This window comes from Nanorana parkeri, unplaced genomic scaffold (assembly GCF_000935625.1).
Source record: "Nanorana parkeri isolate BGI_ZX_2015 unplaced genomic scaffold, ASM93562v1 scaffold282, whole genome shotgun sequence".
Taxonomy (NCBI): Eukaryota; Metazoa; Chordata; class Amphibia; order Anura; family Dicroglossidae; genus Nanorana; species Nanorana parkeri.
This window is the reverse complement of record NW_017306550.1, coordinates 1,310,058-1,380,604: the sequence shown is the minus strand read 5'-3', so window position 1 is coordinate 1,380,604 and position 70,547 is coordinate 1,310,058. Positions and strand designations below refer to the sequence as shown.

At 44.7% G+C, this 70,547-nt stretch overlaps 5 protein-coding genes across 6 annotated transcripts; 2 read left to right on the top strand and 3 right to left on the bottom strand.

Moving 5' to 3' along the window:
* Positions 1-988: 988 nt before the first annotated feature.
* Positions 989-3,515, bottom strand: DYNLL1 (dynein light chain LC8-type 1). Its single transcript, XM_018557387.1, has 3 exons — positions 3,475-3,515; positions 3,068-3,205; positions 989-1,329 (listed from the first exon to the last, which is right to left on the bottom strand). Exons 2-3 carry the CDS (start codon positions 3,197-3,199, stop codon positions 1,192-1,194), a joined length of 270 nt encoding a protein of 89 aa, XP_018412889.1. The 5' UTR covers positions 3,200-3,205; positions 3,475-3,515; the 3' UTR covers positions 989-1,191.
* A 16,512-nt stretch (positions 3,516-20,027) lies between these two features.
* Positions 20,028-33,611, top strand: SRSF9 (serine and arginine rich splicing factor 9). Of its 2 annotated transcripts, XM_018557416.1 has the most exons (5): positions 20,028-20,053; positions 27,918-28,079; positions 28,297-28,463; positions 33,032-33,204; positions 33,287-33,611. In XM_018557416.1, the coding sequence occupies exons 1-5, from the start codon at positions 20,028-20,030 to the stop codon at positions 33,422-33,424; spliced, it is 666 nt and encodes a 221-aa protein (XP_018412918.1). In that variant the 3' UTR covers positions 33,425-33,611. The 2 variants fall into 2 exon arrangements, with proteins under 2 accessions (XP_018412918.1, XP_018412917.1); XM_018557415.1 differs by lacking the exon at positions 20,028-20,053 and having other exon boundaries at positions 27,787-28,079.
* GATC (glutamyl-tRNA amidotransferase subunit C) lies at positions 33,518-39,588 on the bottom strand. The gene is made up of 5 exons (XM_018557417.1): positions 39,494-39,588; positions 39,290-39,337; positions 34,299-34,468; positions 34,124-34,227; positions 33,518-34,037 (listed from the first exon to the last, which is right to left on the bottom strand). The coding sequence occupies exons 1-5, from the start codon at positions 39,566-39,568 to the stop codon at positions 33,976-33,978; spliced, it is 459 nt and encodes a 152-aa protein (XP_018412919.1). The 5' UTR covers positions 39,569-39,588; the 3' UTR covers positions 33,518-33,975.
* Positions 39,589-39,650: 62 nt separating this feature from the next.
* On the top strand, positions 39,651-44,325 carry TRIAP1 (TP53 regulated inhibitor of apoptosis 1). The gene is made up of 2 exons (XM_018557418.1): positions 39,651-39,888; positions 44,088-44,325. Exons 1-2 carry the CDS (start codon positions 39,742-39,744, stop codon positions 44,175-44,177), a joined length of 237 nt encoding a protein of 78 aa, XP_018412920.1. The 5' UTR covers positions 39,651-39,741; the 3' UTR covers positions 44,178-44,325.
* A 12,255-nt stretch (positions 44,326-56,580) lies between these two features.
* LOC108787766 (cytochrome c oxidase subunit 6A, mitochondrial) lies at positions 56,581-60,531 on the bottom strand. Its single transcript, XM_018557396.1, has 3 exons — positions 60,341-60,531; positions 60,061-60,203; positions 56,581-56,814 (listed from the first exon to the last, which is right to left on the bottom strand). The coding sequence occupies exons 1-3, from the start codon at positions 60,528-60,530 to the stop codon at positions 56,719-56,721; spliced, it is 429 nt and encodes a 142-aa protein (XP_018412898.1). The 5' UTR covers position 60,531; the 3' UTR covers positions 56,581-56,718.
* Between the last annotated feature and the right edge of the window lie 10,016 nt (positions 60,532-70,547).

Below are 70,547 nucleotides of genomic sequence, written 5' to 3'. Positions count from 1 at the left end.
GACATCACTTTTCCCATAGATATGGTACAGTTAGTGTCTCTTATCCTAGAGTGATTGTAGGATAAGCAGTGTGCAATTAGCAGAAATACAAAAACCCCCGCCCCCCCAAAAAAAAACTGATTTGGGTACCTGGTAACTCGGTTTCCAGGAAAGCATCTGAGAGATAGTCTCCTCCACCTGAAACACATCACATACACCAAATAAAAGGGCGCTTACCCCCAGCATGCCAGTTTGTTTCCTCGACCTAAACAGGAGTATGGGGAACATTTTTGTTGTTTTCTGTATAGGTCTGCGTGCATACTGCTCGGGCATCTCCTTAACAGGGCCAGCGGCTTGGGAAATGCCTGAGCAAGAGCCCTGGGGCAGTCCCCATCCTGTCCTACCCTTGCAGGTGAAGGCCCTGAGGTTCCCCTCTTTTAAGAGGATAACCATCCTCAGCTTGTGATGGCTCCAGCGGAGCTTTTCCCTCAACCAACAGGCGATAGCAGCCCTCGATGGCTCATGTGGACATCAGATGAGTGGCGCGACCCCCTTTCCTCCCTACCAGTCAAGGTAGCCTCGGTGGCCCGGCACCCTGCCCGGGACACATGTGGGACCTACTCACAGCAGCAGACGTCGATGCAATGGGACCGGGTAGGGGTAGAACCCGCTGCGGCTGGGTTCTTCTGGCGAGTCCTCATGCGTTCCCAGTGTGAAGAGAGCGAGGCGCCACCAAAATGTTTTAATTAGTGGTAGATAATTTAGTGGTAGATAACCTACTGACCCAACTCAGAAATCTTTTCATTCTTTATACACCAGGACGCATCACTTGTTCCCAATAACTGCAGCAATTTACCAGATGAGCTCACCATTAATGCCCACTTGCTCTCAAACCTGCAATATTAAGCATGGCTTCTTAGTGAAGACAGCCCTCCATTGTTTTTAATCCGCACCACTACAAGCACTTTGATGTTAGCTGAGAGCTGTAGCACAAGTAGCAGAACACTCGTTTGTAAAAAGAAACATTTAATGTTAGAAATCCATAGAAAATAAATAGTTTCTTTTTCCCTCACAAATTTTATAACCAACAAGGAGTGAGAACATACATAAGGTTTAAATCTCAGTAACAAACGATACAGAGGGGTAGTCTGCAAAGGAGGTGTTCCCTTCAATCATACATTTTCAAACATTTGCATAGTCCATTTCAGTGCTTTAACCCGATTTGAACAACAGAATTGCAACTTGGCCCAGGTAGAAATAAATGAAATGCTTGGTCTCGTGTGTGACGTAGCTGCCGAAGTTTCTGCCCACGATGCAGTGCCATGTAGGGTTGTATTTCTTGTCAAATTCCTAGAAGAAAACATCTCGGGTCAATACATGCTACCGATATTGTAAAATCTATAATAACAGTGCCAGGAGCAGCATCTTTCTTGTCTCACCAAATGTAAGTGAAAACCAATTTAGTCTTATAGATTAATGCAGTACATGTGCTGCCTCCAGCCACTTTCAGCACATTAATGCAGAGAATGATTTTGTGCAGTGCAGCAGCCAATTCTCCATTAAAAACTGGGTGACGCTAAAAGGCTGCCATGTCACACTGCACCTCAGGACTGCCTTCAGGATCAGACACAAGCAATGAAAGTAAATTTCTGGCAAAAACTGAGCACATTTAAAACCTTCATAAGCAGTTTGAATGGTTTGTGAAGAGATTACCCCATTAATGATCTGGCCTTACACAACTGCAGAAGACTTAAAAGCACCAACCTAGACCATTAAAGACAACCCTAGAATTTGTTTTAGTAAACACAAGTTAAACATGCTTCCTCTAATAAAAGACAATCCTAGATCCAGATAGCTTCTCGTTACTGTAAAAATGATAGGCGATTGTCCAGCATGGTCACAGAGCTCCAGCTTATACAGTAGAGAGTCACTGACCTCTCCCCTTGTCCAATTCCTTTACAGAACGCAAGGAGTTGTCAGTAGACAACAGCCATGACATGATCCCCCCCTCTTTACAGAATGCCCTGTATTCGGTGTAAAGCATTCTAGGCTTCTTGCGAATAGACAAGGGTAGAGGAAGGCAAACAGGAGGTGTTCATGGTACTAGACCAAAAAGGCTCAGCTCCAGAAGACGAATCAATCACTCTGTAGTTTCTGGCAGCAGAGCAGCTACGATTTTAACGCAACTAGCAGCCATCTGGACCTAGGATCAGCTTCATCAGAACTTGTTTACCTCTAATGGAATACCAGGGTGCTGTATTAAGCAGTGACCATGTCTCTCAGATGCCCACCCCAGATCCCTCATAGTCCCTATGAAGTCCACCCCTCCTTGCCTCCCTACAGGCTACAAAGTGTGATTAGAGTCCTTATGGTCAATAGAAAGAAAAGGCAGATTATGCATAGTCCAGATTTCCGGTTGAGCCCCCCAACTCCTTACAAACACCTACACTTTTACCATTAGCAGGAAAGCCAAGACTGCATGTAGACACATGACAACCCCCACACTAACTTGCCACCAGAGCCTGGTTGTGGCTGACCAGGATGGATTACATGCAAGCATCTCCCTGTGATCCAGCATGCGGTTGCTCAGCATTTTATACGCAGGGGTACACACAAGGTTTTTTAACCTCCTCAAGCATACATTAGTGCGTGGTGCATATATAATGTGTTCCACAGGGATCACTATGGGACCAATTCCTAGCAACAGCAGCCACACAACTCAGGTGCATGCTAAACTACTGTGCGCCATCAGTAAATGTAGGTTTGTCCACATACAGAAAAAAAGATAGCATAGAGAACACTGAAAATATGAGTATAAAATGAGAGAAAGGCAACAAACAGCCATCTATGCACAGCTACATATTCATTCATCAGCCCCTATGTGCCCAAGCCTTCCTAAACCCCACATGTCAGGGTCTGAATCAGTTCTGACTGCTGCAGCACTTGCTACAAGTCACACTGCCGGGTGGATTCAGTTACATTGTCTGAATAAACACATAGGAAATTAGATCTGGTGATATAGAAAGGGACGCTGGCAGGATTAGGTTTTCACCTCCACTTGTTTATAGGAGCGATAAGGAGGACTCACCTTCTTGATATGAGCAGCTATATCCTTCTCAATGTTGTATTTCTCCAGGGCTTGGGTGGCACACTCCACAGAGTCCTGCTGCATCTCCTCAGACATGTCCGCATTTTTAATGACTGCTTTCCTCTCACTCATGATGGCCTGTGAATAGAGATCTGGATGTGAGATGCCATAAAACTCACTTATTAATGCCACCCCACCAATAAAATAAAAATCAGCTACTCCCTCACTACCCCCAAAGCTTTCTTGACTATGAAGAGCAATAGACGTGATGGGCTTTCTAGCCATTAGCAGAGTCCACCACAAATCACACCTGGAAAAGGCATGGGTTAGAGCTCTCAGCTTTCCAAAGCAAATCGCATGCAATACCCCCCAAAGCATCAACTTGGCCACCGTCTCTCTATACTCACAGCGATACCGGTTAAATCTCTACAGTCACCGCGTTGTCTCGACACCGACTGTTTCTTGGCGCCTTGGGGCGGCTCTATTACTTACTTCCACGCTTTCCCAGGCTGTGCCTAATTGGCCAGAAGCTCACCCACACGTTCTGCCGTTGGCCAGCCTATACGACCTCTCCTGGCTCTTTCTTCAGCATTTTGTTTCATCCCACAGTGCATCGCGGTCTGGGCGTCTGTTTCTATAGAAACAAGTTCTGCGACGGGCTGTATCATGCCCCAGGTGGCGTCTCCTTGGGAACGGGGCATCTTCTAAGGAGGGGTGTTGCTGGGATGCTCAGGTAAACGCTAACAATGGTGACTGATGATACATGTTGATTGATCTCATAGTTCACTTACTACATTGGCTCATGTATGTCATGTACTAACCTTAGTCATGTTTGTTTGCAATTCAGGGGCCAAATACTGAGCTGTTTACTTTTTTTCAGAAAGTACATGTGATCCTTGATGCTGATGCTGTCCTAGCCTGGCCAGTTTAGGGCCCATTCACACCAACTGTGATGCTTCCAGAGCGGTAGCCGCTGGAACGCACAGCAATCGCTCACTAATCTTCCCCCTTGATTCTAGGGTGGGAGGGGGCGTGGCGGTGCATTGAAGTCAATGGCACCACAGCCATGCCCCCCGCCCGCAGTGCGATCGGACGCGTGGCAAAACATCGCCTGCGTTCTGTTATACTGCAAATACAAAAAAAAGCTGCATGCTCTATTTTTTGCCTTCGTAGTGGAGCGGAATGCAGGCAATGTTTTGCCACGCGTCTGATCGTACTGCAGGTGGGGGGCCGTGCTATTGACTTCAATGCACCATCACACCCCCTCCTGCCCCAGAAAGAAGGGGTAAGTTTAGTGATCGATTGCTGTGCGTTCCAGCAGCTACAGCTCTGGAATGCACCACAATTGGTGTGAACAAGTCCTCGAAAAGACACTAAACTCAGGAGTCAAACCTGAGTACTTTAACTATTAACAAAAATGTATCTCATTTGTGTATCACTCAGCTGTAGATCCTCAAATCATCTCTGAATTGGTGCCGGCACTGTCCTTGTTGTAAAGTAGCCACCACTCCAAGCTCGCTTGCGTGATGGACTACAAGTGCCTCGCGGCAGATACGCCCCTGCACCCTCCAGAAGGAAGGACAGTGTCAGTATGAATTCAGAGATGATTTGAGGATCTACAGCTGAGTGATACACAAATAAGATACATTTTTGATAATAATTGGGGTACTAAAATGTATATTTAAGATTTAATTCTTGAGTTTAGTGTCACTTTAATTTTTGTCTGGAGTAGATTTGTTATGGATGTCACTGGTGCCCCATAGACTGTCCATCTTGTCCAATCCTGTTGAAATGGCAGATGCAGGATGACAGGCGTTTCATGGTGAGTGGGAAACATTCAGTAATGCACGTTGATGCATGTTTTAATGCATCAACGTGCATTGATTCAAGTGGAAAACACATGTGGCAAAATGGGAGTGTATGAATGGGCACTAAAAAAAGGCCTAGGCTTGACGTGGTACAGAGAAGTCAGTGGCGCAATTAATCAATTCCCTTATGCTCTTCTGGCATTCCGATAATCAGATCTTCTAGACCAAGATTGTTTGTGCCAGTCTAATTGTTTTGGGGCAGATGAAATTTTCCCTTGTCGCACTCCTTACTGAAAAGTCCCTTGTAGTGGGGGCGTGCTCGCGGTGACTGTGGATGGCGCCGCAAATATCAGCAATTGCGTAGAGATGTCACTAGCACACCAAAATTCTTCTTAGGATAACAAAATGTTCATTTATTGAAGTTCCTTGTCATATAAACAAGCGCTTTCGGGGCCACACAGGGTCCCTTCATCAGGCTTAGCATTGACGACATGAAGGTCACCTTGGAGGGCAGCTGACAAGGAAACTGGTGCACACAGCAGGCTGGAAGCATGGTCTGGACAGACGGTGGTTGGTAGCAGGCGGAGCAGGCTGGGAAGAAGCCAGAGTCATGGGCAGGAGGAAAGCCGAGGTCACACAAGGAGTCAGCAGAGACAAGCTATGATCGGGAACTACGCAAAGTAACACCAGGAGTCAGCAGAGACAAGCTATGATCGGGAACTGCGCAAAGTAACACCAGGAGTCAGCAGAGACAAGCTATGATCGGGAACTACGCAAAGTAACACCAGGAGTCAGCAGAGACAAGCTACGATCGGGAACTGCGCAAAGTAACACCAGGAGTCAGCAGAGACAAGCCATGATCGTGAACTGCGCAAAGTAACACCAGGAGTCAACGGAGACAATCTATGGTCAGGAACAGGGCCAGATTTTCCACAATGCCACCGAGGCCCGATTTTGGGTCGACACTACAGGGAGTAGAGGAGTGGTAGGGGTGTGGAATTCCTAGTGCCCGACACCCGGGACATGCAGTCTACATGAGTACGGGTAGTTTTTTCTACACCTAGCCCTGCTTCGGCAAGGGGCAAGTACAGCGAGCAAGTGATCCAGCTGATGCCGCCTAGATAACTTGTATGCAGCCTGCAGGTCTGTACCCCCGCCGCCCCCCAGTCAGCTACGTCTCTCCTCGCCTCTCCCCTCCCCGCCATGGTTTTTAGGGTCCTCCGCTCTTCTGGGGGACCCGGGACAACAGCGAGGTAGTTTAGGATGGAAAGCGGGGAGAAGAGCGGAAGATGCCTGTTCTCTGCTCTGCAACATTGTGAACACTAAGGCCCCATTCACACTGAGCGATTTATGGCGCGGTAATTCCCGCGATATCGCGGCTATTTACAATGCATGGCAATGGGGCTCTGCCCGTCGCTGTCGCGGGTCGTGCGTCGCTACAGCAGGACCCTTTTTGGAGCAGACTTTGCCGCGATTCTAGCTTGCTCAATGCAAGCATTTCTGCGATATCGCGCAACAAACGCGCGACAAACGCGCGATTTGCGAATCGCTCAGTGTGAATGGGGCCTGAGACGGGAGAGCTGCACTCACAGCCTTCCCATCTCAGCTGTCACATGAGAGCCAGCACAGTGTCACGCTTATGGTGAATGTCTAAATGGTGGATCTCAACTGCGGAGGGGTTTTCTCTAAGGAGCCAATCAGATACGAATCTCAGGCGTCACTCGCAATCTTAACGGCGAGTTTGAGATTCTACCATCATAGTAAGGCAAATAATATTAGTAGTGACAGCACTATTACTTCATAGGCTGTAAGCAATCAGTGGTCTAAGATGAAGGTAATTAGCTTACTGCAGATGACACTGGTGTATTAGACTCTGGCATCTATCAAGGTACACAGTCTATGTAAGAAGCAGACACAGTCTTAATGAGGCTATACTCCAAAGGGAGTAGTACTTGCAGTTCTGTATACAGAGAGTGGTATTGATGTCCAGCAGAGAGGTCCCAGTCTCGGTTGTCAGCAGTGTGGTATCCAGGTTCAGGAGGCAGCAGGCGTTCTGACCTCAATAACGGAACGCCATGCTGCCTCGCTCGTCTCCTTAAATAGTGTCAGGAATTAAGGGAGGGACCGCTGATCGGGCCGAACGACTTCCGCGTTCCACAGTGGAACGCAGCCGCCCATTCACAAGCCGGAACTCGTGCCGCTTCCGCGTTCCACGGTGGAACACAGAGGCACCGCGACGGAGACTGAAGCAAGCGGGCTAACGGCGTTACACACAGTGATGTGCCCAAACTCCTGTATTGAAGCTGACAGGTTCAATAAAGAGAATAAATAAAAAAGTAAAACATAATAAGATTTTAAAAAATGTATCCAAATCGCCGGTGTGGGCGGGGACAGCCATTGCTGTCAAAGGAGGCTGAGCTCTGCTCCCGCCCCGCCTCCTGTGATAGCATCAGGATGGAGAGTGACCACTGAGTGTTTGTAGACAGAGTATGTTTACTGTGTCCCCAATTATGAATGAATGGGAGTGATCTACATCAGTGCTTCTTAAAGTGTGGGTCACGACCCCCATATGGGGTCACGCAAATGAACAGGAGGGGTCACAATCTGAATCCCCGGCCAGGACCGCCATCAAGGGTGTACGGCCGGGGAGGCCTGGGCTCGAAACAAGATTTTTTTGTTTTCGTTTAATGTGCAGTGTAGTGTAGTTTTTAAGGTCGCGCCCCCCCTCCCACCCGTGCACTTCGTACCTTCCTGAGCATGTGCACACAGGAAGGTTGGTGTTTTTTTTACATTGACGGAGCTTTTTTTTAACACAGCAGCAGTGGAGCACAGCTGCTGGAGGTAAAGGTAAGGAGAAAGAGGGAGAGGGGGCTTAGTAGTAGTAGTTGGTAATGATAGACACTGACCGTCCGTGGGGAAGAGGAGAGAGACACCAACTGACGCTAGAGGAGGGGGTAGACACTGACCGACGCTGGGGGAAAAAGGGGAGAGACACCGTTCGACGCTGGGGTCCCTTTAAATTTCCCTGCCCAAAAAGGGGTCACGAGTGGAAAAAGTTTAAGAAGGCCTGATCTACATCACCTCTTGTTTATTCATGATTGTGGACATGGTAAACATTCGATCCCCACAAGTTCTAAATGAACAGGAACACTCAGTATAGAGGATTCCTGTTAATTTATAACAAGGCCTGCAGAAAAAGAGATCGAGGACTCTGTATTCTCAATCCGTTCTTCTATTTTAAAAGGGAAATATCAGTGATCTGTTTAGACCCCCAATATTTCCCGAAATCCCCCAACAATAAATTAAAATATTTAATAAAAAATGAATAAATAAAAAGAAAATATAAAAAAATTAAGTTTATAAAAAATAAAGAAAAATAAAGTATTAATTTTTTTTTGAAAAAGTTAGAAAAAAAAAACATTTTCGGTTTAATTTCTGGCCTGAAATGGTTTTTCATTTGGGTTTTGAAATTTTCATTTCGGTGCACCTCTAACAATTTACTAATTAAACAATGAAAATAGAAGCAGCATCAGCAATGAAAATAATGCGAATGAAAACAGTTATGAACCTTACTTCTCTGTTTTACAAAAGATAATACACATTCACATCCTTGCATCTATTTGTATACCTAAAGTAAGCAGGATACCGGATCATGGGAATTGTATATCGTAATGAAGATGATGATGACATATATAGATGTTTGAACATGCACAAACACCCCAAACATTTAAAGCACACCTACCACACCTAAAACACTAAGTAACATATATATCTCACGCCCGGATATTGTTATGCCCTGCCCTATGGTGACAGGTAGACGTTCACGTTGACTCAGTAAGACCCTTCCACTGCAAAACCACATAAATTGGAAGTCCACAGCACATGCACAGTATACATCTCTCCAATATAAGTGCTTATGCATTTCAGTCTTTGTTTTTTTTCTTAACTTGAATTTATCTGCATGAAATGCAATGACCGCTGTAGCTAGGTCTCTGCTTGTTTTTAATGAACTGCATACAGATTTTCCCTAACAATAATCTCTGTACACAGAGGCCACAATTTATGTAGTCCATTGCTCTTCATTGGGAGGTCTGTGCTTGTTGTAGGTTCTACTATACGCTGACTCTCTCAAGTTGTGCAGCTAACATTAGTATCACTAATGAGTGACAACGAAGAAGTAACAATTACTCCAGAGCTTCCTAAGTGTGCCTGGACATGGCTGGAATTTTTTAATATGTTGCCTTGAAATTAATAACAAAGATCATTTTGCCCTAAAGCAAACCTGCTGTGGAAAATGACACATAGGGGTGTAGATATATCTGATTTCAGGCCCAGGGCTACATCTCAAAGTAACATTACCAAATCTGGTCACTTATGTTTTACCAGGTACAAATTGAAATTTTACTGAAATCTACATGTATGTGGGTTCACATAAGATCGAGTTTACTGATAAAATGTGGATGTGGACCTAGGCAGTTGGTAAAGCCAACCACGGACCTTGCATTTTCTTCCTATACTCAAATGTTCTTACTTTGCACCAGACCGCAGGCATAATGTGCCTTGCGATCCCGTGCGGCTAATCGCATTGGGGCCGGAGGGCGTGGCTACGGTGCCATTTCAATTCAATGGCCCACCACGCCCCCCTCCTGCCCCACAAAAAAAGTGAGCCGGCCGCAATGTGATGCAGTGCGTTCTGGCTAGAATCGGGCCGGAATGCACTGCATCTGTTGTGAACGGGCCCTCAGGCTCCATTTACACCTAGCGTTTTGAATTCAGCACAGTTTTTCGCATTTACAAAAACGCGGAACGCGGCAAAAGGTACAAGCGCGACTTTCTCTGTGATTTACGCATATTCTGACTGGTTGTAGCTGCAAACCCACACCCGTTTTTGTGCATGCGTACATCCACGCAGGTGCGAACGAGCCCCATAAGAATGCATTGCTTTTTGTGTTTTGCGCGCATATAGAGATTATTTGCTCCCTTTTGGTCTGTTGACCACTTGAGTCCCAGGTGTTACTTTTCTTAGCACCATTTAAAACAATGGTTGTGTGCGTGTGCAAAGAAAATGAAGTGAGGCTAGGTGTGACTTCACAGCACTTACCTGCCAGTACAGAGGCTGGGGTAGAGCTGCTGCAGCTTTGTGCTACTGTGCTCTGAAATAGTAGATGTCATATAGTGATCTATTGGCTGGGTGCCATAGGTAGATCCCTTTAAGAATTGATCTGTTGCTATAGAGCTGCATGGAGGAGCTAGATCTGTTCTCCACTGTGCACATCAGAAAAACAAAGTGTAAACAGTGGGATAGATAGATAGATAGATAGATAGATAGATAGATAGATAGATAGATAGATAGATAGATAGATAGATAGATATGCAATTTATTTGCACATTGTATATAAAATAAATGTAAAAGACACTGTGAAGCACAGTGATGATGTCACTGCCACTTTCACAAGGTAAAGTTTTGGGCCCGCAGTTCAATTTTAAAACCTGCCTCCTACTTATTGTCGAAAAGCCAAATGCAGTGATTTTTTTTACAAGTACAAAAATGAGGAAAGGACCATCTGGTAGCAATTTGTCAGCTGTCTCAGGAGGCTGTGTCACTTGAAGCCCACACACACTCTGTCCCCTCACCAACATCATAGCCAGGGGTTTTGTGTAGCAGTTGTAGGTATTGCAGATAACCAAGGGGTGGGCATGACAGGCACTGCCACCACTGCTGAAGTTAAACAGGGTGGCGGTTTGCAGGTCATTAGGCTTAGAAGTATGCAGCTTGTATATTTACATGTTGGTTTTCCTAGGTGCCACCTATAACATTCATGGCATGCCCCCTAGGCCACTGCCTATGTGACCTGGGTACAAATCCGGTCCTCTACTCATTGATACGTGAATTCTCCTCAGATGCAGTGGGCATGCTGATCTATCTATCTATCTATCTATCTATCTATCTATCTATCTATCTATCTATCTATCTATCTATCTATCTATGTTTTAGAGTTGCCCTAAGGGCCTAATCACATCTGTGCATTGCAGTAATGTGTTTTTTTATGTGCGTTGCATTAGGAAGCAAATTCATTGTGAATGAGCCACAACGGGCCAAAGATGCTGCATGCCACAATTTTCTTAAAGCACAGATCATTTACATCTGTGTGCTATGGTGTGTTACAACACACTTGTGCTGCAGTGCGTTGTGTTAGTGGGTTGGGTTGCCAAAATGAGTAGCAAAGCACTGCACTGTGTGAACAGAACCTTACCCTTCTGTCCTAGCATCTGAACATCAGTACTTTTTTCAAAAAAGAGAGTAGTATTTATTAAAATATAACTTAATTTGCATGTACATATAAGTCAAGTGTTTAGTTACACTTAGTGAACATGCTTTCACACAAATCAGCATAAAATAATAAATACAGCTCTATTCACCAAGGATAAGGATCTTTATATTAGCAATGTGATTGTATGGCACTGTCATTTTCAGACCTCATTGGGCTACTCTAATAATAAATGTCAGGGATCCTTATCCTGGTGTGTAAGCTTTTTGAATTGAGCCTATAGTATAAATAAGTTATAAAATGTATGGGCAAATAAAAGTACAAAGTACATTTTAGAACACTTATAAAATATCTGTGGTATACCAATTTTACTATACAGTATACTTCCAGAATTGTACCATAGTAAAACCAACTTAACATAAAAACTCAAACTCTATATGGTGTCTGCTTTGTTTTATTTCCAGCATTGATGCAGCATTGTTACAGAAAATGAGAACATCAGCAATGTAACAGTGAGATGTAGAGAAGTGGGAAGGTGCATTAAGCAACCTAACTCATTGTGGATGCACCAAAAAAAAAAACTTCACCACCATAACAAAAGGTGGGATAATTACATTATGTGAGCAGGAAAAAACAAATGGGTCCCATATTTACTTTTATCTGGCAGTACATGGGATAAAATGTCAACTATTATTATCATACAGGATTTATATAGCGCTTGTTAACTTGTTGCAAAGCGCTTTACAATATAAGGAAGACATTATAATTACAATACAAATCAAGACAAGATGGCAAGGAGGGCCCTGCCCGTGAGAGCTTCTAAATCTAAGTGTAAAGGATATAGTCACCCATTCAAATAATAGAGCAAACCAAAATTATTATTATTACTACATAGTATTTATATAGCGCCAACAGTTTGCGCAGCGCTTTACAATACAAGGAAGACATTACAATCACAATACAATTCAAGACAAGATGGTAAGGAGGGCCCTGTCACTGGGGGCTTACAATCTAAAAGGGGAGGGGAAAGTGATACATGAGGAGGGAGCTGTGTGCGGATGAATTGTTTGAGAATGTGATGGTTCACTGGTTAGGTTGAGGTGGGATAGGCTTCCCTGAAGAGATGAGTCTTTAGGGAACGCCTAAAGGCAGTCAAGGTGGGAGATAGACAGACAGGCTGGGGTAAAGAGTTCCAGAGGATGGGAGAGACTCTAGAGAAGTCCTGGAGGCGAGCATGGGAGGAGTTGAAGAGGGAGCTGGAAAGCAGGAGGTCTTGGGAGGAGTGGAGGGGACGGATATGGTGATACTTTGAGACAAGGTTTGAGATATATCCGGGGGCGGAGTTGTGGGTGGCTTTGTAAGTGGTTGCTAATATTTTGAATTTTATCCTTTGGGTGAGTGGAAGCCAATGGAGGGATTGACAGAGGGGGGTTGCAGACACTGAGCGGTTGGTTAGGTGAATTAGTCTGGCAGCTGCATTCATGATAGACTGAAGGGGGGATAGCCTGTGTAGTGTAAGGCCAATGAGGAGGGAGTTGCAATAGTCAACATACTACTTTAAAAAATACTACAGTCAAAATACTGTATATCATTTCTTTACATTGTAAGCAATAAGATATGTAAATACAAAACTTAATAGGACACAATAAGCATTACATATTTATTAAACATGTATTATATGATACAACGTTCATATTGGATATATCACCCATGAGTACTTTCTACTCAGTGATAGAGAATCAATTATTTTGTTCTTGTGGATATTTATCTGGTTGTACACCCATACTTAAAGCTGGTCATATACACTGGCTCCCCCATTTACGCAGCTACTGAATACCTGAACAGCACGTGCATTTAAGTCACCGCATGTAATCATATGTGAAAGGATTAGATGCAGTTAGAAATCAATCACTCTCCCTGGATACAGAATTGTTTATCCAGGGAGAGTGATTGTTTTTGTAACTGCATGTAATCATATCACATACGATTACATGCGGTGTGCAGGCGTTTACATGCAGCAGCTGTCACCTGATCATTAATTTTAATGGGTGACAGTTGCTGCACCAGATTAGGGATTCCTGCTGCAGTAAAACACAAGTTTGTGGCACAGAAATCCCTAATCGTACCTGAAATACAGGGGACTTGCCACATAGTACCGACTCGCGGGCCGCAGTTGGCCCGCGGGCCGGTACTTTGAGACCCCTGATCTAAGTGGATGCTGTTAGGTTGAGAATTTTAGGGCAGGCCCCTTTGACAAGTCAGTTGAGAAATTGACTTTTGTCGAACAGGAGCAGAGGATGCCAACAAGGTCACTCACGGCTTGAAATTCAAGAAGTGTATGGCCAGCGTAAGACTTCCAAACTTTAGCACCACATTTCAATTATGTATTTAGCTCTCTGCCTGTTCTCTATAACCATGCTGAACAACAGGATTGCTGTTGGCAAGAGTAGCGGTCAGGGGGAGAGTAAGCAGACAGGTTCAGTGAGTGCAGTAGAGGAAAGGTGGATGGAATAACTTGCATTTTGTGGAAAGTGAATGGGAGGGTTGGTGACAACATATATTAATGGATGGGTGGATGGCCAGCTGAACCATGAAAAAGGGCATATTGTAGTGTATGTTGGGTGTTTAGCCCTATGCCCACTTCACTTGCAATGTCCTGTATTTTGTGCTGCCACTGCCTCTAATACCCAGTTCACTTCCTGAATATGAGCTACTTTGGGGATAGTGGACTCTAATCTTACATAGACCACTAATTACAAACGGAGGCTATTACTGTACAGCAGGGGGTCCCAGGCTGCAGCCAAAGTGTACCGCGCAGCATTTCAGTAGTTGTAATGCTACCGTGCTCGTGCTGACGAGGAGTGCCCGCCTTTTTGGGTCTGGTTCGTCATACTGCACATATATTACAGAAGGTTGGCTCTTGTTAGACACGTAGACGAGGGGTGTCCTCCTCTTCTTTCAGGTCACTGTGAGGTTTATACTGCTGTCTGTATCCTCATTAGAAAGATTTAATCTCACTTCCTGTCCATGAGACAACAGGAAGTGAGAGGAAATCTACCATTAGGAAGGGAAATTCACTCCTGTAAGAGTGATCATGGGAAAAAGGTTTCTCCACTGAAGCTTTATCACCAAACCTTGTTTCCACGACAACCCAAAATTTAAAAAAATCCAATTGTCACAGTGACAGAAAGTGATGTGAAATCTTCTGAACATGGGCACACACAGCAAAACAAACGTTACAGGGGGTTAACCCTTCCCTATGCTATCCAAAACAAACAAAAAAAATTTGGCCTGGCGTTACACTTAAAAAATGTACCTGTTCCAACTTACATACAAATTCAACTTAAGAACAAAGCTACAGTCCCTATCTTGTTTGTAACCCGGGGACTGCCTGTACTTATCTCACCTTTTTCCGCATCACTTCTTGACCCAGCAGTCTCTCCAGAGTAAATGGACTCTTCTAAGGGCTTAGAAAGTGACATCATGTGATCCTTAAAGGGTAGTTGGAGGTTTGTTAAAAACTGTTGTTGGCACATCAGAGAGATCTAGGCTCTTTTTATAGAATGAAATAGGTGATTGCTGCTCTCAGACACACTCTGCAGTAAAGAACTGAGAGATGTTCTAACCCTTCTCCTGTGTCCAAAACAGAAAAAAGGAGTTGGTTTCTCTCTATTGTTTTATTCTGTACCAGCCTTAACACTGTAGATCAGCCATTCTCAACCTTTTTACTATGGATCAACCCAGGGGTGTCCCTAGACTTATGCCGCCTGAGGCAGGGGGGCGGAGATGGTAGAGCGCAGTCCTAAATAGGATCACTGGTGCTGCATGTTAGGGGGCGTTACTGATGGTGCATGCCACTGGGGGGGGGGACCTCGTTGATGTATGGTACCTCTGGCTTTGGCTCTTTCTGGCATCTTGTCCAGCTCACTGTCACTGGTTGCCAGGAGCTGGGTGGGATGCCAGAAAGAGCATCACAGTTTTTTAAGAGCTCTTAGCAATCTGGGACACTCTGGCCGGACAGGAGGCAGCAGGCCATCTATGCCCCGCACGTGACCCAATGAGAAATGCCGCCTGAGGCAACCACTTCAGGCTGCCTCATTATACGGATGGCCCTGGAGCAACCCTTAAAATAATTTTGAGGTTTCAGGGATCCACTGCTAAATATTATTATATCTACAGCTTAGTAAGTTATAACATCTTTAGAGATGAATGAAGAATGTGCAGTACCTAGACTATTTTACGACTCACCACTGCTGTATAAGACAATAATGATCTTAATATTAAATAATTATTTATAATGGCCTTAAAAGAAACACAGACAGTGGGAATTGTGATGCCCCTTCACACTGGTGGTCAGTGGAGCAATGTCCCCTTATACTGGAGTCAGTGAACATTGTACGTCCCCTTATAAAAACTGTCCCCTTATATCGGTGGTCATTGTAAGCAAGAGATGAATCTGCCACTGCTAAAGGGACCCCGAGCAACCTCTGGAGGAACCCTGCTGAGAAAACCTGCTTTAGAGAAAGCAGCCTTTCATATAGACATTTGTAAAAGCCAGGCTGTGGGCAGCAGCGGCTCCCCCGCTTTTTGAGAGAATGATATTGGGGGCGGCAGAAACATGCACAGCCTTTAATGAGTCACAGCACAATCTCCTCACAAAAAGGGCGATGTTAAAATGGGCTACTAAGGGAGAAAAGGCTTTAACAAACCGTCGTACTAGCTCATTTATGAGGGGGTATTATAAGGAAGCAAAACACAGGAGATGCTTTTTAATACACAGTGTTTGCAGAACATGAAAGAGTGCATTGTCATTTATAAATAGAAACACAAAATCAAATACAACATTAGGAGCTTTTTCGTGGCTTAGCTCTAGAAATGCTTGCTTTTGAATGAATAAAGCTTTTGTATTTCCATTCAGTTTACATTTCTGTATAGGTATATCTAGAAGTGGTATCTTTCTGGAGGTAAGTAAAGGTAGTAGCTTTAATTGCTGAATGTACTGAAAATGCTATCAAATTGATACCAAAGCCCTTTTATCTTCTTGCAGTGCTCTTGATAGAGGTCTAAAATGTGTCGTACTTTGGCAAGTTTTGACAGCCAGATCATCGAAATGTTATGCACACTTACAACCCCAGCGAATCTTCTGGACTGCAGGGGAAATGCAGTCATATATGCAAGCACTGATAAACTTACTCTTAAAGCTGAACTTCAGGCACAAAAGTTTCAATTAAATATATTCCTCAGTAGCCACAAATTACATAAATACACCAAATGTGTCTGGAAATAAAGTAATCAGATTGTATTAGTAGTGGTGACAACATCACTGTACTACACATAGCCTGTGCAGAGAGCAGAGCTGTGGGAGGGACTCAACGGCCGCCCCCCTAATACAGGCTGCCTGCAGAATACTATAGGAGGGGCAGATACAAGACCAGTCACCCTGTACAAGAGGAGAGAGCAGCAGGGACTGGCCTTTATTACAGGGAGCTCCTGCACAGAAGTAACATTTTGCACTGGATTACTGCCAGGGGTGTCCCTATATTATTTCGGAAGGGGACCTGGGTCGCTACCAGTGGGTCCGGTGTCCAGTTCACTGATGTCACTGAATGGCCCACACCTGCACATTAGCTACAGCTCTGCTTACATACCTGTGGTCTCTTCGTCTGCAGCAGTTGTACCCATAGCTATGAAGTAGGAGTAGAGTGGGATGCATTTCCTAATATACCAGTCTGTTAACCCTTTGCCAAGGCCATGTACCTAGTCTAGGTGGCCAATATTGTATGGTAAATATGGTAATGAAAGAGTTGAAACAATCATGACTGTAATTGTGGCTTTGTTTTACAACATTTTTTTTGACTTTAATGTCACTTTAAGAAAACTGTTCCAGTTAGCCAAGCAGCGCAGATTTCAAATTCATTAACAGTGCTGGTGTTCTCTCTGCGACAGTACTGGAGCTCCACAAATCTTTTTTTCATTATTATTAACCCTTGCAGTGGGGCTACTCCCGCACTGCAAGGGTTAAGTGCTCATTTGTATCTGGGTGCTAAAATAACAGAAATCCCGAAGTTCCCAGCCTCTCCCCTCCTCCTCCGCAGATTAGAATGTTCCTCAGCATCCTCACGTCTATGCACAGTGTATAGACGTGATGATTTACTGGACCTTAGACCGCTGCAGAGGAGAGGGAAGAGACATTTCGGGGACCGGCCTAAGAAGAAGCCAACTCCAGGCTTTGGGTGAGTAATTCTTTATTTTTTAACCTATATACAAACAAGCAGTTAACCCTTGCAGTGCGTGAGTAGCACCCTGCAAGGGTTAATAAAAAATTCCTGGAGTTTTGCTTTAAGGTCAGGCCAGTAGGGGATTCCCTATGGAGTTATAAGTCCAGAGCTAAGGCAGTTTTTGTTCCCGTTGTGGACTCTGCAACTCGCTGTTGTGAATTTCTAGAAGGCTTATGGTAGTTCAAGGTTCCTTTGTTTTTAAATACTGAGCAATAAATACCAATATAGTATTTTGTTAACATCTAGTTTATTGGCCATTCTGTGTTAGAATTCATTTTTCCCTTATTCTAGCTTGCTAATGTACTTTGCAAGCTGGTCACATGGGGGAGCCCACTTATTTTTCTACTATAGGTCACTCTAGGGAAATGCTGTTCACTTTTCCTGCCCCCTCATTCTCCTTGTCTGTTAATGAAGTAGCTGAAAATCAGGAGTGGGCGTGCACTTGAATGCGCTGAGGCACACACATTGTATGTGGTGCTGCATTTAAAAGGAGTATCCTGTGACACAGGCAGTGCTTTTATGAGAAAGCTTTGTGCTGTCCAGCCACCATATGTTCATCACAACTTCTCTGGGCTTTAGAGAGCAGAGACCCCATGTTAATGCAGATGACACAGTTATCTGTTATAAATGCTGTGCCGTTTATCAACATCTCCATGTAGTGGAAGAAAATACGAGTAAATGTTCCTTTGTATATGTGAGAACACACTGTGAGAAACAACAAAGAAAACTTTGATGCATACTAAATCCTCCCTACTTCTCAAAATAACATATCTATACTATAAATAAAAATATATGTGAACGTAAACGCTGTGAGCAGAACAAAATACAGTCACTTCAAAGAAATCAATAAAAGGAATCTTATTGGTGTCTATTGATTCAAACACAGCTCCATGTGAAAAGACTCCAGAAAGCAGTGTTCGGCGCTCACAGATACACTCATCAGTTATAAATGACCCTACTATGTTTTAAGGTCAAAAACGCTTGGTTTGATAAATTCTCCAATGGCTTAAAATTTCCTCCAATCTTCTCCTCTACTCAGGCAATATAAAAACTAGGGATGCACCTGTGACGGACCCCAGTACTCAGGATGAGTATGTCCGCCGCTGTATTCTTCCTTGCTCAGGAGATATTGTAAACCGCTGACCTTCAGCTCCCAGTTTCCCGTCACTAGTCGAGACTCAAGTGTAGGGTGAAACAAACTCTGATTTATTGAGCAACTGTGCAACCTTTTATACAGAAAGTGATCAGATAAAACTAGAATCCCATCACATCCACCTTGCCCTCCCAGACATCCTGTCTTCACACCACAGGGTTCCACCTGCTAAAGTGCTCCAGACAGCCATAGCAGGAGCATGGCCAGAATGTCATTGTCCTGATCTCCTTCAGAGTACAAAGGGAGATAACGAGGGCTGGTGCCGACAGTCTTTTCATAACGAGGTCACACAGCATAACACACTAAGGCCTGGTTCCCACCTGGGCGTATTTCAGCGCGTAGGAACGCGCTGAAAAACGCCCTACGCCCAAAGAAGTACAGGAGCTTCTTTGGGGCGTTTTCCCGCGCATTTCCATTGGTATTCCCGAGTGTGGTCCCAGCCAATCCGCATTGAGCCGGCTTCCTGGTCAATCAGGGAGGCGGGTCGTTACCTGCCTCCCAGCTTCCTGATTGGCCGTGAAGCCGGCTCTATGTTCCCTCGCAGCACTGCCAGTCAGAGGAAATTTCCAGTATCAGGAAAAGTACCGGGGCATTTGGGTGCGTACTGGCTAGTATCGGTATCAATGCATCCCTAATAAAAAAACAATTAAAAACTCCACAACATTTGACACCATTAAAATGAATTATTAAAAAAAAGCAAATTGCACTCACATTTGGTGGTGCTCAATACCGCCAAATGTGTACCTTGTTGAACCATGGAGTATGCATGGACAAATAAGCTGCAGTTTTTCATTTTCACTGTGGCGGTCTGTTAAAAGTTTGCAGTTTTTGCTATCACATGGTTCTCCTGTGATTACTCATGTGTGGGTAACCTTGGTTATGGTGCTGGACTGTGGAATTCTTGTGTAAGAAGTGTTGGTTCTGCATGGTCTTCAAGTGGCAACGTCTCTGGGTCGATTCTAGATACCATTTGTCTAGGATTCTACCAACGACAAGAGCATCTTCCTCATTGGAAAAAGCCTAAGGAATAAACTGCAGTCTTACACTTTAAGGTTACCTGTTCATTTTACACTGTTGCAGGATCTTTAGTGAGACCTTTTTTAGACTCCACCCTAGCATCTCAGACCATTAATAAGTACCTCCTGCTCCAAGTTATCAGCCAGATGGCTTAGGAACTTGAAGTGTTCCATTTTTTAAACTTTATTTTATTGTTTATCCGATTAACCGAATGTAATAACCGGCTAACTAATCGATTTTTGAAAATAATCGTTTACTGCAGCTCTAATTTCCACTTTTGTAGCCAAATTAACATCCATTTTATATTTGTTACATGTTCCCGTTCACATAGCAAAAGCTAAAACAAATATTTACAATGCTTCTTGCAGTTAAAATTGATTTTACTTGGGTTAGGGTTTCTTAGGGGTTACAATTTCTACTTGCTTCTCCTCTGTAATGTTAGGAGGCATTGTGAGGGGTTTGTTCATTATAATTTGTAGAGTAGATTCGAACACTGCCTGTCCTAACAAAGGGTTAAAGGATTGTGCATTTATGCACAATGCTCAAATGTTAGGTCTTAGTCTTTCTATATGGACAGATCACTGTGAGGGTGCTCCGTAAAAAAAAAAAATAACTTGAATTCAGCCATGTTGCCTGCTGTAACAAAACATATAAAAAAAGTAAGAAATATCTTTTTTTAATTATTTTGCATTATGCTGTGTGAATGGGAACACATAGAAAAAGGTTTTTTGACTACAAAAGTGGAAATATACTTTTAATACTTGTGTGATGTAACGCTGGATTCTAGTGTACTGGTGTCTTGCATGACAGCTTCTGTGCTTGTACCGCATAAGAACCTATGGCTGAAATGCTGGTTAGTAGCCTCTAGACCAGGAGTGCCCACAGTTTTTTGTGTTGAAATCTACTTTTCAAATGACGAGCTCAAGTAGATCTACCAACGGGAAAAAAAACCTCCCCCGCTCCTAGCTGTCTCTCCTTGCTGTCTCTCCTCGCTCTCTCTCCCCTGGCTGTCTCTCCTCGCGCTCTCTCCCCTGGCTGTCTCTCCTCGCTCTCTCTCCCCTGGCTGTCTCTCCTCGCGCTCTCTCTCTCCTGGCTGTCTCTCCTCACTCTCTCTCCTCTGACTGTCTCTCCTCACTCTCTCTCCCCTGGCTGTTTCTCCTCTGGCTGTCTCTCCTCGGTCTCTCTCCCCTGGCTGTTTCTCCTCGCTCTCCTCTGGCTGCCTCTCCTCGCTCTCTCTCCCCTGGCTATCTATCCTCGCTCTCTCCTGGCTGTCTCTCCTCGCTCTCTCTCCCCTGGCTGTCTCTCCTCGCTCTCTCTCTCCTCGCTCGCCTTGCTGTATTTTGCAAACAGCGCAGTGCAACAGGCTGTGTAAACTAATTTTCTTTGACTTAATACATAGCACTTTAACTACCAGAAAGATGTCAGGGAGCTGGGCTCAGCAGACTCAGGCTAATAGGTAATCATGTGTGCACAGCTAAATAAATATACTAAAACGGAATAAAGGGGCTGCCCTTTATTCCAAGATCCGCCACTTCTGACATGTTTCACCCAATCCTGCGCTTAGTCACAGAGCTATCCGCAGGTCATTGCAGCACCCACTGAAGTACTGCAATTTGGATTCCATTCTAGGGTGCAATGGGATTTCCCCTCCTTTTCTGAAGCATGGAGAAATATCCCAAGCAGGCACACAAGAAAGAATAAGATGTCAAAAGTTCCAAGGGTCCTGCCCCTGGTGTGCTGGTGATGTGCCCCTTTCATTGTTGGGGCATGACACAACTGCAATGCTGTCACTGACTACAATTTGCCAGTGATCGATTGCTTAAACTGGCATAAAGTATCAGGTTGCACGGTGTTGCTCCCTTACTTGCCAGATGACCAAGGCATCGCTCCCTCACCGACAAAAAAAAAACACTGCGGAATTTTTCTTGCCAGTGAGGAAACAAAACAAGTATTCCTGTGCACTGCATAATGATCCCGTCACTGATGAGTTATTGCCAGGATCACAAGTATGACATGACTCTTAGGCCTGGTTCCTACACGCTGTAAAACGCTCAACATGTGAAAACCAAATGATTGCCTATGGGCATTTTACAGCGCTACGCCCTGAGAAGTACAGGAGCTTCTTTGGGGCGTTTTGCCGTGCGTTTCCATTGGTATTCCCGAGGGTGGATCGGGGTTAACAAAGCTGTAACCCCGAGCCACACTCAGGAATACAGCGTACAGGTCTTACCTTGTCCGTGATCCCCGCTGTGTCCTCCGGCGGCTGCCGACTTCTGGGTTGCGTCCCTTGCGAGCGGCCGCGTTGTTTAAAAGTGAAACTTTAAAAAAAAAATTCTTTTTTTTAAAAATAGAGAAAATAAAAGGGGAAAAAAAATCATACCGCCAGTGAAACAAGCGTTTCACTGAACGGAAAAACGCGAAACTAACGAGCTGAAAAAATATGCTCAGGTGTGAACCCAGCCTTAAATAGATACGATCAGTGCTCAGGATTCACCTAATATGAAAAAAGCTGATACCAAACACTTACAATGCCTGCATCTTTAAGGTGTCCATACACCTGCCGATTATCGTACGATAATCGTGGGAAATCCAGCGATCGTAGGATAATCGGCAGGTGTATGGAAGGCGCGTGACCGTTTCTACTGTACGGTCGCACGTCTTTTGTCTCCCGAGCACGCTCGTACAATTGTCGGCGGGTTAGTGGCGTTCTCGGGAGACAAATGCCACACGGGCTGGTGTGCGCAAGCGCACACTGCCCGTGTGGCATTGGAATCATCAAAAGCCCTCCCCTCAGCGGGGCGGGCTTGCGATGATCGCAAGTACGATCTGCCTGTCCAAGATGGGCGGATCGTACAAGCTTTTAATTACTTTACAACCATCGCAAGACGAAAGTCGTGCAATGGTTGTAAAGTGTATAGCCAGCTTTACAGTTGTACACAAAATGATTCGACCCACATTGCAAATCAAGTTGATTGGCAACATTTACAGAGTTTCAGCTGTTTGCAATGAACAAATCAAACAAAAGCAATTGAAATAAGTCAACGCAACGAATGTTTCAATTTTTCCCCCAAATTCAACTGAAAATGCAACATTTAATGACTTCTCCAGTCTCAATCATTCAACCCCCTGAAGAGAATCCCTCACAAAAGCAAAATCTGCAAAACAGGCGTTATCTCACGCACCCGATACAACTAATCAAGGGATTCATAAGTTGCGCTTCAGCTAGCACTAATGAAATACCTGAACTAGCTAGGGGTTTGTCCAGTGTCCCATTTGACTGCATGTTAGAAATATGGCTAAGTCACAAGGATGGTCAAAAAAAAGCTAAGAGGAGAGATCAATGCCCCTCACAAACAAGAAACAGAATACATAAAGTTAGTGAAGGCACTGAATGTTCCTAGAGACAACGTTGGAAAAACATAGTTGGCAAATTAAACTGGAACAGTGGTTACACTATCTGGATGGGGCAGAAAAAGGAAGCTATCAACAGCTGCAACCAGATTTCAGAGTGACTACAAAAGACCTGCAGCAAGACTCGGTGGCAACGGGCACTCAGATTTCAGTTTGCACAGTAAGGCACATACTAAATGTAGGTTTCCATGCCAGAACTCCAAAACGTACACCACTATTGACCCAAACGCTCAAGAAAAGTTGACTCCAATATGTTCAAAATCATATTAATAAGCCACAGAAGTTTTTGGATTCTGTTCTGTGGAGTGATGAAACAAAACTGGAACTTCTCAGCCCCATGGATCAGCGCTTTGTCTGGAATAAAAAGAATGAAGCATACGCTGAAAAGATCACTCTGCCTAGTTATGCATGGTGGTGGCTAGGTGATGCTCTGTGGCTGCTTTGCATCCTCTGGCACTGGAAACCTGAAGTGTGTGGAAGGCGAGATGGATTCACAAAAGTATCAAGAAATCCTAGGAGAAAATGTCATGCCGCCTGTGAGGAAGCTAAAGCTTGTGCGTCAATGGACCTTCCAACATTACAATGATCCCAAACATACCTCAAATTCCACCAAGGCTTGGCTGCAGAAAATGAAGTCCTGGAAGATTCTACAGTGGCAATAACAGTCACTTGACTTGAACCCTATAGAAAATATCTGGTGGGATTTGAAGAAGGTGGTTGCAGCATGCATAACCAAGAATATTAGTGAATAGGAGGCCATTGCTCATGAGGAACGGGCGAAGATTCCTCAGGAACAGTGCCAAAAGCTGGTCTCTGGCTATGGATCTCGTTTTGCAGCAGGTCATAACAGCAAAAGTCTGCTCTACTAAGTACTAAAGATGCTTGCCATGAAGGGGTTGAATCATTTTGAGGCAGCAGAAGTCATTACAAGTTGCATTTTCAATTGAATTGGGGGAAACCACTTGAAACATTCGTTGTGTTGACCTATTTCAATTGCTTTTGTTTGATTTATTCATTACAAACAGCTAAACAGTGTTGCCAATAAATCTGATCTGCAGTGTGGAATTTGTTTTATTACAGCTGTATTTCCTGCAGGGATCTCATACATAACCTGAAGGTTGCAAGGTTTGAAAAACATGGAAGCTGACATTGCTTACTTCTCCTTTTGAAAATGCTAGTTATGCTGATCTACTGGCTGTAGCACTTTCTCAATTTACAAACAAAAATACAGATCAGGAATTTAAAAAGGGAACTCCAGGAATCTAAAACATTAACCCTTGCAGTGAGGATACCCCATGCACTGCAAGGGTTAACTGCTCCTTATGGTCCTCCCCCAGGCTCCAGCTGTCTAAGCCTGACAACATCACCTCAAATGTAGTCCATTCACCTGAATTAGACACGAGGACGCCAAGAGACATGCCACAGCGGAGGAGGGAGAGAGGTGAACACTTACCACCACAAGACCAAGGATCAGGTGAGTATATCTTCTGTATTCCAGCCCCTAGAGCAGGGGTCAGCAACCTTAAACACTCAAAGCCATTTGGACCCGTTTCCCACAGAAAAGAAAACACCGGGAGCCACAAAACCCTTTTGACATCTAAAATGAAGAAAACACGGCATTTATCGTTTTTTACCTTTATGCTATGTATAAAGTTATATGTGGGCTTAGCAACGCACTGGACTCTGGGCTTAGCAACGCACCGGACTCTCCTCAGACTCCACCTGAGTGTGACCCTGCAGAGCACACCATAGATCCTGCACAGCCCATCTGAGACTCTCGATGGTGGGCTCTGCAGGGCCTCCGTTGGGCTGGTCACCGGGGTCCCTTTCCCTGTACCTCCTCTTACCTGCTGCTGCTGGGGCCTCCTACCCTGTCACCTCTGCCATGCCGCCCCTGGTACAGCTGATACTCATGTAAGAGGCCCCCCAGACCCCTCACATGGGTACTGGCCGTACCCCCTTGATGGCGGTGTTCTATCAAAGTTTGTGACTACGTTACAATGTGTGACCGGTGACATGGTCACACATTTCAATGTAATCCCGCCCAGTTTTTGGCAGTGGAATGTGTGACCGCCAATAGGTCAAGCATTCCAACGCTCTCTCAGCTGTTCCAGGGCAGATCGGCATCGCAGATGGTATGTGCAGGAGAACTGATCTGCCCTGGAAACGCTGTTCGGTTCAGAAATTGCACTTCTATCCGACTCTGTGAGTGCATTTTCACACTCCACCCCACTCATAAAATTGGATAGAAGTGACATTTCCAGACTGAACAGCACCTGGGGGTGGGGAGTGCCTCGGTAGTTCCGCCCCTGGATAGGGAGCCGCAGCAGAGGGATGGAAGAGCCACATATGGCTCCGGAGCCGCGGGTTGCTGACCCCTGCCCTGGACCAAAATAAGCACCTAACCCTTGCAGTGCAGACATCCCACCACTGCAAGGGTTTTTTTTTTGTTAACTAGAGTTCATCTTTAAAGTTTGCAATTGATGGAGGTGCCCTCCGCACACCTTTCAGCAGTCCCGGCCAACAATCAAATAAATGGTGCTCGAAGTAACTTCACGGATGGCACCGTGCAAAACACAAGATTGAAGAAAATAGGTCACCAGCACTCCATAAGTTAAAATGAATGAGTCCTTTTAATGGACAATGATGTCACAGAAATCCAACATGAGCCGACGTTTCGGGGCCACACAGGGTCCCTTCTTCAAGGCAGAAGAGACAAAGATGTGGTCACATCTCTTGCCTTGAAGAAGGGACCCTGTGTGGCCCCGAAACGTCGGCTCATGTTGGATTTCTGTGACATCATTGTCCATTAAAAGGACTCATTCATTTTAACTTATGGAGTGCTGGTGACCTATTTTCTTCCATCTTTAAAGTTTGACTTCACTGATCACATGCTTACTCTAAACCAGTGATTCAGACATAACGTAAGACGGAGCTTGCACGGGAACGTAAGGCTCGCCGAACTTAGAGGTCCACACCACCAGATTTAAAATCAGAAATCCAAAATAATAAGAGAGCTAGCATGCCGAAGAAAATTCAAACACTGCTCTGGCTCTCGTATGTCCCTTGGTGTCTTCATGTCTGTATTAGATGTGAAGAGGTTATGGATCCCTAGACTGCTGGAGTTGAGGAGACAGGCTGCAGGTACTGGTCTAGCAGCCAGGCAGGATTGAGGATCGGGTGAGTATATCTTTGCTCCCTAGAAGATATGAGCAGTTAAAGCGGACCTTTACTCGTATCTTTAAAAAAAACAACAAACACACCTTTAGAAATGTTTAGTAATGACAATCTACAAACACATACTTCTACATAATTGCCGGCTTTGTATTCTTTAATACCTTATTGCTCTTTTCTTCCCCAGTCTTCTGGAAGTGCCCATATTTACTAAGGGCTGATTACTAGCTCTCCTTACTTCCTGGTTTTCTGGCACATGACTAGGACATGTGACCATGCACATCATCTCAGGGGAGGAAAATGTCTTTCACTGAGATCTCGAGATTACAGATGAGATTTGCCAGCAATGCTCTGCTGATGACAAGGCAATCCCAGTGTGCATTGCTTAGGCAAACGGAAGTCATTATTCCTTTACAAAGCAGGAACTGAATGCTCTGCAAGTGTAAGTATTTCATAATCACAAACAAATCTGTTATTAATAATCATCATACATAGAGGGATGCATTGGTAGAATTTGATCTTTGAGTGTAAGCCCTCGTTCACACCTGAACGTTTTGTAGCGCGTTCTACGCTCTACAAAACGCTCAAAAATATAAATCCCATTGTAGTCAATGGTCTCGTTCCCACCTTGGCGTATTTCCGCCCGTCCCTAACGCGCTACAAAATGGCCCACGCCTGAAAAGGTACATGTACTACTTTGGGCCGTTTTGTTGCGCGTTTCCATTGGGATACAGCCAAGTAGCCTTCGGAAACGCGCGTTTCTCTAAGCCTGATGAAGGGGACCCTGCGAGGCCCCGAAAGCGCTTGCCAATGAGATACAGCTATTGGCAATAAAATATTTTGCTTTTTCAACTCGTGGTGTGCTGGTGACATTTTTCTACTGTCGCGCGACTTTTTACCACGAATTGCGGGAAAAAAAACGTGCGACGCGCGCATATGCAATACGCCTAGGTGTGAACGAGACCTTAAGGTCCACTTTGACTCTGCCAATGAGGGTGGTGTAGCCCTACTGCAAGGATTAACTTTTCAAATTCCTGGCACTCCCCTTTAAAGTCTATGAGGCCAAAACATATGATTCAGCCCCAAAAGAAGCTCATCTGTAGCAACAAGTGACACAATGCTCACATGTAAACAGGGGCCATTGAAAACAATGAGGGGAATTTATCAAAACTGAAGCCGCTAGGCATGACAACCAATCAGCTTCTGTCTTCAGTTACGATTTGAAAATGAAACAGAGAAGCTGATTGGCTGCCATGCCCAGCTGCTCCAGATTTTGATATATTCCCTTCAATGTGATTTATCTTGTGGGTTGCTGCGCTGAGGGAAAGGAACAATAAAATGCCTAGGTGTAAATGCGACCTATGGTCCCTACCTCATGCAAGCTAGAGCCAATTCACCTGCCAGCAAGTTTTTTGGAGTGAAGGGGGAGACCCACACAATGAGAACAAAGTATTCCATGCAAATTCCGCTTTATAGACAGAGGCTGAGCAGTCATGTCCCTTTGTAGTCCCCTTCTGGATTGGAAGCCCTCCAGCCGCCGACCAGTGTATTTTTAGCATTCTTCCTCCTCAATCGCGCTCTCTAGGCCACAACCCACTTCAGCGCGCGCGTTAGCAAACACTTCCGCTCTAACCTACATCCGGTTGCTCTCCCGCCGTGCTGTGCGCGGCCGGTCACAGGAAGCGTAAGGATGTCTGGCTGGGAGCGTGATAGCGGACGGAGCTCCGGGGATGGACGGAGCTCCGGGGATGGGCGGATCTACGTGGGTAATCTGCCGTCCGATGTCCGGGAGAAGGAGCTGGAGGAACTGTTCCACCGCTACGGCCGGATTCGCACCATCGAGTTGAAGAACCGAGGCGGCGGCGCTGCACCGTTCGCTTTCATCAGCTTCCAGGATCCGAGGTGAGAGGAGAACACAGCAGCCTCTGTGTACTGTCGCCCTTCCCCTGCTGACTGGTTGGTGGAGCGGGAGAGGCGGGCGGTTCGGAGTAGTAGGCCCGGCTCTTTGTGAGGAAGGGCGCACATGGATAGTTTGTAGTCAGGGATGGCGGGAGCGGCGCTGGGGGGAGGGGACGTCCAACGTGGGGCTCTGTGTCTCAGCACTGCCTTCTCCTCTCAGGGATGCGGAAGACGCCGTGTTTGGACGGAACGGATACGAGTTTGGCTCTTGCCGGTTACGTGTAGAGTTCCCGCGATCGAACAGAGGCCCCGGGGGCGGTTATGGCGGCCCTCGTGGAAGAAACGGACCCCCATCCCGGAGATCTGAGTACCGAGTCCTTGTATCAGGTGGGTGATATGTGACACTGATCGGGGTGTATGGAGGAAAGGCCATTGTGTTATCGGCACCCGAATATTTACCTTTTGATCTACAAATCTTGGTGTTCAGTGAATGGTAGGAGCTCTTTCTTGTCATAGGATCACACAATACATAAAGGGGGCTGGCTATACTAGAATGGCATGGTTCTTCCAGTCTGTTATGCTGGCCATAGGCGGCTCCTGATGAAATCACTGCTATGGGTGACCCTGCTACAATGGTAAGCAAACTGGCCCTCCAGCTGTTGTGGAACTACAAATCCCATGAGGCATTGCAAGATTCTCACAGGCGGTGACAGATGCACCATGGGATTTGTAGTTTCGCCACAGCTGAAGTTTGCCTACCCCTGCACAATAGTTGATTTTAAATGCATATTCCACCTTTTGCCAAAAAATAAATGAATGAATAAATGTTCCTCTATTGCATTTATTTATTTTGCATGGATGCCTGCAGAGTATCGAGTCACAATTACCTAGACTATGCCGAGCTGTGCTGCATGCAGCAATTTACAGAAGACTGTGGAGAGGAGCACCCTGTGATTCCTGTAAGTGTGTGGCTGAGGCATGGCACTGATACCACATTCCTCCCATATGTGTATGAAAAGTGGAGTTAGCCTTAACTGGCTGAACAGTGTCTCCATCCTATCAGATGGAGTCACTGTTCATGTATTCGGGGATCCATGGATGCTGAATACAATAGCCAGCAGGGGAGATTCCTCCACCCATGCTGTTTAACATGGCTAGAGGAATCAAATGACTTCCTTTAGTTCAGCCCATGAGATGAACAGAAAATTTAGCTGTGAGTGACTATATGAAGTGAGAAATAAAAGCACATAACCAGACAGAGGCAAGAAGCACCTTTGCACATTCATCTTTTATTTCTAAACTATCCCCCCCCCCTCTGTAGTGATTATCCTCATATACACCTTTCAACTAGGAGGAGATGAGCTGTAAAGGAAGTGGTTACATACACAGATTTGGGGTTTTTGTTACACCGTTTAGGCTCTACCTCCTTGTTTATGATCCAGCTTTCACATCTCCATCTTTGGCACAGATAAATGGATTTGACTATAATGGTACCCATCTCATTCTGCACAGACTATACACAGTACATTTTTAGCAGATCTTGGCCTCTTGCCTGTACTGTCATAAATACACAGCAGGTCCTGGTAGAGACTTTGGTGTGATCTTTGTGAGTGCATGTCCTCACTGTACATGCAACTAGAGGGGTCAGTGAGGGCTTGTTATGAATGTGTTAATATTTAAGGGCCTATTGACATGTTCATTGGACTGCATTGCAGGCCTAATGCGATGACAAGCATTTAAACACAGTGCAACATGCTGCAGTGTGCATTGAGGGAAAACTAGAAAAACAAATTTGTCTTTTTGTCATGTGCACTAAACGCGTTGCATGCTGTGTGGATTCAGCCCTAACGCAGACATAAACCACTGCGTAGCTCTTTGCCATAATCTGCAATGATGCTGTGCCTATTATGACACGCTTACCTTACAATCGTGCCCTTCTCTAGCGCTGTGAGATGCGTTATCTGTCCCCTCATGCAGACACTTCCAGGTACCCAGACATGCTTTTTGTCCATTGTGTGGCCATTCGTGATGTAACTCCCCGCCCATGCGCGCTGGAGCAAATGCACCTGAGTGTGTGCACTGCACGGTGTACAACCTACACAGCACATAAAGAATCATCGGGGCTTTGTCTCTTCTGCCAAACATTCCTATCTTCCAGTGATCTGTTTTCTTCTGCTTTAATGTCTATTGTCTGGGCACAGGAACACTTTAACTGTCTTGAAAATCCTTGGGTTTGAGTTGCATTGATGGAGGTGAGGTTGTAGAAGAGCTTTGTTTTGAATTGAATCTTTCTAGAGGAGTTGAAGCTGTTATAGCGGCAAAGGGTGGGCCAAGTCAATATTAAACCCTACGGACTAAGACTGGGATGCCATTAAAGTTCATGTGCGTGTAAAGGCAGGCGTCCCAATACTTTTGTCAATATAGTGTTATCTTCTATTGGGTGACCAGCACAGCCACAGCTAACATGCAGACAGTTTGAGGGTACCTTTAGAACTAGAGTAAGGGCTCATGTACATGGGCATTGATTTTCTGTGTGCACTCCATTTGCTTTATTGGTGTAGTAAGGATGTACATGGTTCTGAGGCTGTCTGACCTGTTTTGCTTTCCGTTTCTTTGACGGCAGCAAGTCCTTTTGAGATTCGTTCACACTGGAGGCAAAGCAGGTTTTGCATTCAAAAGCATGTGTTTGAGTAGCACTGCATTCAAATGCAAAAAAAGGCGGTATTCCTGAACAACCCCCACACAATCAGCTCTCAGTGTTGCATTCAGAGTGAAATCAAACTGGAAAAAGTAACTTCTTAGTTTTAGTTTTTCTATACAGTAGCTATAAAGTTAAAACTGCTTTTATGTTTTTTTTTGTCTCGCCCTGTTTGGAGATTTTCCTTTACTTCCTGTCCTATCTACTGGTGTAAACTGGAACAAGAAGTAAAGAAAAAATCTCTCCAATGGGGGGGGGGGACACACCATTAAAAGTCTGATTAAGGCTTTACCATTCACCCATTTTATTCGTTTACAACTTTGCGACTGTAGCTACCTCCACATCACTGCTTCTTGCTCACTGCTCCTAAATAAACCTCCTCAGGCCCCGTAAGTGAAGGTCTACATTTCACATAGGCAGGGCTTGAAAAATCCACTCGTCCTCTCATCTATGACGAGAGGACGCCAGAGCTGGACGGGTAGCTTCCCGGCCGGTCGTTGTAATTAAACGGACGGCAGGGAGCTTTACATTCAAGCAATCAGTCGTCTCTAGAGATGCCCGATCGCTTGTTTTAGCTTCGGTTTCCCCCGCTGTCACTGCAGGTCCCGGGATCCGGTGCGGCCGGGACCAGCACGGCTGCTCTGTGACAGGAAATCAAAGGGTGATCGGTACACAATCTCCCTCTGATCTCCTGTCCGGTCCCCGAATGCAGGAAGTAATGTATATTACATCGCTTCTGCATTCAGTTGTTGTTCCCAGCTACAGAAGCTGGTGAAGCAGAATGCTGCTTCATCAGCTTCTCTGGGCGTCCCTATGTGACATTAGGGGTCTTGGAGACCCCTGATGCCTCCATAAAGAGGACCTGTCATGTAAATTGGCTATCACATAGAGCAGGTCTTCTTAAACTTTCTCCACTCGTGACCCCTTTTTGGCCGAGGAAATTTTTCTGGGATCCCCGTTCACTTGCGTGACCCCATGTGGGGTCGTGACCCACACTTTAAGAAGCACTGACATAGGGGACTTCTTAGCTTTAAGTGTAAAAAAAACCCGCAATTTTTTTGCAAGTCCCCGCATACACAAGCAAACATACGTCAGGTGTGCCTACGTGTGAAAACGACGATTACGTCTATTGTACTGCACATGTTGCATATCACCGCGAACGTTGCAGTGAGAGTAATAATGCTCGGTCCATCAATCACTGATAAAACTAAAATGATGAGCGGTAACTTGCGGTACTTTTTTTTTTTTCCATTATATAGTAAAAAATAACACCCCCCCCAGTGGTGATTATATACCTCCAAAAGAAAGCTCTGTGTCCCCAAAAATGTTAACATTAAGGGCTCACTTATGTGCTGCTTGGTATGAGCCAGTGACTTGAAGTCAGAGGAGAGTAAGGAGACCAGGTAGCAGTGAGAGTTGGTGACTTGTCAGCCATTTCCTGGGGGAGGCAAATCTCCATAGCCTCTAGGCAGCTGACTCCAAGGAAGTGGTGTCAGTAATGGTCCCCATTCCCTTGGCATGAGACTATGTGGGTGAGCTGCAAGGCGACACTCTGGTCCAGCTCTGCATCCCACCTATTTCCAGCACAGTTCCCAAATTAGAGTGGAATGCATGACTGAACACTGAAAAGATTTCCTCCTTACTTCCTGTCCTAGTGACTCAACCGGAAGTAACACTCACAAATGGGGGCAGTTCAACACTTTTCGCTTATTTGAATTAGTTCTTCAATTGCTGTCTGTGTCGCAATTGTAGATATTCTCACATCCTGTCCTAGTGAAATGTATAAGGGACCGTAATATACAGGGGTACGGGTACTCCTAGAATGAGATCCTAATAGGTTGGACTTGATGGACTAATGTCTTTATTCAACCTCAAATACTATGTAACTATGTAATGCATGAATCCTGGTCACAAAGTTGACTTTGATGCTGCCTGGGTTAGAATATTGGCTTCTCCATAAGTGTGTTTATGCTTTTGGAAGTATATTGGTCACAAGTGAAAATGTCATTCCTGACATCCCCTGTTGAAATTGCTAATTGCCTGGCTGTCATGCTCTTTTGCTTCAGTACATTGAGTCACTGAGCCGGGATGTACTTGTTCATGTACGGTGACGCCTGTGCATCAGTATAGCAGCCAGGCAACCAGCATTTTCATAAAAAGGTCAAACATGTTTATGTATTAACCATATAATGTGCGTGTAGTGTTTGTGAATCTAAGATCATTTATACTTTTTTTTTCCTCCCAATATATATTCTAGGTCTTCCGCCATCAGGGAGCTGGCAGGATCTGAAGGATCATATGAGAGAAGCAGGAGATGTCTGTTATGCTGATGTACATAAAGATGGAATGGGAATAGTGGAATTTATTCGGAAAGAAGACATGGAGTATGCTTTGAGGAAACTGGATGACACTAAATTTCGGTCACATGAAGTAAGGCAATGGCTGCGTTACCAAACAATGCAACGGATGCGCCCGGTGGAACATCGGATAACCTTATTTTTCCTTTTTGTAGGGTGAAACCGCTTACATTCGCGTCTGTGCAGAAAGAAACGCCAGTTACTCGCGATCTAGATCCCGTTCAAGAGGCCGCGATTCTCCCTATCAAAGTCGTCGTTCTCCTCGTTATGCCTCCCCCTTCCGACAGTACTGATCTGCCACACAGGGACACTTTCTATGAATTGAATTCTAAAGACCATCTGCTCTTACATTCCACAACTGATGGAGTTCATTATCTTTTATACCATTATTTCTGCCCCTAATTTTTATTTTATTTTTTAAAGGAAAAGTGTGATCTTTGCATCAGATGTACTTGTTTTCTTTTACGTTCTGTCATCTTTTAAAAAGGCAACAGACAGTATTGTGCCTGATCTGATGTTCTTCGCATAAGTGTGCAGTGAATGTGAATGATAGCTCTATGGGGTATTAAACAAAACAAAATGTGGAATGTTGTGGCACTGGGGCAAACATAAGGGAAGGTTCATGTTTGTCCTTTATATATAGACCTATCCCCCCTCAATTTGTTAGAATGATATTATTTGAAATAACTTTTAATCCTCTTCTCAAGTTTGTATGTGTTATTTCCTTTTTATTATGAAAGTGTTTCAGTTAAATAAAAAAAACATCTGTAGCTGTCCTAATAAAACAGTGAGATTTCCAAGTGGTGGTGTTCCGTGCCTTTTTCTTCCCCAGTCCACATTTGGATTACATGTCATCTGCGTTGGGGCATAAATAGTCCTTTTCCTTCTGGGGTAAGGGAATGTTTCCTGTTTGGTATAACAAACAATATTAGCTTATAAAGTTTTGTTTGAACATCTTCTTTTATTTAAAAAAAACAAATCAAGTTTTATACCTGGAGGTGCTACAAAATAATCCTCAACTACTGAGCTGGCGTTTTGAAGTAGAATTTCTGAGCAATTGCCAGATGTAACACTGTCGCTTCTTATACACAATGACCTACAGAAAGAAAATAAACGTAAAGTAATTGTGTACAAGAGGCATGTAACCCAACAGTCATTACTGCCTACCTGTCCTCTAACACAGAGGCGAGTGGCTCTATGCCATCTGTATTCACAAGGTGGAGCTGATTTGCAAAATGAATTGCACGCTGCAGTCGCTGTACTCCCTCTTGGTTACGAAAGTCCACAAGGGCTAACCTCTCTAGATGATCGATAAGCTCTGGAGTGACATGGCAGTCCTGGAAAATTTGCACAAAAACAATTATTGGCTATGAAAATGCCCTTTTATTAGGATAAGGGCAGAGATTGAGTTTTTGGATACCAGCTTATGAATGATACGACTTATGGACTTACAATCACCTTGTGGGGACAACTAGTAAAGTCCAGTTGGTGCTTTAGACATAGTGACTTTGGTAATGCATAATACAAAGATCAATCAAAAAAGTAACGCCTCCATGTCAGTAATTTGAGATCTTCGAGTGACTGAATGTTTATGTACCATGTTATAGAGGTGTCCTTACCCCACACCTTTGTTTTGATGCGTCTGGAATGCATGTAGACAAGTTGACCTGAACATTTGTATGCTTTTCTTTTTTGGATTGAGTGATTAGAGCCATGGATCTACGGCTAAAACGAGCTGTAATGAATTTCTGGCGACAGAAGTGGGTTGCGCACCTAAGGAAATCCATATTCGGCTAAAGAATATTCATGAGCTGTAGTGGAATTTCGGTTTCCCTTCTTGAAGCTGCACATTGCTAATGTCCACTACAGCGTCCCCATAAACATTCTTGTTTTTGTTTTCCATTTTTATTTCCTTATTTCCTCTTTTGCCAGAAATTAAATTACAGCTCGTTTTAGCCACCGACCCATGGCTCTAATCAATCTGAAAAAAAAACATGCATACAACGTTTAGTTAACATTGTCTAAATGCATTCCATATGCATCAAGACAAAGGCGTGCAAAATCTGAAAAACATGTTACATAGAAGGACCCTTGCTCTGTGTGGGGAAACGGTGATCTCTGCAGAGGACTGACACCACAAAACCTCCCCCGTTCCGGGTTAGAGCTAGCATTTGCCATTCAGCAAAGCTCATACTTTGTGTAGAGGGTGTTAACAATTTTGCACTGAGACCACTGCTTCCACACAGTGCAAGGGTCCTTCTACGTAGCATGTTGCAGGCCTTTCTGCTCAGGCTGTGGCTGCTTTCTAAAGAAAATAAACTTCAGCTACCCATACACCTATAGATTATCTGCAGATTTTCTGTGGTCAGATGGAAAAAGTGCAACAGATTCCTCCATCTACGCTAAACTGTGTGGATGGGGGAATCTCCCGCTGGGCCAAACTTCAGTATCTTGCTAGTCTGCCCCACTGGCTGTCAATATTAAGTTTAAACAGAGTCCCGGCGGCAAAAGTCACCGGGAGTCTGTTTAAACAGCCCCGATGCTGGCGACGTACACTGTACGTCGTCAGTCACGAAGGGGTTAAGGCTTCACACACCTTTTTGTTTAAATGCACCTGGAATGTATTCATCAGATATAAACTGGATGTTCAGTTGAGCTTTAAATTGACCTTACACTCCAAGAAATTATACTTTTTTTTTTGCCAGTTTACACAATCCTAGCTGCTTGTATATTGAAAAAGTACTTTTTAGGGCTAAACTCACAGCAGGCAGCTTAATGTAACAATACATATGTGGGAATAGGGCTGCAACCAACTAATCGATAATAAGAACAGTTGACTGCTATTCTCATTATCGATTAGTTGGCTGGATCTCCTAGCGTGCTCCTCCATGCTGAGTGGGGGGCACATCAAGCCGTGAATGGCTGCAATAGTCAGCCTGCTATTGAAGTGGCCAATAGCAGGCTGGCTATTGCACCAGCCCACTACCTGCTGTATTTACAGTCAGCTGCCATCTGTGTACTCTTGCCACTGGCAGCAGTATTCCCTGGCTGAAGCTATTCAAGTGCCATGTGCTTGAAATATAATTATTATAAAAAAAGGTGGGAACAAAGTTATTTTCGCTTTCGGCTTGACAAATTCTGCTGCTGGAGGTGCGTTGTAGTGCTATTAATTTCAATGGCACCCCAAACGTGCCTCCCACACTGGAATGTATGGGACTGGAATGTATGGTACAGCAATGCTGTCCAGTGCAACGCTGTACGATTGCAAAAAATTGTGCATGCAGTTTTATTCTGAAGTATGTTTGTAACACTCCATTTGTGTAATTTATTTAAAATTAAGGATGGGATTTATTTTTTTCAGATTAATGAAAAAAATGAACCGGCCAACTAATCAATTAAGAAAATTAGAGCTGCAGCTAATGATTGTTTTCAAAATCGATTAGTTAGCCGATTAATCGGTTAAACTTAATAGGATCAAAAATAAATTTTAAAAAATGGCTCCAGTGATGGACCACTAGTTTGTATTGAGATTGTAGTCCCATCACGGGAGCAAGCTTGGAGCGGTGGATATAAGGAAAAAAAAAGAAAGAAAAAAAAAATATAGCAATGAATGCAGAATGGCACCGGCTATAGAAGACTACAAATCCCAGCAATAATACATTATACAGCGCAATGCCGAATACCACCAGCTATAGAGGTGTACAACAAATCCCAGCAATAGTACATTATAGCTGGCGGCATTCTGCATTGTGCTGTATAATGTACTATTGCTGAGTTTTGTTGTAGTCCTCTAAAACTGGGTGCAATTACTTTTGCATGATATTCTAATTATTCGAGTTTCACCTGTATATATAGCACAATGTACCATCAGTTATATATATGGAGGAATACAAATCTCACATTCACAGCACCGAGTACCGTCGGGGGGGGGAGGTTCAGGCTTACCTGAGCAGTCTTCTAGCAACTTGCTTCTGAGATAGGGCCTGTCTATTGGCGACTGTCATCCCCCCCACACCTGCTCCTTACTTCTCCCCGCGTCCCTGTGCCGATCGTGGATGTGGACTGGCGGTGAGCGGGAGGAGGTGTGGAGCGTAGATGCAGGAGGGTCTGGCAGCGGCAAGCGTGAGGTGGGGAGGAGGTGCGACGCGCAGCGCGTGGAACCCGTGAACAGGGCCAACTAATCGGAAGCCAGTTAAATCGATGATTGAAAACGTTGACAACTTTTTCAATCATCGATTTAGTCAGCTGTTGCAGCCCTAATGAAAATAATCATTAGTTCAGTGGTTCTCAACCTGTGGGTCGCAACCCACAGTTGAGGGGGTCCCCACGTGCCTTGTGCTGCTCTAGGCAAGAGGCTCCTCAGCCTCCTCCTAGCGCGGCAGTGTCAGTTCCCCTAGATGGCGCCGCAGCATCAGCGACTGGAGAGGATCAGATAGAGGGGAGCAGGCAGGAGTGAGGGGAGGTAAGTGCTTGGGCACCACAGAGCCCGCACTGGGCACCACAGAGTCCCACTAGCCACCTGAGAGCCCGCATAGCCTACCGAGGGCCCACACAGATACTAGTATTGGTGCATCCCTAAATTTTACAGTTGGGGGTCACCACAACTTGGAAAATGTTACCAAGGGGTCCCAGCCCTAGAAAGGTTGAGAACCACTGCATTAGTTGCAGCCCTATGTGGGAACTATTTTCCCGATTGAAAGATTCTCTAATAAGCAAGTCCTGTAATTCAGACAGCACCGCAAGGTCCTTGATCACCACTGTTGCAGCAGAACAGCTCAGTTCAGAACATGCTCCCAAAACAGTTTCTTTTAAAACATGCCAGCTGTCAAAGCTGCCTGTGTGCTATTTTTTTTCCAGCTCTCAGCCGAACTTTTAGGTCCTCTAATGGCTGGTGTCATAGCAGATCACATGTGTGGCACCATGACAACTGCAATCCAGATAGAGGCCAAGATGACATCTTCCTTGGCTGTGAAGGATAGGAGGGTGTAGTTCTGCTTCAAAGGGATTCCATCACAAGGGAAGTACAGGAGCTGCCAATGCTGGCCTCCTGAAGAAAATACTAGATGTTTGGCCGGGCCTGTCTTAAGTACTTTTAAGTCACAGTTCCAAAATAAGCATGTGAATGTGTGTCAGAATTTCTTATATCTCTATACTTGTTACAGTCAGCAGCACAAAGCATGACAACCAGGGAACTAGCATTCTCAAAAGGCAGGTTCTTACATGATCCTCATGTGATAACATGTCTAAAGCAAATCTGGCCAGGCTTTAGAGATTTAAAGGGGAACTATGAGGTGAGTGATTTCCACTCATCATAGTTAGAGCCGACGTGTGACAAAGAAGCTGGTTGGTTGGCTCTATCGATCGGAAAGTGTGCTAACACATACCGTCACTCGCTCACTTTCCAATCATCTCCCTGCAGAGAGCGGTGACTGTCAGTTACCGCTTCCCGCAGGGATTCCCCCCTCCCCTTTCCGATCCTCCAGCGATGAGTGCAGGAATGGATAGGGCAGGGGGCAAGAAGAGCCCACTGTCGGCCAGCCAGGTGGATCCAGACAGTATTGTCGGGATCCATCCCGGCTGCGGTGCTCTCAGTATATCGCAAGCAATAGCCCGCGATATACTGAGCTTTGGGTCACGGGAGGACACTAGTATAGGTTCTCTCTTGACCCTTAAGAGAACTATGGGGGAAAACACTTGCCCCATAGTTCTCTTTTAAGTATTTACATATTTATAACAAACATTTTGCCCTCCCTCCGACCTAACAAATGTAATCTTCCCCCTTCACAGATGCATACTTACCTTGATCCAACATCCGCAGCCTGCAGAGATTGCTTACATCCAGCACCACAAGTCCTCTCTCTTGGCTGTGCCTGTGCAGTAGAGCCCCATAGACTTCTTCCATAGGGTTGTCTACCTCCAGGAGACAAGCCCTATTGACTTCTATGGGGGCTCTTCTGGTCAAGTGAGGCCAGGAGGGAGAGGGGACGATGTAAATACAGGAGACCACAGATATCAGATCGAGGTAAGTATAAATCTGTGGAGGGAGAGGGTGGGATCTGTTAGGTCAAGGGATGGGGGAAAAAGGAATAAGTGCCCTTTCTCCAAAACGACATATTCTTTAAGCACATAAAGGTCATCAAATTACAAATGACAATTACCTGTTCTTCGGGTTCAGGCTCAATTGTCCACGCTGGATTCTGTGGTACCTTCAGTGAATACAATTAATATTGTTCAATACCAACATTTCTCACATCAAATTCATAACACTACAAGTCCCAGCAAACTCTCTGTCCCTAGAGGCCCCTGGGACTTGTAGGCTGTATTCAGCTAGAGGTGACTGAGAACACTGATCTCTCTAATACCTTACTCTGCGAGGACAAAAGGCGTGTAAACCCAGCCGTCCTCCAGCACCTAACAGCTGTCTTCTGAACCCACATTTTCAGAGGTGTCGCCTTCCAATGACATCAAACACGGCCCGACGACTAGCGTGACCTTGAGCAACGAGCAGCCATCTTTAGAAAGGGCACGGTAGGCGTTATTGGGCATGGCGTGCTCTGTTCGGTAGAGGTTATCGCCACTTGTGACACCGGAAGCTGCAGCGTTGGGCGATATGAACAGTGTGGGGGAGGATTGCACCGATATGAAGCGCGAGTATGACCAGTGCTTCAATCGCTGGTTCGCGGAGAAGTTCCTGAAGGGGGAGGGCAGCGGAGACCCGTGCACCGAGCTCTTCCGGCGGTACCGCAGTTGTGTGCAGGTGAGCAGAGGCCGAAGGTTCCGACTCCAGGGAGGCAGAGCTCGTTCCTACAGATGCTCAGCATCTGGATCAAAACGGTTCCGGTAAATCTGAGCTGGAAAGCGAAATAAAGAGTTAAACTGTCCAGGCGTTAAAGTCTATTCCCAAAAAGAAAAAAACAACAACTCCCCTTGCAATGGGGCAGGCCTTCACACGTTACCTGCATGTTTATGTCTAGGGTACCCAGGAAACGGACTTTTAATTACCTGCTCCCGCTGGCACCAAGACTAGCACCCACATCCTCTTCCCTGATACACTTCGGTGGTTGGACCAGTGTCAGTGAGTCGTTTAATTCTTGCAGTGGAGGGGGTGCAAGGGGAGCTTGTTGTTGTTTATTTTACCAAAGATAGGATTTAAAGCAGAATTCTGGGGAGAATAATGATACCCCAGCACTCCAAAGGGATAAGTGCTTCTTTTGGTCTAGGGAGGAAAATAACACCGTTATGCTCACTTGATCCTCTGAGCCTGCTTGCTCTTAAGGTGGCCATACACTTTACAACCATCGCAAGACCTTAGTCTTGCGATGGTTGTAAAGTACTTAAAAAAACGTACGATCTGCCCATCTTGGACAGGCAGATCGTACTCTCGATCATCGCAAGCCCGCCCCCCTGAGGGGCGGGCTTACGATGACTGTAATGAGGGGCGGGCTTACAATGACCGCAATGCTGAACGGGCACTGTGCGCGTGCGCACACCGGCCCGTTCGGCATTTGTCTCCCGAGCACTGTTATAACCAGCCGAAAATCGTACGATTTTCGGCTGGTTTACTAGCGTGCTCCCTAGACAAAAGACGTGCGACCGTACAGTAGAAACGGTCGCACGTCTTCGTTCACACTGCTCGATTCTCGTACGATCGCGGGATTTCCCGCGATTCTCGTACGAGAATCAAGCAGTGTATGGGCACCTTTAGACTGGTCACTGGAGCCTCTCTTCCCTTCCGCTGCAGTGGTCTGAGGACCAGTAAATCATCACTTCAAATACACATGGGGAAGTTATCAAAACTGGAGCAGACAAAATCTAAAGCAGTTGCCCGTGGCAACCAATCGGCTTCTCTCTTCAGTCTGTTTAGTTAAGCTTTAAAAATGAAAGGTGGATGCTGACTGGTTGCCATGCACAGCTGCTCCAGTTTTGATAAATTCATCTCACGGTGTACAGGACGTGAGGACGCCACCGAGGGATATACCTTTGCTGCAGGGGGTAGCACCACCACAAGGGTTAATCATTATTTTCTCCAGAGTTCTTCATTAAGTAGATTTTTTTTTTTTACAATTAGAGTGTGGAAAAGTTAAAGCGCCATTAAACTTTTGTTTTTCTTTTGGTATCCAGACTGCAAGCCTGCTTCTCCCCTGTACGGGTGCCTCCATCATCTAGTCGACTGCTGTGTAGGCACCCATATGTGCATGGTCATGGCCGTGCCCGCACCTAGCTGTGTGCGCCCATAGCACACACAGCATGTGCCTGGCCACGCCCCCACCCATGCAGTCATAACGTGACTGACAGCAGAAGGAGCTTATGACTGTTCTGCCCTTAGTACCCTCCCCTGTATCCAGGAAGTTCAGGGAAACCCATGCATCTTCCCGGTCACGTTGGAGGAGACAAGTGGCTGCAGGTAAGGGGGAGGGGGGCTGTTAGAAAAGTGCGGGGTGTTTTTTTGCCTTGATGCAGAGAATACATTAAGGCAAAAAACCCCCAGCCTTTAATACTACTTTAAAGCCTCCTGCCAGGGTTGTATTGTTGTCTGTGTCCCAATTGGGGAAATTTTTTTCACTTCCTGTCCTAATAAATGGGACAGGACACACCGATTTAAAAAAAAAAAAAACCTACAAAGGTTCTTACAATTCCCCATTCAAAATGTTATTATTGCTGTCTGGCTAGGTTGTGCTTCTGAGATCTTCATGCGTTTAAATTGGCCAGTTACAAGCCATATCTCCTGTTATGTCATTGTGTCATCTGACTTCAAGCTTCCTCCTTCCTATATCTGTTGTTTGCTTGTGTAGTTGTGCTATGATCATGTGTCATGGTCAATATGCCAATGTTTATGTCTGCTGCTGCAGCTTTGTATTGGTGGTGGCTGGGCTTGTCATGCAATGGTCTCAATCTGACCAGGTGGATGAAGGCTTTGACATCCAGCATTCTGTGGCCTTGTCTCTCCATCTCCTCTGTTGCCTGTGTAGAGTAGAAGTTGCAAGCAGGGCCAGCCTTAGGCCTTTAGGCGCCTTGTGCGAGAAAGCTTTACAGCTCAGTGACCACACCCCCAGTAACCACACCCATTTCCCCCAATATCCGCACCATTTAAAGACTCCTATTTTGTTAAGCCGCAAACAAAAATATATTAAAAAGTATGATAAAAATAAAACTTTTATTCAAAGGTATTAAACTTGTCGGCACAATATAAGTATTATTATCAAATAAAACAACAGAAGTTAAACAATAAATGTCAAACTAAAATAGAGTCTATAAAAATAAAGTTTTTGGTTGTCAGGTTGTCATGTCGATTCCTTATTTCTACTAAGTATATCTAGAAAAGTAAAAATAGAAAACAGAACACAAAACCCGGGCTACGTGTAAAATAATGAATTACTATATGTCCGAATATACCAAAAATTTATTCAGACACATAATAATTTGAGAATTTCAGCCACGCACAGAGCCACTGCCATCCTGAAACTGACAGGATGACAGCGGCTCCGATCTCCTCCCCGCTCTGCCATCCTGACAGCTGTGGGCGCGGCTTCTCTCCCCCTCACCGCTCGGCCATCCTGACAGCAGGCAGCGCTCCCACTAGCGGACGAGGGAGTGCTGTCATGTCGGATGGACAGCAGTGAGGAGGAGAGAAGCCTCCCAGAGGACGAGGTGTGTCGGCCTCCTGGCGCCTTTGTAGCCATGGCGCCCTGTGCGGCCGCACAGCTCGCACACCCCTAAGGCCGGCCCTGGTTGCAAGAGGGGAGCCCTGTTCTTATGGTGGAAAATGCATGTACATGCCTTTCTAATACAATTTTATGAAATTTGATGGGGTCGAAATTGCACCAAAAAAAGGACATGCAGCATTTTCAGAAGCTTATGTAAGAAACTTGCATAGATGCGAATGGGATCCTTAGGAAAAGACAGGACTCCTTTTGTTGTACGATAGACAAAGAAATTGTTCAGATGTGAACGGGCACTCTATGTACTTCCTGGTGGTACCAATAATTAGAACAAGATATAAGGAAAAATCTCTCACTCAGGCTTTGCTGAAAAAGAGTAGTGCATTCGGCACTTCTTTTCAGCGTACACCACAGCAGTGCGGTGGTGTGAACTGCGCCCATTGTAAAAAGGGTAAATTGCCCAACACAGCTAATGCGTCTCAGGGTTGGACGGACAGAAATACAAATGCTTTGGCAGGTCAGACAACTCCCTTGTATATGTTTTTATCTAGCTGTTTGACTGGAGTTCAGCTTAAATCATTTGTTAAATGTGTCTGTCCTGCTGACACTGACCGCTATGATATGGTGGAGAGGAGTGACCACATGCATCTCCTTTCTTTGAAAGGAGACGGATTTGGGGAGTAAAATAATACTCTTCCCAATACTTAGAGCCGACGTGGGACACTGCTTCCAAAGATTTTAAAGTGGACCTTTACCCCCCCCCCCCTTCACTAAAAATCATCTCATCGTGCAGCTCTGCATGCTGATATGAAATCTTCTTACATTCATTAGTGAAATAAACATATATTTCTTTTACTTACAATTATTGTTTTTCTAATTCCTGGTCCTCTTGGGCATTAGTGATGTCATGTGCCCAAGCATTGCATCCTGGGAAGATTACATCAGCAGAGCATTGCTGGGAAATCTCATCTGTAATCTCATGAGATCTCAGGGAAAGGCATTTCCTCCCCTGAGATGATTTGCATGGTCACATGTCCTGGTCACATGTGCCAGAGTTCCAGGAAATAAAAGGACATGGATTCATCTGCCCTTAGTAAAAAAAAAAAAAAAAACTGAGAAGAATGGGGAGGTATGCAAAGAATACAAAGCCGGCAATGATATAGAAGTATGTGTGTGTTTGTAGATTGTCATTACTAGACATTTCTAAAGGTACCTTTGTTGTCATTTCAAAGATAAGGGTGACGTTCCTCTTTAATATATCGCCTATTATAATTGCGGTATTGTATTTCTTTTGCAGAAAGCTATCAAGGACAAGGACATCCCTGTGGACGGAATAGAGTTCATGGAACCTAATAAAGACAAGCCAAATTCGAATGCGGATTCTTGACCCAGTGTGGGCCCTGCAATAAAGGGGCCCCCAATGTCACACTTTCCCCATACTAATTTAAATAGGAAATGCAATGTACAGCCGGGGTGGACCAGTTATACTGATATCTTACAGCCATGAGCTGTAAGAATATTTATACAAGAATTTCTCAGTTACTCCTCTTTTATAAATTCTGCGCCTTGTAAATGTTATTTATCAATACAATTAAATGATTTGACCAAAAAAAAAAAAAGTTTTAATCTGTAAACTTGGATTTTGTTGTGTAAATGAAATGATAATTACTAGTGTATTGTATATAAAACTCCAAGCGCCCACCTACTTTCTTTTGCTTCTTTGATGCAATATGGAATTTGTAAAAATTCTGAAGGACGGAAAGGAATATTTTTTAAACTGGTCTTATCAAACCATTTATCAAATGCGTGACAAGAATTAATGACAACTGCTTGCTTATTTCATGAAATTATTTGGATACATCTCATACATAAAGTTCCAAAAGTAATATTTGTTACCATTTTAGTTTTGGGGGTTTAGATAGACTTTATTGAGCCAGTAAGTTGTAATATAATGCAGATCACCAATCCTTCTTTTATTCAGGCTTTTCCCCTTTGCCCTCATTCACACGAGAAACCTGCTTGGACACACACAGGATCCATCCTGTCAGCGTACGAGTACAGACACCCGCACGGACTTGCAGATCGGGTGAGCATAGGGGGGCGTGCGGCCGCGTACTCCCTCAGAGAAGGACAGGGGCTACGTACAAATCACATGCAGCACCTGTCCTTCCCGGGAGCTGCCCGATACGGCCATGCACGGGTCTATACGGGATGCCCGTTTCTCCTGTGAATGAGGGCTTAGTTTTCATTTGGTGATTCTGGGAATAACCCACTTCCTAACCCTTGTGTACACTCATTTATTCACTGTATCTAACAATGGTTGTCACACAGGCTGCCTTTGCTTATCTTTATCACAAAGCGGATAGAAGGGACTCGTCGTTTACACAATAGAGATACGACCCATTGTGATTTCTTTTAAGCTCACAGGAAGTGTCAATAACATTGCATATCTGACAAGTTTATCAGGTATCTTCTGTTCTTGCCAAAAATGTTTTACCCTGTAAAAAGAAAACTAATGTGGACACTGCATCTAAGGACTGGTACGCTGCAGTATATTACATATTTGTTTTTGGGTTGGATTTTTAGCTTGCTCTACCCATTTTGGCTGAACCGCACTGAATGCTGTTGCGATTCATAGGAACTTTCCTACAGCTCTTCTTATAAATGTGACTGTTAAACATACACATCCGCTGAGCATTCAGGCAGCCGGGCTAACAGGCTCTATCAAGAGTCTTAATCCAGACATACACTTGATCAGCTTTCACCTCTTTATCCCTCGTTCACACCTGAACGTTTTGTAGCGCGTTCTACGCTCTACAAAACGCTCAAACATGAAAATCCCATTGTTTTCAATGGGTCTGGTTCACACCTTGGCGTATTTCAGCCCGTCCCTAACGCGCTACAAAACGGCCCACGCCTGAAAAGGTACAGGTACCTCTTTGGGCCGTTTTTGTTGCGCGTTTCCATTGGGATACAGCCAAGTAGCCCTCGGAAACGCGCGTTTGTCGCGCCATTTTTTTACCGCGAATCGTGGTAAAAAAAAACGCGCCACAGACACGCATATGCAATACGCCTAGGTGTGAACCAGGCCTTAGTGCTTGCGTCATCTCTCACATTTGCTCACAACTTCAGAGATCTGAACTGAACTTTCATTCAAGCCATTGCATTCCCTTCTCATATGCTCATGTGCAGCCAAAAGGCTAATAACACTGTACATACAGTATAGTGTCTCAAAACTATTTCTGCAACCATTCAGCCTGTGCATAGTGAATGCCGCTTTTACACCTCCCAGTGCCAAGCTAAAATAATTGCTTTTTAAAAAGCTAAGTAGAAGGAAAACACCTCTCCGAATTCCGTGCACTGCTGAGCAACACGATCAAATCCAGAGTGCTGGACAAACAAGCTCCCCATTGTCTGAACTGCATATAAGAGAGAGGATGACTGACGCACTCCACAGATCTTCACCAAAGTACTTAAAACGTTATTGTGGATACCAACAACACACTATAATGTCCCTCCATGCGTACCCAACTTCTCATGTTTCACCTTTACGGCTTAATCATAGAGGTATGATTAAGCTGTGAAGATGAGGTTGGGTACGCATGGAGGGACATTATACAGTGAGTTGTTGGTATCCACAATAAAGTTTTGTGTACGTTGGTGAAGATCTGTGGAGTGCGTTCATCCTTTCTCCTATATGCAATTTAGAAAGGTTCCTTATATCCATATCTAAATGAAACAAACTGATGAATAGCGGGTTTCTGTTACTAAAAGAACAAAAAAAGGTTTTGTTATTGTATCATTATTATTATACAGGATTTATATAGTGTCCACATTTTGTGCAGTGCTTTCCAAAACTGAGGGAGACAATACAGTTACAATACAACTTAAGTACAAGAGGTAGGAGGGGCCTGCTCGTGAGTGGCAAGTGATACAAAAGGTAATAATGATGTGGGCTGATTTAATGGAAGAAGTAAAAGGACGGTTATATCGAGGTGGAATAGACCTGCCTGAAGAGATGAGTTTTCAAGGATCGTGTAAAGGTGGACAGAGTATGAGATAAGCTTACAGATTGGGGTAGGGAGTTCCAAAGGATGGGAGACACTCTGGAAGAAACCTGGAGGCAAGCATGGGAGGAGCTGATGAGAGAAGGGGGTCTTGGGAGGAGCAGAGTGGATGGTTTGGGTGGTATTTTTGTAAATTCTTTATTTCAAATTTTAATACACAAAGTTGTACCACTTCGGACTCGCAGGTACATAAGAGACAGTTAAAACATATAGCAAGTAAAATATATACACAAAAGGAAAAGTCAGACAATAAAACTCATTTGGTACTTGGTGTATGTACGTGAGGTAAGGCTCCCAGAGACATTGTAAACTTGTCCGGGAGACCTATCATCGGCATGCATTCACGTGGCAGGCTATCCGAATACACTTGGGTGATATTTTGAGATGAGGTGGGTTATGTAGGTTGGGGCAGAGTTGTAGATGGCTTTGTAGGTTATTATTAGTATTTTGAATTTGATACATTGGGCAAGTGGGAGCCAGTGGAGCAATTGGTAGAGGGGAGTGGGGGACGCTAATCGGTTGGTAAGGTGGATGAGTCTAGTAGCAGCATTCATGATAGACTGAAAGGGGATAGCCTGTTTAGTGGTAGGCCAACAAGGAGGGAGTTACAGTAGGCGTGGTATTACAAGGGAGTGAATTAGAAGCTTTGCTGTGCCATTTGTTATAAAGGGACGAATTTTGTAAATGTTACGGAGGTTGAGTCGGCAAGATTTGGATAGTGATTGAATGTGGGGCTGAAATGTATACATAGTCTCTACCTACCAGAAGCACTGTGGGTGTTCCAGGGCATTGTAGCTAAAGAGATTGTATTTAGTCAGATCAACTCTGTTAAAGGCTGCATGTACACTACGGGGTCTATTTATATACAAAGCACATCACCATTCACCCTGGGAATCTCCGTGAGTGTTGGAACAGACTTCGCAGTGTCGCCTTGAGGAAGGGACCGTGTGCGGCCCTGAAACGTTGGCATTTTTGACCTATGTGATGATATTTGCAATAAATGATATTCTCTTTGCATTCTGCAGTGCTGGCGACCGATCTCTGCAGTGCTGGCGACCGCACATCTCTGTGTTCTTCATAGCTGGGAACAAGGATTTTTTAACCAAGCTTTTTATACTGAAATCAGCCAGCTAGTGGTATAATGATTCCAGCTGTAGCTTGTGTTACACAAGTAAAATATTGAAACATATATTAATGAAAAAACATTAAAATAATTTTAGTAATTCAAGGAATGTTACTTTTCAAGATGATTCTTTCCTGTGACCAGGCAAACTGTGTCAGAAAATAAGTAGGGCAAGAAATTGCTGCAAGGATGATTTTAGAGAGGGGGTTTATAGACATTCGGAGCATTTACTTCTTACCTGAACATTTCCTATGTGGTCACTTCTCTATATAGGAGCCTTGGCAGAGCCAGATTGGAGCCTTAACATAAAGGGGATGCAGAGACTGAACAACACCTTTGTTTTAGGCCTTGCAAGGATGATTTTAGAGAGGGGGTTTATAGACATTCGGAGCATTTACTTCTTACCTGAACATTTCCTATGTGGTCACTTCTCTATATAGGAGCCTTGGCAGAGCCAGATTGGAGCCTTAACATAAAGGGGATGCAGAGACTGAACAACACCTTTGTTTTAGGCCTCATTCACACTACTAAGAGCCGGCCCGTACAGATCCGTGCGGGGTGCACGGCCATATCGGGCCGCTCCCAGAAAGGACAGGTGCTGCGTGTGATTGTACGCAGCAGCCTGTTCTCTATGGGGAGGACGTGGACGTACACTCACCCGAACTGCACATCCGTGCAGGTGTCTGTGCTCGGACGCAGGCAGGATCTATCCTGTCTGTGTACGAGTACAGGCACCCGCACGGATGTGCAATTTGTGTGAATGTATGGCCACATACTCCCCATAGAGAACAGGCTGCTGCGTACAATCACACGCAGCACCTGTCCTTCCCGGGAGCGGGCCAATGCGGCCATGCACACCACACGGATCTGTACGGGCTGGCTCTTAGTAGTGTGAATGAGGCCTAAAACAAAGGTGTTGTTCAGTCTCTGCATCCCCTTTATGGTAAGGCTCCAATCTGGCTCTGCCAAGGCTCCTATATAGAGAAGTGACCACATAGGAAATGTTGTCTCTTGTCTCTTAGCAGTGTGAATGAGGCCTTTATTAGCACGGCAATATGTATTTGATGTACACACAATGTATTTAATGTTTTTTAGCCTCTTCATTGTGTTGTAGTTCGTGCAGAAAGCTGAGCCTCCAGTTCACACATCATGGTGAGGGATGTGAGCTGCCATTTCTCCTAATGGGAGACAGATAAAGAATGTGGAACTATAGCCTAAAGCTGGCTATACAGAGAGCAAATTCCAGTCACTTCATCAAGAACCAAGGCAAAATTTGCTCCGTATAAGCCATTTGCAAAGATGGAAGCTCACGTTGCTGGAGGTGAGGCAAGTACAGTGGACTTCAATTCCCCTTGTGAGAGGTGTGTGGGTCCAATAAGATGGCTTTCATTTCATGGCTGAAATGAAGACCATTTTCTAAAGTATATGCTGATATTTATCATTTGCAATGTTGTAAATAGCATCCCATCACATTTCACCCTAAAAATAGTTCTCTGGAGCTGTGTAAGCAAAATGTAACTGGGAGGTGGCCTGGCAGCATTTATAATGTGCAAGGATGCACAGTATGCATGTAGGAAATATATATTAAGAACTTTTGCTTTTGGTATTATTCCCCCAAAACGAACGTTCATAAATATTTGCATGGTGAAGGGCCCTGTTTAAAAAAATAGACGCCTAAGTGTACGTTTACCAAAGGTTGGCTAGCAGGTACCGTAAGTAAAAGACCTATTTGCTAGAAGTTTCTACTACCAAAAAAACTCTACCTGCTGGCCAATTTTTGGGTGGCAAATTTCGTTTCACTTTAGGTACTTGCTGTGCCATGGACTTAAAATTGCCTTATTTTTAATTGATATTGATTAGCCCTAATGACTTTACCTAACAGCAAAAGCCAAACTTCCATGTACATATGCAGCTCCCATAGATGTCACTGGGCCCGAACTGCAATATCCAATTGCTTCTGCTCCCACCATACTGTGTGCTGGAGTATGGGGCAGTGTGCGTGCTTCTGGTTGTGTCAGTACAGTACTGATTGTGTCCCCAGGCTTATGTTTACATAAATGCATCTCGTTATTTGGCCAGTTCTATTTTTTAATGCAGTTACTTGTTTAATCAATTGTATCTATAATTATTTCTCATGTTTATGTGCAACAGTGCATGTTTCCTGTGTGTGAATGTGTTGGAGGGGCATCATAATGTAGTTGGCCTAGATGTAAAAAAAAAAAGAATAAGGGCCCATTGACACTACAGGCTAGTGCAAACTCTGGCCCTCCAACAGTTGTGGAACTACAAATCCTATGATGCATTGCAAGATTCTGACAGCCACGACTCCCAGAGACAGAAGCATGATGGCATTTGAAGTTTCACCATAGATTAAGTGCCAGAGTTTGCCCAGCCCTAGGCTAGTGTGTTATAACCGGTGTGATACGCTGTCTCAGCATATCGCACTGTTTACTTTTTACAATTGTTTTCTAGGTGCACTAGTGGTGGCTTGGGCTGTTCAGTTGCTGAAAAACAAGTCACTGCAAATAGTGTGAACGGGCCCTGCCCCCGGCCTTGCCGACCTAGGAGTGCATAAAATCAGGAAGTGTCTAAGAGGCTGGAGAACTGCAGTGCTGATACCCAAATATTTGTGAAAAATGATATGAAGCATTTTAGGCTAGGTTCACACCTGCACTACACTGCATGACACCCGGGACGCGCGATCGTGTGTTGGTGCACACAGTGATTGCTGCGCAGCCCCATTGATGACATCCGCGCGACAATCGCTAAAAAAAACCAAAACCTTTTTTTGCGACACACGACGCGCTGCTTTTTTAGTGTTCATGTTCACTTGCACGGGCGGAATCGTGGTGGGAAACCGTGCTATCCAACCGGCGCGACTGCGGTGCCATTACTGGCACCCACAGCGAGATCGGTTCACACCTTGGCGACTCCTGGCCGCGCGGCAATCGTGCACAACAGTGCGCGGATTGCCGCATGCTCAGGAGTCGCCAAGGTGTGAACCTAGCCTAAGGGAAAACAGTTTTTGAGTAGATCTGTAGTAGAACATTATTTTAGGTTGATTTGTGGCCCCAAACCTGCCATTACAAAAGCCCCACAATCCAACCTTTTAAAGGTGTATTTCTTATGACATCATCCCTATTCCTGTTGTGGGCCCAATTTACAGTATATGTTGAGAATTACTTTTTTTTTAGTTATGTTTAGACACGATTTACAGGTGAAACTCGAAAAATTAGAATATCGTGCAAAAGTTCATTTATTTCACTAATGCAACTTAAAAGGTGAAACTAATGTATGAGATAGACTCATTACATGCAAAGCAAGATAATTCAAGCCGTGATTTGTCATAATTGTGATGATTATGGCTTACAGCTCATGAAAACCCAGATCCACAATCTCAGAAATTTTTTGGCAGTGTGGGCAGGTGCCAAGTCCTGCTGGAAAATGAAGTCAGCATCCCCATAGAGCTCGTCTGCGGAAGAAAGCATGAAGTGCTCCAAAATCTCCTGGTAGACGGCTAAGTTGCATTAGTGAAACAAATGAACTTTTGCACGATATTCTAATTTTTTCGATTTTCACCTGTATGTGGAACCACACTGCTTCGTCAAGGCTCCTCTGTGTAGTGTGGTCCTAACTTTAATTTTTGTGAGTCTCCATATTGGAGCATATTTAAGCAGTAGATAAACGAAATGCAGGTATGCCTGGAGGGAGTCCACTTCTCCTTAAAAGGTACAGGGATGCACTGGGGGCCCAGCAATCCAAAATGGACGCTGGGGCCCAGAATGCGTCTCCACACCAAATGTAGCCAAGCCAAAGCTATATGGCAACCGCACAATTTATATCTAGTCTTTGTAACGAGGTGCATATGAAAGGGCTTACAACAATACAAAACACAGAAGTTTCCCAGCACACTTACCAGCTAGCCTGCAACAAAACAAATTGCCCTGTCTAACAATATGCATTAAAAACAGAGTAAGGGAAAGGAAGGAGAGGGGAAGAGGTTGTATAAAGAAGGGTGGAAGAGAGAGGTCCAGGAGGTAAGCCTTATATGTTAAAGACTTAAGAATGAAGTGTCAGATCTTGATAGCCGAGAGTAGGACATCAAGGGTAACCCTAAAATAATGGGTACCCTCTAATAACATGGTCAGTTTTTTATTAATCATTATTCCAGTCAGTATATTTTTACCCACCTCAAAGCTTAAATTTGGTGTTTTCAAGGCCTTGGCAATGGTCAATGTGGTAGTGATAAAAAGTGCCCATTCAAGTGAAACACGGTGGGGATGGTCTTATTAAGCAATGCTTTGTGTGGAGAAACGTCTGTACAAGGTTGTAAACCCCACACCCAAAGCCTGGTCACAGTCAGGGCAGATCCACCAAATGTGTACCATTGTGCCCGATTGCAGCAGCTGCAGAAACAAGTAGAGGGGTATGTGGGGATAAAGCACACCAAGGTCTAATACCTGCGATATAAGACTTTAGGAGGCCACTGCCATCGGAGAATACCGTTTCCATGAAGGGGTGTACTTGGTCAGCAACAATGTTTAGGAAGGTGCTACATGTCAAAGTGACATCCACATGAATGGCAGGACCAAAGGTTTCCCAGCAGAACATTGCCCAAAGCATCACACTGCCTCCGCCATCTTGCCTTCTACCCATAGTGCATCCTGATTCATCAGACCAGGCCACCTTCTTCTATTGCTCCTTGGCCCAGTTCTGATGCTCACATGCCCATGGTGCTTTTGGTGGTAGGCACGAGTCAGGATGGGCACCCTGACCGGTCTATGGCTACAAAGCCCCAACAAACTGTGATGCACTGTGTGTTCAGACACCTTTCTATCAGAACCAGCATTAATTTTTTCAGCAATCTGAGCTACAGTAGCTCTTCTATTGGATGGAACTACACAGGCCAGCTTTGCTCCCCACATGCATCAGTGAGCAATGGCAGCACATGGCCCTGTCGCTGGTTGTCCTTGCTTGGACCACTAATGGTAGGTTCTGACCATTGCTGACTGGGAAAATCCCACAAGAGCTGCAGTTTTTGGAGTTGCTCTGACCCAGTCATCTGGCCATCACAATTTGGCCCTTGTCAGTCACTCAGATCTTTGTTTGCCTATTTTTTTTCCTGCTTCCAATACAAATGTTTGCTTGCTGCCTAATATTTCCCACCCACTTCCAGGTTCCATTGTAATCAGATAATCAATGGTATTCACTTCACCTCTCGGTGGTCATATTATGCCTGATACCTGCATAATTTACTGCAACAGGCTGACAACCAAAACATGGAGCTAAAATAGTAAAGAAAGGTTTCATTTTTGAAACGTGGAGGCTGACATTGCTTACTCTGAAAATGCAAGTTTCATGGCTGTCTTGCCTGACCTGTGACTGCTACCGTATGTTGGCAAGCACTGATGACTTACCTAAGCTGCAGGCATATTTCAGGTCAGTAGGTTAGCATAATTGCAGAGCAACAAGCATTGTCAGTAGTTAGCTAGCAATGACAGTTTTGTATCTCTTTCATGGAAGGTTTACTTGTTTCCTGCTTTTCATTTGGCTCCCTCTTCTCCAATTTTAAATTGCATTTCGACTTTTGCAGCCAAATTGGGATAACACCTATTTTATGTTTGTTACATGTTCCCATTTACATAACAGAAATGGAATGTTAAAGAGGGGGCTGTGCGTCGTTGTTTATTCTACCTGCGTCTGTACTGTGCTGGCAGATCTCATTATCACTTATAAACTAGATTTGAACACTCTGTCTTAACAAAAGGGTTAAAGACTGTGAGGCAGTGCATGTTAATGAGAAGAAGCTCAGCCTGAACATCTAGTTTGAGTTTCAAACTTCTCAAAGGCCTTCAAGAAATAGATATATATGTATGTATGTATGTATATGTCACAAAAATTTAGGCATGCTGTGTGAACAGGAACAAACATAGTGGTTTTGCAAATGAGAGAAACCCCCACTAAGTTTGTTCCGCTATACATATGTGCTACTGCAGAGGGAAGAGTAGGGTAGGCCTAACTCTCCCTTTCAGATTTTATTAGTACAAGGAGAAGAAGTAAACAGTTACCTTTAAGTGGCTTTTAAAAAGGAGTTTGTGCCAAAACAAAATTCCTGCATGAGCAGTCTCGAGACAAGACTTCTACTATACGGATTTCCAAGTGGCCATACTATCACTGTGGTTGAAGAGGTTAGTTACTGCTTCACCACCCAGACACAACCCTACCAAAGAAAGAGATCCCATCTAATAAATTCAGAATTCCACAGTGCTATGGTACTAAAGAAAGCTTACATTTCTATGGTACGTGCTGAACATTTTACAAATGTTTGGTTATTGAGAATTTAGAACATGTAGTGACCATGCAGCATTCAGAAGACATCTCGCCAAAAATCAAGAAGCATTAATCATTGCCTATGTGCCTCTTCAAATTCACCTACTAATTATGAAATATCAAATAAGTATTGCCACCATATTTAGTGAGAGCAACTTTTACCACATTTGAGCCAAGCTTTTGACATGTTTTACTAAACTCTTGCATTTCTAAATTTAAAAAAATATATAATTACAGGGTAAATGATGCATTTGTGTCCTCAGCTTGGGCCTCTGATTACAGTCATGATAGGAGTGGGGAAAATACACTGAGTGGCCAGATTATTATGACCACCTGACATTTGTAGGCTAATTAGCTATAATTTTGCGCTGAAGTTGCTAGAGGGCCAGACCATTATACATAGGGAAGCAGGTTGTTTACCACGACAGTAGAAGTGATTTTTTTCTGAAGATATGGGTAAACAACGCGATTTAACAGCCTTTGAACGTGGGATGATTGTTGGCACTCGGAGCCATGGAGCGAGTATCAGCAAAACAGCAGAATTTGTTAAATGTTCAAGAGGGGCTCATTGTTAAAGTGTTTAAAGACTGGACTGTCAGCCGAAAATCTGGGTCTGAACGTGCGAATTGTGGGTGTCAGCGACCAGTCAATGTTAGGGCAGAGCGGAGAGTGGCAAGACTGGTACAAGACAGCAGAAGGGCAACAGTGCAATGTCAGATTCCTCGCATCACCTTTCATCATCTCGTGGAGTCACCTCATGGCCCAATGAAGTACTGATGGGGTGGTCATAATAATCTGGCCACTCAGTGTATGTCTTTGGTGCTCTAGAGTTTCATTCTGCAACTTCAAGAACATTTTTAGAGTAGGGCCACCATGAGCATGGACCCAGCTGTAGAAATGAATGGCACAAGCGCAGTAGGAGCTGAATGCAGCGGGACTTTTTTTTATAGCAGTCGTGTGGCATCAGATAGTGTGGCACAGTTAAGATCTCAGGAGCAGGGAAAAAGGCATTTGGCTTTGGTATCAGACTTCCACTGAGGAGGTGGGAGGAAGATTTAAGGTACCACTTCAAATGGGACGTTTCCCTTGTCCTTTTAACCCTTTCACTGACATTGATGCATGTCATACATCGGCAGCAGCGGGCCCCTGTAAACGATCGCTCAGGACTGGCATCCCAGGAGTCGGTGGGTAGACTGCAGAGACCACCGTACACCCATTCGCTGGTCTCTTCCCCAATCAAACCAGAAGTTACAATTTCATCACTCCCGATTTCTGAGCTGTCATTCCCCAGCTAGAGAAGCCAGGGAAGAAGCTGATTAAGCACAATCTGTGGTGCTTTAATGGGCTGCAAAATGTGATATTAGGGGGTTCAAGGGACCCCTAATGTAACCTTAAAGACAACCTGTCACTAATAAAATGCCATCACAAGAAAAAAATAAAAAAGGTTAAAATACTCTCCAAATCCACCTCCCAACCCAAAAAAAGTCCCCCTTTTTGCACAGGCTAACATAAACACACATCATGTGAACCTACCCACAAAAATGATCGCACCACACGTTGGGTATTGCCGCATACGCCAGAGTGAGAGCAATAATTCTAGGACCAATATTCATAATTAGCTCTAAACTGATGACAACTTGGGGTACTGTATTTGCCACTTGACAGGCACAGTTTGTAACACTTGGAATGTTGGGCATCTAGTTATTCGATATCTATATATAGATATATATGCGTCTTTGTGCACCAAAATGTTGGGTTCCATAAAGAACTGCGCCAATATCATGCAACATAAAATGTGTAATTGCCGCCATTTTATTCTACAGGGCCTCTGCTTTCAGGAAATATATTCAGGTATGGCTCTGTCAGCAAACGGGTTAGTACAAAATTGCTTAACAAAATAGAAATGCAGAACCACACTTTTTACCACAATAATTAAAGTGTAGATGTACTGAGACAAAACAGAGCCTGCAACTGATAACCTTCTGCTCGTTACCTGGCTTCTGTACTTTAATAGTCACTAAGCAGGAAGAAGATGAAGTCATAGCATAGAAAGAGCCGCTAGCTTCTTTGGGTACAGTTTCATGAGAAGCAAGCCCTTTGATCAGCATTGGCCAAATTGTCTCCTCATGATGTGTTCAGTGTTGCATAACACCAGACATATAAAACACTCATGAAAAACACAGCCTTTCACTTGATGCGGGCATGCTGAACTTACAGTACAACTTTGTGACTAAATCACAACGGTCATAAAACACCAGGCCACACTTTCAGAGCAAGCCATAAGCTTTATTTAAAGTGACCTCTACTGTTACCGTAGAAGAACAGGGTGACATTTACATTAGCAGCCTGATCCCTCCATATTATGTGTGCCCATTCAACACAATGGTCCAGAGAACATATCCAAAAGGCTAATGGTCGTTCCCGTGGTCTTCATAGCCATCTGGGAGAGCATTTAGATGTGGGTTGTGGAAAAGACTCTTTGTTCCATCTCCCCAGGGAAATTTCTGTAGAAAGACAATTGCATTAGTAAGAACTAGTACATCAAATCCTACAGGTTTAAAATGTAGCAAATTGTTTAAATTCATACAAACATTTTAAAGTCAGTGCCACAATGCACATTTCATTCTAATTGCAGAGTTTCATTTACTGCTTTACCACCAAAGCCAAGTAAACCGGGATCATCAAGAATCAGCCAAAATTAGCTCAGTGGGTGGCCCTGTCAGCCGCCTCCCTCCTGATATGCTTTGATAGAAGGAACCCAGTGGAACATTTTGGGTTGAACAGCACCTGCATCCAATCAGACACCATCAGGGCCGACTGTCAAAATACAATAGCCACAGCAGGTTGATTCCTCCCACCCATGCTGCTTTTTACATAGATGGAGGAATCCATCAAAAGCTGAAGGAAAAAAAATAAAAATAAATCTACATAGCGTACACCCAGCTTTACATAAAGGCCATTAATCTCTCTGGAACAAACACTATGCCACTGTCTCCACTGAAGGATCAACAAAGGTTCATCATGAATTCCACATTTGGATCTTCTAGATCTATCTAGAAGATTTCCGGCAAAAGTTCTAGATTTTCGGCAAGAGTAGACAACAAAAATTAAAGAACTCTAGCAGCAGCTGAGTGAGGACCCCTTGCCATTAAAAAGACTACAGGGAAACTTATTAACCCTTGCAGTGGGGCTACCCCACACCACCACTTGCTGCCGGTAGCCATAAAAATACAGCGGGCCACAGTAGTGATTATACCAAGAACACAGCTGCAGCAGTGTTCTTGGTGTGATTTTAAACAGACAGCGATTGCGGTTAAGATACAAGCGATCCGGCAGCTGTTTGTACCGATCAGTGGAATGTGCTACCCCCACCCGCTGCAGGCTTCGCCAGGCTCCGCTGTCCCCCGGGCGGACCCGGGTCTCCCCACAACGATGAGAGCTTCCAGCCACTGTTCTCTCCCCTGATTACTGGACCCGGAAATTATGTATATTACATCACTTCCGGCGTCACTGTTTACGTTATCCGGCTCAAGGAGCCAAGTGAAGAAGCTGGGGAAGCAGATCTCTTCTTCCTCCACTTCTTTGGGGTCCCTGTGCTGGCTTGCTCTTAGATCGGTCCCTGGAGCCTTTCTCCTTTGCAGGAGTGGTCTAAGGTCATGTAAATCGTCACATTCTATAGGATGCGAGGACAAAGACGGACATATCATTGCTGCAGCGTAGGAGGAGAGGCTGGAGGGAGCGCTGTCACAGATGGCCGTCTCCTAGGATCAGGAGAGTACAACTTTTTCTCCCTAGACCAAAATGAGCAATTAACCTTTGCACTAGGGTTAATAGTTTTCCCTGGAGTTCTGCCTGAATGTGCGTTGGCTGTGGTACTTGCCTGGCCCACCATCTTCTTTCTCTGGACATTGGGCAGCCACTGATGCTGTAACTCCCTTCGAGGAGTGGCATCATTTTGACACTTAGCTACATTCTCCACATCCAGGTGTCTTAGCCCTCGTTCACACCTGACGAACGCTCTACAAAACACTCAAAAATATAAATCCCATTGTAGTCAATGGTCTCGTTCCCACCTTGGCGTATTTCCGCCCGTCCCTAACGTGCTACAAAACGGCCCACGCCTGAAAAGGTACAGGTACTACTTTGGGCCGTTTTGTTGCGCGTTTCCATTGGGATACAGCCAAGTAGCCATCGGAAACGCGTGTTTGTTGCGCGACTTTTTTTTTACCGCGAATCGCGGTAAAAAAACACGCGACAGGCGCGCATATGCAATACGCCTAGGTGTGAACGAGACCTTAGTGTGTAACATTTTACAGCCAGAACGGAGGGGGGAGGAGAATGTGAGCAATGACTGCTGTGGGATTGGAAATCAGGCACGTATATATTCTTTATTCTGGCCAAAATTAGAACTTAACCCTTGCAGTGCAAAGAGAGCACCAGTTCAAGGGCCAATGTCTAGATTTCCTGGAGTTCTTTAACCTAAACCAGGGGTAGCCAAACTGCGGCCCTCCAGCTGTGGTGGAACTACAAATCACATGAGGCATTGCAAGATTCTCACAGCCACAGACATGACTCCCGGAGAGGGATGCATCATGGGATTTGTAGTTTCACCACAGCTGGAGGGCCAGAGTTTGGCTACCCCTGACCTAAACCATCACAACAATCAAGTTTTGCCTTTCCCAGCTGAAAACTGGTTGAGATACAGGATGTTACACCATGTGACTTTATCTCCCATATTCAGCTGCCTTGTATCAGGCTGTGAAGAGCAGAGTAACGGACTGACAGTGACTTACACTGGGAACCTCACTGTCCTCTGCCATCACAGCTCCTTGAATGAATGACATTGGCATCAGCACAAAGCTCCACCCCCCACCCTTGGTATTTATAACAGGGAGAGAGAAGTCACATGACTATGCATACTGCTTAAAGGCTGTGACACACTGCACACGAAGCAGAGCGGTGGTGCGCATGCAGTGTGTCATGTAATTTTTTTCCCTGGCACGTCAGCTTGCGAGAGCTCACTGAGCGCGTCTGAGATGAAAAATGTCATCTGCAGCCAATCTGCCTGCACTCAGCTAACACACCTCACGCAAAGCTCTGTACCAGACAGCTTTGCTTCGCTCTGCACAGCTTTAAAGAATAAAAGGTATCTTGGCATTTTATTTTTTTGGAATGAGTTTAAGGCGGCTCATTAAAAAAGGAGTTGATGTATTGGCAGCGGCTATGTCTACAGCTGCTTTAAAAGCCAATTGCAATAAATACATTTTCTTTTCTGATCAATAGGTGCAAAAGGAATAAATGCACTATTGATCAGAAAAGAAAAAATGTGCATTTGTTAATTTTTCGACACTGAAGCCTGCAAATCACTGCAACCAATGGATCAGGCTGAATGCACAAGCGCCTGAACACGTCCTCCATCCCATGTCCATACAGCAGTAAAGACTTTCAGTTAGGGGGCTGGAGAAAGTGATCAATGGACTGCAAGTGCGGGGACATCACTGCACTTGTAGTCCACTGAATCTAGCAGTCCCTCCTCTGCAATGCTGACTGACAGTATATACTTTTCCATTCACAGACCCTGAAAAATGGATGACACTGCTGCATGGGCGGAACCACACACAGCCTTAGCAATGCAAATATAGACAAGAAACCTCCCACAATACAATACTAACTGGGTGCAGTTTGGGGGCTGTGAGCAGATTGCATATTACAAGTTCTGTACAGGCTCCCCACCACTCAGGCTGTATTACCTTGGTCCGGATCCTCAGGTGATCGTACGCCACGAATTCGGGATGCTCATCGCTATGCTGCTGAGCCTTCAGATAAACGTTCAGCATACACACGGCCACACTTGGCAGCGCTACGACATAGGTGAGGATCTTCCATGTACGGGCTATGAGGAAACAGAGCACATAAGCGAGTCAAAGACACGACTAACGGGGTGACCTTCACTAACAGCCCCAAGGAACAGTCGGCTCTGAGCCGGGGAAGGTGACCCGGCACAGCGGCCTCAGTACCCCCAAAACCCACCTGCATCTCCGTGCTCTGCGTGTGCAGCTGCAGAATACAACCGCCCGCGGCTAGCCACAGAGCGGCCAAAGATACCAGACAGTCTACCGAACGCCGCCATCGTGTCCTCTCTTTGAGCAGCTGCGGACGTGAGGAAACAAGGGCACCGCTTTCCCGGAAGAGGCGTGTCTCCCAGAAAAGCACTACGCATGCGTCGACCTTGCTAAGCGGTACGTCGTTCATTCACTGCGCATGCTCTGACCTAAAGATGAACGTTTGCAAACCCCGCCCTTTTTCACAATCCCTTAACCCCTTTGCTGCCATGTATGCGTTTTTTTGCACACATGTTAACCACTTGAAGTCCGCGGTGTTAAACCCACTTCCTGTCTAGGCCATTTTTCAGTATTTAGCGCTGCAGTATTTTGACTAACATTTGTTCAGTCATGCAACGCTGTACTGAAATGAATTTTATACCATTTTTTGGGGACAGATAGAGCTTTCTTTTGGTGGCATTTAATCACCACTGGGGTTTTAATTTTTTACTATATTAAGGATAAATTACCGGAAAAAAAACAAAACTTTCCACTATATTAAATTATAAAACATTTATATTTACCCAATTTTTTGGTAAAAATATAAAAGGCAGGGTCACGTCGGGTAAAAAGACACGAAACATATCAAGCCTTAAAGTTGTGCGCACACGCGAAACCTCAAAAAAGTACAATACCCCAAATTGGCCATAGGCGACACTTTAAAAGCTTTTACCGCTCATCAGTTTAGTGTTATTAGTGATTGATGGCCATGATTGCTCTCACTCCGACGTTCGCGGCGATATGTAACATGTGTAGCGTAATTGTCGTTTTCGCGCGCTGGCGCATCAAAAGCGTATTTACGTTAATATGTGTGCAAATGTGGGGTTGGGGGACTTAAACATTTTGGGGGTTTTTCTTTACTTTTTTTATATGTGACTTTTATTTTATTTTGACTTTTTTTTACACTTAATGTTATTGCTATCACATAGGGGGAGGAACCAAGGGAGTCCGGGCAGGTTGAAGGGGACTATCTTTGGCAGGATGCAGTCTAAAGGTGCCCATACACCTTACGACCATCGCAAGACTTTTGTCTTGCGATGGTCGTATGCTTATTGAAAGCTCGTACGATCTGCCCACCTTGGACGGGCAGATCGTACTTGCGATCATCGAAAGCCCGCCCCGCTGAGGGGCGGGCTTCCGATGACCGCAATGCAGAACGGGCAGTGTGCGCGTGCGCACACCGGCCCGTTCCGCAGCTATCGGACGAGCAGGCTAGAAACCCGCCGACAATCGTACGATTCTCGGCGGGTTTTCGAGCATGTTGGTTCGACCAAAGACGTGCGACCGTACAGTAGAAACGGTCGCACGTCTTCGTTCACACTGCTCGATTCTCGTACGATCGCAGGATTTCCCCCGATTCTCGTACGAGAATCGAGCAGTGTATGGGCACCTTTAGACTTAGAGTGGAATGAGGCAATTTTTATTTTCATTTACATCATTATTTTAATTTTGGTTATGTTCCTGTTTTTGATTTCGCTTTATATGTATACTGAATTTGAAGTATACAGTTTATTACTGTTTTATGGTTACCTTTTGCCTTGCAATTTCTGGCCGTAAACTTCTATTATCCACGGAAGAGCGAGTCAGTGTAAGCCACGAGAAGTTTATTCCGGAAAATATATAGAACTTGATGCTACTTAACCACTGTTTTGCATCGTAGGTTTCATTGTATGCAGCTTGTGGTGCTTGTTCATGACTACAATTGCACAGTGTATGTAATTGTTCAGATAACTATATAATTGCGGGTCTTCACTGATTATTATTAAGACTGCATTGTTCCGATACATATACCCTGTAATATTGTATTACGTGTATAACAAACAAAATAAAAAAAATTGTTATTAAAAAGAAAAAAAATATATATTACTTGAAAGCAGAGACCAAAATAGGGGTTCAGTTGCAATTGTTTATGACGTGTGACATTAACGCAACAGTTTGTCAAACCCCAATTTTCGGTAAAAATACACTTAAACCTTTCTTTTTTTTTATTTGCAGACATGGCAGCACCCCTGCGGGATTAAGAATTAATTTTTTCTTAATCTTTCAATTTCTCATTCTCTAGTGGTCCCCTGCAGCACCCCCCCCCCGCCCCACCCCTCCATCAGGTAACAGCATCCGTGCGTGCTCGTTACCAGCCGTGGCTGTGTGTGTCCATGGACACACAGCCTGGCAGCCGGCCATTCCCTTCCTCTTTACCCAAAAGGATGACTGACAGCACAAGGAGCCTGTGGCTTTTTTGCCCTCAATCTCCTCTCCCACAACCAGGAAGTTCAGGATGGAGAATCGATTCAGGGACCGGCGGCGGTTACAAGCGGTGCTGACAAGAAAGTGTGGGTGGGACGGGGGACACAGAAAGGTACAGGGCATTCTTTACCTTAATGTAGAAAATGCATTGAGGCAAAAAATGCCCTGCCTTTAATACCACTTTAAGTTAATTTTAGTGCACACGGACACAATATATTACCCAATTTTCGATAAAATAAAAAAGATGAGGTTACACCAAGTAAATATCAAGCTTCAAAACTGTGTGCACCCGTGAAATGGCGAAAGACTATGGTACTCAAAATTGGCTACAAGTGACGCTTTAAAAGCTTCTACAGGTCATCAGTTTACAGATAGCTGTGAAAAATGGCTCTACACATACTGTTCTGGCTCAGACGTGTGCGGCAATGGCTAATATCTGGCACAAATGTTGTTTTTGTATGTAGGCACACCCGAACCATGTTTGCATTCGTATGTTCATGTATGCGGCGGTGGGGGACTTAAAAAATATTGGGGGGTGTTTTTACATTCATTTTATTTAACTTTATTTTTCAAAACATTATTATTATTATTATTTTACTTAACTTTATTGCTATCACATAAGGGGGCTCACAAACCATCTATGTGATAGGGTTCAAGTGGTGACAGGTTCTCTTTAAACCACTAATGTCACCTTTGCAGCCCAATGAAACCAGAAGTGACAAAATGATCATTACTTCCAGGTTCACTCAGCGAGGAGGAGATCAGTGAACAGTGATCAGTTTGCCGGTCTCTCTCCTCTCCTTTTGCCTACACCCGTGATGCTGGTCCCAGACCCACAGGAGGGGCAGCAGAGCCTGGGAAGCAAGGCGAGAGGGTGCCAGATGGGGAGGAGGCTTGTTTCAGGACCCGTGCAAGTCATCACTTTCAGTGTAATGCCGACGGTTAGCTTTACACATGGAAGCAGAATCCTGGCTGCTTACAGGGCCCCACTGTTGGCAACATATGACATACTTCAGCAGCAGCAAAAAGGTTAAAGAGGAGCTTCCACCCTACGTTTGTTTTTTCCCCTTGATGCGGTGCTCTGTAGGGATCCCCTGTTCTGCTGCTGCTCACATGGTCCCGCGTCACCATCTTCTCTGACATCATCAGGAGCCAGCTGTCTCTTCTGGGTTCTAAGGGCCACTTCACACCACTTCCAGTGCGTTCCAGCACAGTTAGCTGCTGGAACACACCGGATAGCATTAGAAAATCCTCCCTGCGTTCTGGGGCAGTAGGGGGCATGGCGGTGCATTCAAGTCAATGGCACCGCAGCTACGCCCCAGGCCACAGTGCGAATGCTCGCACTGATCCCTTTTGTTGCATTTTTCTACGGATATTAACGGAAGGGCACAAAAAATGAATGGGTGTGAATGGGGCTAGTTCACATCAGATCCGTTGCATTATGCAGTGCGGAAAAAAATTAGTGCACGTTCAACATCGCGACGGAACGGAGTGGTGTGATACCCATTCATTTTTCGTTGCCTTTCTGTTAGCATACGCATCACAATGCAATTGATCTAGTGTGAATGGGCCCTTAGGCCCCATTCACACCTGACCGTTTTGTAGCGCGTCCTACGCTCGATGAACGCTCTACAAAACGGTCAAAAAAATAAATAGCATTGTAGTCAATGGTATCGTTCCCACCTGTCCGTATTTCCGCCCGTCCCGAACGCACTACAAAACGGCCCACGCATGAAAAGGTCCCGGAGCGTTTTTTGCTGCGTATTGGTCCGTTTTGTAGGGCGTTTTCCATTTGTATACTGCCAAGTAGCCTTTGGAATCGCGCGACGGTCGCGCAACTTTTTTACCGCATAGGTGTGAATGGGGCCTAAAAGTTTTAGTTTCCTGCAGAATCAGCTAGTCCCCTGAGCACTGGTCCTGATATCCTGTTTTAGGGTGGCTTGCAGGGACTTATGTAGCCACCCTTGTGTGTGTCTCCAGAAACACAGACACATCAAGATAAGACTCTCTCCTCCGTCCTGCTCCTCCTTACAACCTCCTCCTTCTCCAGGCTAGTAGATGGACAGCTGCTGGAGACTGTGCTGTCCCTTGTGATCTCTTACTAGACAGACAGTTCAGGGAAGTTGAGCAGAGAGAGTTGGGGCCAACTGTGATGAGTATAAGTGCTAGGGCAATACTGTTAAGTAATAACACTACTTTAATGTTGTTTTATACAGATGAGAAGGACATGTGATCTGACTGAATGAAAGTTTCTCTTCCAAGAAAGTTTTAATAACTAATACTGAAGGCAGACTTAGCCTGTAATGAGAAGATGGGATGTAAGAGGATGCAGCAAGAACAGAATATAGAAATTGGAAAACAGACCCTTGCTGTCAAGAGAAATGACAGACACTTTTGTAGGAGGTTAAGGTTCACCATGCGCTAATAGATGGATGGGCTAAGAAAACATTAGAATCAGCTGACCAGAAGACTTCTCATTGTTCATGCTTATATGTGGTAATCTGCAGAACCTGAATGCAGATTGTATTTACTGTCACACAAATCCAATAGATAGAGACATCAGAATCTTTCTTGGTCAGCAGTTGCATGGTGCTGAAGGCATTCAGCAACATCGTTCTTGGAGTTACATTAAGAAAACAGTATATAAGATCTAACCATTCAGATGAGACCAACACTATAGGGTCAATTCATATACAATTTGCATAGACATTCGCACTGCGAATCTCAGTAAACGTTCGTTCTGTGCGAATAGCGGCAAAAAAACAAAGTCTTACAGGGTTATTCACAAAAGGGTGAAGAGTTTGGAGAAGTTAGGAGAAGTGAACAATCTAAGCCAACGTAGCTGAACTGAAAAGTGAGCTGAATTGGAGAATTGTTCCAAATCAGCTATTATGTCCTAGATTGTTCCCTTCTTCAAACCCTTCACCCTTTTGTGAATAACCCTGTTAGCAGTGGCGTAACAATCGCCATAGCGAGCCAGGCGCCTGCTATGGGGCCCGGGCACGGGGGGCCCGGCCAGGGCATGCCTCTGATGCCGTGTGGGCCGCCTTGGTCACTATGGTGCTGCTGCGGAGCTGTGTCAGTGACAGCCAGCAGCTACGGCAGAAGAGGCCAGCGTTCACAGTGGAGGAGGCGGGGCCCGCCTAAGGGCTATCCCGCCTCCTCTTACATAACTGGCCAGCGACCTAAGTGCAGGTGGTGCCAGTGATGTAAGAGGAGCAGGGGCCGGTCGATAGAAGAGGAGGCGGGGCCCGGGGACGGAAGAGGAGGCGGGGCCCCGGCGACCACAGAGGCGGACAGCACTGACAGTTAGGAGGTGTGCAGCCCATCTGACACCCTGCAGAGCCCACTATAGAGAGTCTATGGTGGGCTCTGCAGGATCACTCTCAGGTGGGCTCTGCAAGTGGCATAACTAGCAATCACAGGGCCCCATACTAAATTTTGCTATGGGGCCCTGTGATTTCTAGTTACGCCCCTGCCTGTAAGTATATTTTCTTTTTAGGTGCAATGAAATGCAATGTTATACTGCATTATGGCCACTAGATGGAGCTGAGAACATAGGAAATACATACTTATTTCCTATACTCCTGAGCTCTATCTAGTGAAACAAGCGTTCACAGAGATTTGCAGGGCAAATGCCGCTGCAAATTGTTTATAAATAGAGCCCTACATCCTTTTCCATTCAAACCATGCCCCTGCGAATTGTTTATAAATAGAGCCCTACATCCTTTTCCATTCAAACCATGCCCCTTTGGTCATAAGATATTGAACTATCAAAGTGGAAGCAGTGCCAGCATTTCAAACTCTCTCTTTCTGACATTTATTTGCAGCGTTTTCAGCTAGTACAGTTTTTGCGGTCCTATTCAGCACCCTATCTCTCCTATCTCTAACCCAGTTTTTCATTAAAAAAAAGTAACAGCCTTTAGAAAATTACATGGAAAGGGAACATGTCAGCAAAGGTTCATCATCAGGTCAACAGCAGGATCACCAGGGATTTTTTTCATACTAACTTAGGGTAAGAAAAAAGAGGATTTTATAAATGGACATATGTTTTTGCAAACTTGCATAATACAATTTTTGATTTTAGACCGGAGTTCCACTTTTTAACATAAATGTCTACTTTAACCGGTGAACAGCAGGTGGAGCCAGCAACCTTCCTAACAAAAAGCGCTGAATACATCAACAAGATAAACCTAACTTGAGTAGAGGAAGCAATCTGAAACTGAAAATCATGAAGCTAAATGGAGTTTGTTCCATAGGTGGAATTGTCTCGCACCAGAAAAGGCTGAACAGATCTAAACCCTGCAGCAGCACTAGAACTTTAAAGTTTTACACAGCTGATTAATGTGTGTTCCAAGTAAAAATATCCACAACGATTCATACCAGGACCTATTTAAAGTTTAAAAAAAATCCTTCAAAGGGAATCTGTCAATAAAATAAATATTAAAAAAAGTTGCAGATATATAGGAACAGCGCTTAGGTTAGTTCACACCATAGGCAGTGCGTTCTGGTCCGATTCTGGCCGGAACGCACTACCCGGATTGCGGCCGGCGCACTTTTTTGCCAGGCTGGAGGGGGGCGTGGCGGACCATTGAAGTGAATGGCAACGTAACCACGCTCTCCGGCCACAATGCGATCGCCCGCACGAGATCGCAAGGCCTGTGGTGCGATCAAAATAGTGCTTGCAGCATTTTGATCGCACCGGACCGCACTGCAGGCACAATGTGCCTTGCGATCCCACGCGGACGATCGCATTGCGGCCGCAGGGCGTGGCTATGGTACCATTCACTTCAATGGCCCGCCACGCCCCCTCCAGCCCAGCAAAAAAGTGAGCGCAATGTGAGGCAGTGCGTTCCGGCCAGAATTGGACCAGAACACACTGCATCTAGTGTGAACTAACCCTAAGAGGTTTCAGCACACACCTGCAGCAGACTCCCAAACCTTCCCATCCATGCTGAATAATTGGTTCCTAACAGGTGTCTAGTCAAACACTTCTGAGTAGTTTAGAGTTTGCCAGTGAGCCTTGCCCCCACACATTCCTATTGGTCCATCAATAGATTCTTAAGCTCACTAATCAATAGAAATGTGTAGGAAGGGGGTGATGGAATGGCCCAATCAGCTGTGAAAGGAGGGTTTGATAAGCCTGCAGTTTATATTTTTTTCATTTTGATCACAGTTTCTCTTTTATAGTATTAAAATTAACCTGTGCTTTGCCTAAGGCCCTATTCACACTGCGCGATTCGCAAATCGCGCGTTTGTCGCGCGATTTGCATTTTGCGTGATATCGCACGATTTGTCGCGCGATATCGCGCAAATGCTTGCATTGAGCAAGCTAGAATCGCGGCAAAATCCGCTCCAAAAAGGGTCCTGCTGTAGCGACGCACGACCCGCGACAGCAGGACCCTTTGCCCCATTGCCAAGCATTGGAGAGCGATATCGCGCTGTAAAATGTCACGATATCGCGGGAATTACTAAATGCAAGGTCATATCAGAAGAAATGGACACCAGGCTATAAGAAAAAACTAACTGAAAGGGGAGAGCTATTTGTATACTGCCCAGGACCTAGTGTCCCAGAGGGGAGGGATGTCTTTTCTCCACTTCTGCTGGATTAATGCCTTCTTTGACAATTCTTTATTCAACAGCTATTGGTAGTTATGGGCCACATAATATAGATAATGGTAGTCTCTTCAGTCAGCAGAGTGCCTCCCAGGTGATACTGAAGATTGTTTGTTTTACTGCGGGACATACTAGTGCTCTGATAGTGCATGCTCTTGGGGTTCTGCATATAACAGGCCAGATCCCTAAATCTTTGTACTCACAGCAGACCCTTAAAGTGACATTAAACCCTCAGATTTTTTAACATAAACCAATACTGTAATGTGTGCCTTACTGTAATCCATGGTAGTTTCCCTTCTCTTTGATGGTCTTCCTTTTAAATCCTCATGTCTTCTCATGCTTGGGGAGAACTTCCATTTTCAGCTCAGGGCCTCTTCCTGTAGTGCTGGCTCAGGTTTCAAGCCTATACAAACCTATACACAGACACCGTGTATCCATTCCTGAGACAAGGCAGTCTGCTGCAAAACAGAAGTTCTTCAGAGCATGAGAACAGATACAGATTTAAAAGGAAGAGCAGCAAAGAGAAGGGAAACATCCATGGATTACAGTAAGGCACACATTACAGTATTGTTTTATGCTAAAAAATCTGAGGGTTTAATGTCACTGTAAGCCTCCAGAGCACCGGCACCCCAATTCCTGAATAGCTCAGTAGACTTTCCTTACAGGATAAGTAGAACAGACTGTTCACACAATAAATATCCTGGCCCCTTGTGGGGCACTGGGGCTAGGGGAATTGTGCTAGGGCCATGGGCGTTTTACTACTGTGCTAACACTATTTTATCTGCATCATTTGGGGATTTGGATTTAGAGGTTCCAGATCATTTGGAACCAGAGAAGGCAAATGCTTTGGAGGAGAAACAACGAACAGTCAGCAGGTACACTATCTTGAGATAAGAAGGTGGTTTTCGCTCTCATTCAGGCAGTATGGGAAACTTTAAAATTTAGGAACCCACCCTATTTATTAACTGGGACAACCAAGGCATTTGATTTCTATAAAACCTAGTGTTCTGCAAGGGGTTTTCTGCACCATTTGTTATTTTCCGATTTCCTTTATAAAGAATGGAAAAGTAAAAACAGGACTTTTTCCTTGCCATAAAAGCTTTCCTGGTCCATTATTCTTACACAAAGGGCTTTACAAAGCAGTGGGCTACTCCACCTGGTGTCAGCCTGCCCATTTTCAGGCTGAATAAAGTTCACAATGATTTCTGCGTAGGACTCTCAATTTTTTAAGGACCCAGGAAGCTGGAGTCCTTATCCAGATCAATATCTGCCATTGTTTGATCCTTAGTAAGACCACGTTTTTCCCTTGGCTCTGGTCTCCCATATGGTTTCAGATTAAGCCAAGCTTTTACGTAAGGACCGCATCTTATTGAGCTAACGGAGAATATGGCTCTTTAGTACCTGTCCGATGCGGTGCTGAATTATAGACCTCTGGTGGCCCAACTTAATGTGGTTACTTTGGTGATTCTGCACAGAATCCTCTGTTTTGGTCGGTAGATAAAAAATACAAGAAGGCCTGGGCACAATGCTGGATGAGCTCATCAAGAAAATCATAAAAGGTAGAAGTACCGTTTTATCACAGTATCGCATGGTTAGAAACTGCAATAGAAGCCTTGGCCCTCCTTTTAAGTGCACAAGTGGCACTTTGCAATCACAAGGGGGTTCCACAAAGGTTTAGAAGACCATGAAATCCACTGCTGATGCTAAACAAACCTGGCAAGCCATGTCTTCCTAGGCAGAGGAGAAGCTGACCCTCACACAAAGGTTTCCCCCACCTGCAGGGAGTTATTGCCCCACCCCACTCCCCTTGGTTGTATGGGTTCTGTTCCAACCAGTTTACACTTTCAACAAAGGATGGGGTTCAGTGCTCAATGACTTTGCAAAGTTTTGCTAGTTTCTAATGGAATCGATCTGTTCAGTCATAGCTTCCCAGATTCCATCAACACCCGGTAATTGTATATTGCTTACACATACTGATATTCCATGGCCATCAATGCTTTCTGTGATAGGGGGAACCATTACCAATTTGTGGCTTTCAGCTTGAAATCGGCTCCTTGGGTGTTCACCAAGGTGCTGGCTCCAGCTCTTCTGCGTTTCAGGGTTATCTTCATTGTGGGATACCTCAACAAACTCTTACTCTGTGCTGCTTTGAATTAGGATCTGGAAGTCAGTCTCAAGATCACTCTAGAAAAGTTTGGCTGGTTGATCTTGACTACCAGGCTGGCAAGGCTTCTGAAGCGACAAGCTCAGGTCACACAGCTTCAGACTATACAGTG

What these genes read in the sequence shown, in the direction of transcription:
- GATC (XM_018557417.1), bottom strand. Translation starts at nt 39,568, where the DNA reads ATGTGGGTTCAGAAGACAGCTGTTAGGTGCTGGAGGACGGCTGGGTTT. An exon ending in GCCTCTGTGTTAGAGGACAG is followed by an intron (nt 34,228 to 34,298) that starts GTAGGCAGTAAT and finishes TTCTTTCTGTAG; the next exon opens with GTCATTGTGTATAAGAAGCG. An exon ending in TTATTTTGTAGCACCTCCAG is followed by an intron (nt 34,038 to 34,123) that starts GTATAAAACTTG and finishes TATACCAAACAG; the next exon opens with GAAACATTCCCTTACCCCAG.
- LOC108787766 (XM_018557396.1), bottom strand. Translation starts at nt 60,530, where the DNA reads ATGCGTAGTGCTTTTCTGGGAGACACGCCTCTTCCGGGAAAGCGGTGC. An exon ending in CGCAGAGCACGGAGATGCAG is followed by an intron (nt 60,204 to 60,340) that starts GTGGGTTTTGGG and finishes GTTTCCTCATAG; the next exon opens with CCCGTACATGGAAGATCCTC. An exon ending in ACCTGAGGATCCGGACCAAG is followed by an intron (nt 56,815 to 60,060) that starts GTAATACAGCCT and finishes GTCTTTCTACAG; the next exon opens with AAATTTCCCTGGGGAGATGG.
- SRSF9 (XM_018557415.1), top strand. Translation starts at nt 27,868, where the DNA reads ATGTCTGGCTGGGAGCGTGATAGCGGACGGAGCTCCGGGGATGGACGG. An exon ending in GTACCGAGTCCTTGTATCAG is followed by an intron (nt 28,464 to 33,031) that starts GTGGGTGATATG and finishes TATATATTCTAG; the next exon opens with GTCTTCCGCCATCAGGGAGC. An exon ending in CTAAATTTCGGTCACATGAA is followed by an intron (nt 33,205 to 33,286) that starts GTAAGGCAATGG and finishes TCCTTTTTGTAG; the next exon opens with GGTGAAACCGCTTACATTCG.
- DYNLL1 (XM_018557387.1), bottom strand. Translation starts at nt 3,199, where the DNA reads ATGAGTGAGAGGAAAGCAGTCATTAAAAATGCGGACATGTCTGAGGAG. An exon ending in TAGCTGCTCATATCAAGAAG is followed by an intron (nt 1,330 to 3,067) that starts GTGAGTCCTCCT and finishes GTTTTCTTCTAG; the next exon opens with GAATTTGACAAGAAATACAA.
- TRIAP1 (XM_018557418.1), top strand. Translation starts at nt 39,742, where the DNA reads ATGAACAGTGTGGGGGAGGATTGCACCGATATGAAGCGCGAGTATGAC. An exon ending in GGTACCGCAGTTGTGTGCAG is followed by an intron (nt 39,889 to 44,087) that starts GTGAGCAGAGGC and finishes TTTCTTTTGCAG; the next exon opens with AAAGCTATCAAGGACAAGGA.